General features: G+C 36.4%; 2 protein-coding genes across 2 annotated transcripts; both read left to right on the top strand.

Annotated features, from left to right (window-relative positions):
- Window positions 1-25,397: 25,397 nt before the first annotated feature.
- On the top strand, window positions 25,398-35,686 carry IBSP (integrin binding sialoprotein; the record flags this gene model as incomplete). Its single annotated transcript, XM_084233629.1, has 6 exons — window positions 25,398-25,451; window positions 25,546-25,596; window positions 25,686-25,763; window positions 29,172-29,234; window positions 34,425-34,598; window positions 35,150-35,686. 6 exons carry the CDS (start codon window positions 25,398-25,400, stop codon window positions 35,684-35,686), a joined length of 957 nt encoding a protein of 318 aa, XP_084089755.1.
- Window positions 35,687-48,524: 12,838 nt separating this feature from the next.
- Window positions 48,525-62,245, top strand: MEPE (matrix extracellular phosphoglycoprotein; the record flags this gene model as incomplete). The annotated part of the gene is made up of 3 exons (XM_084232965.1): window positions 48,525-48,578; window positions 53,553-53,606; window positions 60,791-62,245. 3 exons carry the CDS (start codon window positions 48,525-48,527, stop codon window positions 62,243-62,245), a joined length of 1,563 nt encoding a protein of 520 aa, XP_084089091.1.
- Window positions 62,246-72,089: the final 9,844 nt, after the last annotated feature.

Below are 72,089 nucleotides of genomic sequence, written 5' to 3'. Positions count from 1 at the left end.
TGGTGTCTATTAGCCATCACTTTCTCAACTAACTCATGCATTTGCATTGTGATGTAACTTTTGAATGTGTCTATTTAGTATTTTTTCACTTCATTTCAAGTTCTAAACTGCATCCATCATTTCCTCTTATGCCCCAAATGTCTAGCTAGAACAGTGTGCTCATATTCATAAGCAGATGCTTGTGATACCATGTATGGTATATACTTGTTAAATGAAGAGACAAGTGAATGGGTGACTCATTCTTGATGAGTCTGGTGATGGTAGCTAGAAGTTCTAGTACTTGAGCACTCAGAAAGAGTAAGAAATGAGAGAGGAAGAAAGCTAAATGAAATAAATACTGGCTTAATTTCCACCAAGATTCAAAGGAGGAAGAAGAGAAGAAGCCAACAAATATTCTAATCCCAAGACCAGCACAGCAGGAGAGGTCTTCCAGCACTTCAAGTGTCCACCTTCAGTCTTCTGACCTGCAGCTGACATTCAGAGGCTACCAAAATTAAACTGAGCAGAAATACCTAATTATATTTACATTTTAAATGCAGGGGAAAATATATTCACAAACCCAAACATTGTTTTACCAGTAACCTTACTACCTGCAATCTGAAAGACATCACATTAGTTTATTTTGTTTTGTTTGCCTTGCTTATTTCTGGAATTGTGGTTTCTCTTTAGAATAGCTGCAGGGTGGAAACATGCAAATACTCCCGTGTTATTAAAACAACCACCACAGTTTTCACATTCAAATGTGGAAAATATAAAAGGTGACTCCTATTTCACTAACCTATGAAAATAATATTGGGGGAAGGAAATAAGAGGAAAGAAGCCTCAATACACTTGCAAGAAATGTTGAAAAGCGATCCAACCCTCTGCTTTTTAAAATTTGGCCATCTAAAGAGAAACATCATGGGGCCACACCTTCATTTAGCTAAATATATGGTTTTAAGACACTAAGCTACTCATTTACAAGTTTCTGCTTAAATTTTCAACCACATTTCAAACACAAAACTTTGTGGTTCATGAGTTAATAAGATGCCACCAAAGAAAACATTGCTTCATGGGGTGTTGCTCTTGAGATCCTTGGAAACGTCAGAATATAGTGGTTCCCCCTACCCCAAAGTGACCCTTAGGATTCGAAAGGCATTGGTTTGCTAATGGCTGGTTTTGGGCTGCAGTGCTCCACAAACTGTTTTGTTCTTTTTCTATGGTCTCTGAATGATATAGCTCAAGGAATGGTGGCTGATTTTTTTTCATTTTCCTCCCTAATTTTCTCACTATAATGTTTAATTAGTGCAAAGGCAACGTATTTATAGATATAATAAAACAGTAGAAGAAAGATTTTATATATACGTATGTATTATATTTAGATATACGTACACACATGTGTATACGTGGATACACAGGACACTTCATTTTCACACGCATTTGTGAATTTAGAAATTCATAAGACTATGTGAATTCATTGATTCAGAAAACCATATTGGAGTATTTTCCTTGGGATATAATGGAAATGTACTGGCATATGAACACTAAATTCTTTGACTTATTCCCAGATAAGAAGATAATGTTATGTGGGGAAATTATAAAAGGGGTATTTAATGTTTTATTTAAGTAACTTAAGATCCAAGAAATGAAATATGTTGAAAGCTTACAATAGCAGGCAACTTATATGTACTATCTTATTTCTCACAACATTTTAGAATAGTTATCATAACCCCCATATTAAGAATATGAAAACGAAGGCTCAGAAAGTTAAGCTAGTTTTAATCCTAGTAAAAGATGTAAGAATAGTTATGTCAACAACTTCTAAATTCACTATTTTTCCTTGTAACATTATTTAAAGGTAATAATGTAGTGAAAATTGGTGACACATTATTTTGAATAAGAGTAATGTTTTCTGGTCAATTTTGGTTTCCAAAATCTTTAATAGAAATTCTCAAACTATTAGTTAATGGAAGCTAAAATAAAGGACATGGATTCTGGAGTACTACATTCCAAAGGGCTATAGAGCCCTGAAAAATAACTATGGCAAACTGCATGAAAAAACAGACTTTATGAAGTCATTCTGTAGATTACATGGTAAATAAAAATAATTAAATACAAAAGTTAATTCAACTTGAGAATAGTAGTGGTCTTACTCTATTTCCTACAAGATTCCAATGATAGAATTTGCCACCTAAATAAATGAAAATGTAACTTATTAGAGACCAATGATACTTGATTACACCTGAAATGTTTTGTACGTTTCCCCGGCCATCAAAAGTTAAATCAGAAGTGAAATCTCCATTCCTACACTGATTTGCAACAGATGGATTTTCCAACATTGAATTATATTCCTGCAGTTTTTCAGATCTCAATGCAAATATAAAAGAAATTTTCATATTCAAAATTCATTTAATAACAATCAAAAAATCATCTAACTGAATTTAATGGAAACATTTGAGGATTTTTTTTTTTTAGATTTATTCATTTATTTATTATTTATTTTATTTATTTATTTATACAAGCACTGGGTACAGTCAGAAGCGCGGGAGGGTGAGAGAATTCACCAGAGCCAGAGAGGGGAGCAGAGCAGGCAGAAGGACCGAAGTACACTGCTGAGGGGAGCAGCGGGCGGCAGGAGGGGTCTGCGCGCCATGTGGGACCCTCCTCCAGTGGCCGGGGAGCAGCCGGGGATCGAACCGGCACTGCAGACGCAGCGGGCAGCTTCGCAACCCAGCGCTCAACCGCTGCGCCACCAGGGAGGCCCAACATTTGAGGATTTGAGGTACATTCATGTACCCTTCAACTGAAAGTGTTAATCTGCAAATGCAATGAGAGGATAGAAGGCAAATATCAAGAGACAAAATCTAAGAGAATTCTATTAATGCTTTGCAAGTGATGAATATCACTCAAGAATATGCTCAACTAAAATAACATATTTAAGGATTGATATCAGGATTTGCTAGGACCTGTTTCTGTGAGAAGTCATTTTCAAAGATGAACTATGTTAAATCTCATTTCATTAACAGATACACCTTTGAAACCTATTTTGAAGATAGAAAACATTAATGATGAACATTTTACAACATCTAAGGGAAGGATTAATAGTTTTTATTTCAGAATTAGAGACAACTGACATTGATTTAACTTGGAGATTGAGACAATTTCTTATTCAATCCGAAGTCTTTGGTCTTTAATTATATAGTCCATTAATAGTGTAATTACTAAAGTATTAGGTTTATAGAAAATCGTTTACTATTTTCTATTTGTCCCACTTGTTAGATCTTACTTTCTCTCTTTTCTTGCTTCTTTTGGGTCTACCAAATATTTTACAATTCTGTTTTTCTCCTATACGTTTGTTAGCTATATATCTTTTAATAACTGCTCAAAGGTCATCCAATTAAAATATGTCTCTTCATCACCCAAAGCAGTGATAGTGAAGGCAAAGATAAACAGCTGGGACTACATCAAATTAAAGAGCTTCTGCACAGCAAAAGAGACAATAACAAAAACAAAGAGAAACCCCACCGACTTGCACACAACACTAATGATAAAGGACTGATCACAAAAATCTACAAAGAGCTGATGAGACTCAACAAAAACAAAGAAAATAATCCAGTCAAAAATGGGTAGAAGAGTAAAAAGAAACCTCTCTGAAGAGGAAATACAAATGGCCAACAGACATATGAAAAAATGTTCAACATGACTAGTAATCAGGGAAATGCAAATCAAAACTACCATGAGATACCATCTTACACCAGTGAGAATGGCACATATTAAAAAAACTAGCAACAGCAAATGTTGGCGAGGTTGTGGAGAAAAAGAAACTCTCCTGCACTGCTGGTGGGAGTGCAAACTGGTCCAACCACTATGGAGAGCTGTGTGGAGATTTCTTGACCTACTAAACACAGAGCTTCCATATGATCCAGCAATTCCACTCCTAGGTATTTACCCAAAGGACACAGAAACATCAATTCCAAAGAGCACCTGCACCCCTATGTTTATAGCAGCACTATTTACAGTAGCTAAACTTTGGAAACAACCCAAATGCCCCAAAATAGATGACTGCATCAAGAAGATGTGGTACATATACACCATGGAATATTACTCAGCATTCAAAAAAGATAAACACATGCAATTTGCAGCAACATGGATGGCGCTGGAAGGGATCATGCTCAGTGAAATAAACGAGAAAAATAAAGAAAAATACCAGATGGTCTCACTCATAGCAGGAATCTAGAAAAATTAAATAAGGGACCAGGAAAAAGAATAACTATAAGAAAGAAAATATCAGAATCAGCAAACAACTATGAACCAGAGACACTGTATGGGGGACAGGGGGTGGGGAAAGGAGGGCTTGGGGTCAAAATAAGGGGGTTGTAATTGTAAGGGGAATATAAAAATAAAATTTAAATAATAAAAATAAAAAATAAATAAAAATAAAATATGTCTCTTGACACTAAAATTTGGCACTCTTTCCCCCTCTCAGACAATATTAGGACATTAGAACACTTTAAATTCATTTATTCCTAGTCTGTCTTTTATGCTGGCATTATGCATTTTTATGTTATATATATTTTGAACTCTATTGATATAAGGCATGGCTATTGTTGTTACTATTATTTAAGTCAATATTTAGATGTATTATGTATTCACCCTCTTCACTGCTCTTCATTATTTCCTGTATTTCCAGATTTCCTTCTGGGATAATTGTCCTCTTTGAAGACTTAGGGACTCATTTGCCTGACAATCAGGGGCATTGCTTATAGAAATTGACCTCCTCGAGGGAAAATCGTCTCATCCAAAATTACACTCACTACTAGAGGCAGCCTCCCACTAAAGACGGTCAACCAAGAGCAAAGAGTTCTGAAACTTAGCACCCTAACATTCAGTCTGGGCAACACTTAGCTACCATCACAACTTTGGAGATCTCCTTGAAATCGGCCAAGACCTCTGTTGTAAGTGTCTCAGCTCAACTTGTCCCATGTTTGATTCCCTCCTCCACTTACAACCAGCACCCAGCAAGCACAGCCCTCTATGTCTTACATGTGAATCCATGGGGTAGAGCAGTACAGGTGATCCTCAAAGTCCCTTGTGTAATTTAGGGTCATTAATTATCCCATGGCCCACACCTATTCTTTCCAGTTCTTAATTTTGAATTCAGAGCTTCTTCAGAATCTCCTTCCAAAGAAATGTTAGTAACTCTTATTTCCTATTCAAATTGATACTATCTGCCTTCAATTTTCTAGCAGTTCCCTAGAATTTTTGATAGGCTAATAGCACCTTTTTTATAGCACTTATTATACAATCTATTTCTAAAAATTCCAGAGAAGGCAAAACTAATCTATGAGATAAAAATTAGAATGGTTATCTCTATTGAACAGAGGGGAATAGAGAAGTAGAAGAAATAAGGGAACTTTTCTAGGGTGATGAAAATTAGCGTACAAATATCAAAATGTATTGAGTTGTACACTTAAGAGCTATATATTTTACTTATATATTCAATATTTATACCTTATTTTAAAAATGTTTGTTAAAGGATCTAAGATTGACTATATTCTAATGCTACTTTAAGCCTTAACAGCTTTGAAATCATTCTTTGTGCATCTCAGCAAGTTTGTTTAATTTATTGCTTCAACCCTATCTTACATGGACACATTGACAGAACCATGAGCTAAAGCATGGTATAATTCTGTTTTATCTTGGAATCAAGATTTATTTATTTATTTATTTATTTATTTATTTATTTATTAAGGTTCATTCATTCATTTATTCATTCATTTATTTATACATACAAGCACTGGGTACAGTCAGAAGCTCAGGAGGGTGAGAGAATTCACCAGAGCAGAGAGCAGAGCAGGCAGAGGACCGAAGTACACTGCTGAGGGGAGCAGCGGGCGGGAGGAGAGGTTTGCGCGCATTGTGGGACCCTTCTCTGGTGGCCAGGGAGCAGCCTGGGATCGAACCCGCGCTGCAGAGGCTGCGGGCAGCTTCGCAACCCAGCGCTCAATCACTGCGCCACCGGGGAGGCTGGCATGGTATAATTCTGAAGGAAAATGAAAGAAAAGGAACCCTTCTGAATTAGAGGGTCTACAAAGTTAAACTTAGAATAACCCCATAATTGTCCATACAGTGTCACTGGCAGCAAGCTAGTGAACACTTCTCTCTCGTTCTCTCATATACATATATATGTACACACACACACACCTACATATAAAACCTTCATATAGATGTATATTATCTTCAAGTGAGACCATAGGTTTTTTTTTTTTTTTTACCTCTTGTGAATTTTAAAAAAATATCGTCCCATTTATAAAGCCTGCAACTTTGGTATGGTTTTAAATAGTCTGAAAGAGAGCATAATGGTAGGATAATAGGGGGAAAATGTCATAAGAGGCAAGAACATTAATTTCCAGTGCCCTAGAAATGAAAAGATAAATGTATTTTGAAGTTGTTGAAGGCATTTGCATAGGTCTAAAACAGTGAAAAGGTGTCTCATTTCTATTAAATTCACACTGAACACCCACATTGGAATCTTTAAAACGTTTTCTGAGGGTGTGTATTTGTTACTTAGATTTGATGTTTGGAATTCATTCTTTGAGCAAGAGAAAAATGTCACATGATGAAATATTACAAAGGCATTGTTTTACAGTTTGGGCATCTGAAAAGATATCAAAGTGCTACTACCAAAATTACCGTAACATCTTGTGAAAGAAATTATGAGCAAATTCTTTCTTTAATTATCTTTGTATTCTCCGCACTCATTTAGCATGGTATTTGATCCATAGTCTGTGCTGAAACAGTGACTGGACGGATGGAAGGATGGATTGATGGATCAATGGATAGATGGATAAGGAATTTTGGAGGGTCTATTGCCGAATACATCACAGACTTACAAAGAGAACTGACATCTGGCAATAGTGACTCAGAAATATCAATTTGGACCTTAAGAAAAACTGAAATTCAAGAGGCTACAAATTCAATTCAAAGGTTGCCTTTATACTGTTTAGGTAGACAAGTAAATCTACAGTGTGTTGGTGTGGATTTGAGAATATAATGATTCACCATTGAAAAGATAAAAGTTCTGAAAAATGTCCAGTGTAGGTAGAAATTATTTTTAATTGAAAAAGACAACCATGTAATTCTCCCCCCAATCTAACATTTCTCCTTTCTTTTCTCCTTTAAACCTTGCTTACTCAGTTTTACATGTAGAGGTTGTGATATATCAATAAGAGAACTGTTGAAAATAAACAGTGCAATTATCACACCATTACTCTTTGATATTTAACTTTGTTTCTCAGCTGTCCTGGGTGAAAAGGTAAACCTTCTAGTTCTAGTTACTGATTTGAGGTTAAAATGCTCTTTTGTCAGAACTATATATCATTATGGCAGTGATGTGTAATCTGAGGAATTTAGATATTTGAATACCAACCCCTATTAATTCCTTCTTCTATCAGCAAGAAGTCACATTTCAAAAATTAATTTATTTTTTAAATGTATTATATTTATTGAGGTAATGTTGCTTTACAACACTATATATGATTTAGGGGTACTGGCTCACACCTTTTCAGGTGTTTGTTATCACACCATGCCTAACACCAAAGCACCAACAATCCACCACAGACCATTTGGTCTTTCCCACCTTGTTTTCCTTTCTCCCTTTCCCTTTTTGTAGCTTCAATTCTGCAATCAGATTTCTAGGGTTTATTTTATTTTGACTTTGTCTGTTCTATTGTTTGGTTTCTCTATATTCCACATGTGTGTGAAACCATGTGGTATTTGTGTTTCTCCTGATTTATTTCCTTTATAACATCCCCTTGATTTCCAGGTTTAGAAAGCTTTATCCAAGACATTTACCGCCCATAGTTTTATAGTGGTCACAATATTTAGAACAGAATAATAAGAATAGAGAAAATATATTTAAAAAATACAGAGTAGAGGGCCTCCCCCGGTGGCACAGCGGTTGAACGCTGGGTTGCAAAGCTGCCTGCAGCCTCTGCAGCGCTGGTTCCATCCCCGGCTACCAGGCGAGGGTCCCACATGGCGCGCAGACTCCCCTCAGCAGTGTATTTCATTGGTCTGCATGTTCTGTTCCCCGTTCTGGCTCTGGTGAATTCTCTCACCCTCCCGCGCTTCTGACTGTACCCAGTGCTTGTATAAATAAATAAATAAAATCTTTAAGATTTGGTTAAAAAAAAATACAGAGTAGAGTACTAACCAAAAGATGTAACTCATTGCTCTGCCTTGATCAAAACACACCATCATGCATCTGCTCCAAGAAAAAGCACCTCTCAATTTCATAAGCAACTTTTTAAAAACTGTATTGCATTGAAACCTAGATGTATAATTTACATCAATTTCAGTTTTCTTAATTTTTCCCTTATGTGTGATTAATAGTCTTGTGAGTGAGTAATGTACTTTCTAATCAACTTGGAGTTGGTTCCTTCATTGCCTGTGTATCTCTTGTATGATGAAATTTGTACAATGCATTGGATAGTCTTTATATCATGATCAAGAACATTTATCAAAACACACCCTTTGTGTTATGCATTTTATGAAGAGTAAATTACAGCTATTGACGTATAGAGAACACTTCATGAATATTTAAGATATCTTTTGTTTCAATTTATGATAATTGGATTGTCCATTCCTCTTGAAGAAGTCAAGTTGGTATTGTTGATATGGATAACGAAACATAAAGAATGGAGACATGGCTATTTGGGGGATGAGATCTGTGATCTTTTAGAAATAAGCCTCTGTGAGCACAAACTCTTCTTGATTTGGATGCCAACTTACTTAAAAAACTGGATTATGAAGTAGTATAATTGTGCTACTCTTTCCTGGATGGTTGGAAGCTTTGATGAAATTATGTCAAAGATGATTCATCCATCCTATTCATTAGAAAAATAACCTGTTAAGAGCAGCTGGTTTCCTTGTCAAAGTTATTTAAGTTTTGAACATTCTACCATTAAAATTCTTTGTTTCTTAAAGCCAGAATGATTTAAAATAAATAGATCCCTTTAACTTATAACAAATCAAGTTGGAGAGGATGGGAAATAGGAACGAGATGGTAAAGAGATCTGGGAATTCTGCTAACTTGTACAGGGAGAACTTGGGGACATATGGATTAATTTTATCCTTCTCTTCACAGGATTGATGCGATCCACTTTCCTGGACACTTTACATTCTACAAGCTTAACAAAGCAGGATCATTTTGAATAAATATGTCTTTTGCACTTACTGTAAAGTGGATGACAAATGGCATTTGATCCAGCATAATATATAAGAGAAATAAGATAGCTCTATCAAATATAAGTAAAAGGATATGCAGAGAAATGAAGAAGCAATAATGGAATATTATTGCTTAGAAAAAAGGTGCTTTAAAAATTGTAATCTCTTCCAATTTGGGGATTGTGTTAAAAATCTCTTGAAATATAAATTTTATTTGAGGAGACAAATGAGACCCGCAAAATTTCTTTTACTGGTATTGTGAAAGTGCTTTGTCAAGTTCTGAATTTTTTAAACACTTCTTGTGATTTGGCATAGTAAGGCATATAGTTTCTCCATTAGATCCATATTTTTCTGTCACCACCTTTGCTTTCACCACTTACCCCCACCCTTACTACCCAACTATCCCAGATTCTTTTGCTTGCCACGTTTCCATGGATCCCTGAGCTGAACAGTGGGTCCCTTGCAACTTTATGATTCATTTGATATACTCTGCTATCTTCTTTGCAATCCATAGACTTGATTTCTCTAAATAACCTATTCTTTTGTGAGGCTCCCTTCTAGCCCTGAATAAAATCTGCTACCAAATATAAAGCATCCTGGACCAGAGGGAACTTCTATACCTCATGGTGGCCACACTCCATCCACAAAGACCAGTTCTACTGTCTCATGGGTGGCGGTTTCTCACTGTTTGACACAGTAGTACCAACAGAAACAAAGACTCTAAAAATTTATTTTAATAAAATATGAACTCGAGTGTGGACCAGGAACTCTTAAGCTATTACAGGAAAACATAATTACAAGGAGGACATGGCTCTGGTTTTGAATCAATCTAAAATTGTAGACAAATTCCTTGACCCCCACCCTAGACGCAAAGCCACAAGACCAAGGGAGAATAACATCTCCAGCTGCCAGCTCATCAGATTTAAAGAAAACTAAGGAGTTCCACATGTTTTTTTAACCTTTCTCCTCTCCTGTTTTCTTCCAGGAATTTTATAGTTTTTAGATTTTTACCATGTATATTTTTATTGAGGTAACATTGATTTATAACACTATATATTATTCAGAGGTGTAAGATTGCACCTCAAATTCTACATGTTTTAAAACTTTTTCTAGTATAGAATTAGATCACAAATCCTGAATTTTAATGTACTGTTCAGGTCACTGTTCCAGAATTATACTTACTACATTTCTTATACCATGAGACTATAGAATGTGGCTTATTTTGGCAACTAATTTTACATTTCTATCAAAGGATCACTCTTCTAGTCAGATAAAAACAATTGGTTAAAAACTAAAGCTTGGAAGCTGACTACAAAATTGAAGTGCCAATGGGAAAGAGTTAAGAACAAAGAGGGAAGGAAGCACAATGGACTACAGTAGTGGATGATGGGTAATTCAGTGGTGGTTGCACTACAGTGGTAATAACTGATGGGGGTATCCAAATATTACCTCGATTAAAATAAATTAATTTATTTTTTAAAAGAATTACTCTTCCAAGATTTTTAGGTATGTTCAACTGAAAATGCAGCACCCCTCCGACATTTGTAACATGTAGGATTGTTCTTTCAAGCGGGATAATGCCAGCATCAGTTGAAAATAAGCATTACAACATTTTCATTGGTGATAGCGATGATGGTAAAAAAAAAATCATTCTTTTCAGAATCGTTAAATTCCTGCTGAATCTGATTTATGTGATTTCTGACTTATCATTTAATTCATCATCACTTTATTCTGTCTGATTTTATTATAAATTACTAAAAGTTCTTTTTTATTTAAAAAATTCAGACATATGTCATGTCATCTTTTGCCTCTGAGCATGGCTATGACTAGGGAAAACAAAATAAAGATAACTTTCTTGAGTTTCAAAACTCCTTTAAGAAATATATTTATTAGGGATTTAAAATTTTGAATATAATTAAGCGATAATTTATGGTTAGGGTGATGGTTACAATTAGAAAGAGGAAGGAACTTACATCTCTAGCTCAAATTCTGTTAAGAAGAAAGAATTCATCCTTAGCCATGAGGCTTGCTTAGAAGTAGATCAGTCATTTAGTTGATCACCCAAAATTTAATAGTTTCCTTCTATATTACAGTACCAAAATAAGAATGCAGACAGTTGTTTAGCAATAAAGAAAGGCAATCTATTATCAGAAATATGAAAGGAAAAAGGAAATAAAGCTAGAAAACTTTAGAACACAAGATCTAGATGAAGACTCAGCTAATGAGAAAAAAAAAAAGCGGTTGCAAGAAAATGAGACATACATAGAGTATATTCTTCCAAAGGGGAGAAATTTGCTTGGAATGCACTAAGTCAGAGATCCCTAAGAATCCACATTGGACTCATTCAAGCAAAAATACCAATGTCCACTAAGTAACCAGCTGGCCTCGATGTCCAATGAATATTGTAACATTTACAGTTGAAGCAATAGAATGAGCCATGGCATACAGTATTACAATAAAACCACAAGTAAAGATTGAAAGTGCCTTGTTTTTTTTTTTTTTTTTTTTTTTTGTGGGATCACAAACTATTATTATTGCAGTTCACTGCACAAGGTATAAGGCAATGGAAAACCTAAGCAACACCAAAAATATAACCCCAGTTAGTAACAAAAAATATATTTTTGGCAATTGTGGAATCCCTGAAATGATGAGTTCTGAGAACATATTTCTCAGTTCTTCATTAAAGAATGTGCTGATATAATTCTTTGTGGGAGTGGCAAGATGGTGATGGAGTGAATGCTCTGGGCCCACTTCCTCCACATATTCACAGCTGGGTTGCAGCAGAACAGTCAATAAGTAGTAAAGGAAAAACATGTTAGGAGGACAGAGGTCCCAGAAAATAGTGGAATGGGTGAAGCAGGTGGCCTGGGAGGGCAAGGTGAGCTCCAGTGGTTTCCACAAGCAGCAGAACAGTACTGGCAAGTGCACCATGCAATAGACCCAGAGACCCCAACAAGCTCTGGGTCAGGATCTAAAAGCATCCCAATTAGAGCAGGCCCCAAGAAGCAGTGGAACAGGCCTTGCCAGGATGGGTAGTGAGGACAGGCTCTACCAGAGGCAACAGAACACCTGGTTCCCACTGCCTGCAGTTCTTGGAGCAATGAAACAGGTGGACACTGTTCAGAGAGACAGTTCCATCTATAGCAGTGGGATTGATTATCTCTTTTGACAGCAGACAGCAGTTCAGAATCCAACAGGGTTGGCACTGAGGGGAATTAATCTAAATAGACAGAAGGTTTGTGGAGAGGGATATTGGGTTTACGTGATCTGTAGGGGACACCAATGGGAGGTGACTCAGCAAGGGGCCAAAGGGGGGTTTGAGAGGTGGTACATTTCTTTTTTTTTTTTTTTAAAGATTTATTTATTTAATTATTTATACAAGCACTGGGTACAGTCAGAAGCACCAGAGGGTGAGAGAATTCACCAGAGTCAGAGCAGGATGCAGAACAGGCAGAAGGACCGAAGTACACTGCTGAGGGGAGCAGCGGGCGGCAGGAGAGGTCTGTGCGCCGTGTGGGACCCTCCTTTGGTGGCCGGGGAGCAGCTGGGGATCGAACTGGCACTGCAGAGGCTGCGGGCAGCTTCGCAACCCAGCGCTCAACCGCTGCGCCAGAGAGGTGGTACATTTCTTTGAAAGTGGGGAAAATCTTGTGGAGGAGTGGGATTCTCCATACAGGTTGGGTCTCCAGTAAGGAAACACAAAATGCAGCCATTGTGATCTGTATTCCTCTTTCCCCCCTCTGAAACTGGTGCTCACTGTGTGAGGCATATTGAGAGCAAGGGCCTGCCAAATGTCTCATCCCAAACCCCCAGAAAAGGGATACTGTCGGTGCCACAAACACGAACCAGCACACCCCATCTCACCCACGCCCACATCTGTATTCCGCTAAACTCCTGCCCACCCTGCTGGCTCAGCAACTACAAAACAGATGAGTACATAAAGAAGTCAGCAAGGGCTGAAATAAATAAATGAATTAGTAAAATCAAACAAAACCAGCACACCTACAAGAAAAGTAAAATAGCTTAACCCCCTAAGTTACTGCTAAAGATATTAAAAACAACATAGAGAGACCTCAAATAGCAAAATGGACAGAAAAAAATATACGAGAACTCATGAGAGATGACATCGCAAAATGAGAACAACTCTCCAGGGACAAACACAAAAAGATGGAAGATTATTCTCCCTCTCAGATAGAGAATTCAGGACTGCTGGAAAAAAGAAACTCAAAGAAATAAAAGAAAACTAAGAAAAGCAACATAAAACAGGATGGTATCAGAATAAAAGTAGACACACAAACTAGTGGAATATAATTGAGAGTCCAGATATACACCTGTATTTATATGGATTATTAATCTATGATAAAAGAGCCAAAAGTATACGATGGGAACAATAGAGAAAGGAAAGTCTCTTCAACAAATGATGCTGGGAAACTAGACATCTACACATGAAAAAATGAAACTAGAACACTTTCTCACACCATTCACAAAAATTAACACAAAATTGATTAAAGCTGTGGATGTAAGCCCAAAAAATATAAAATATATAAAGGAAAACATAGGCAAAATAGTTCAGGACATTGATTTCTGGGTGTCTATTGGTACTTGAACCAATGGCAAGGAAAACAAAAGCAAAAGTGAACAAGTGAGTCTTCATCAAACTAAACAGCTTCTGTAAAGTGAAAAAAAAAACTATTATAAAGCAAAAAGATACTGAATGAATAGTAGACTATATCTGTACATCGTATATTTGCCAGGGTTTAATATCAAGATAACAAACCAAACCCACAATGAGATACCAATTCACAACTGTTAGAATGGTCCATATTAAAAAAAGAAAGTCAGAAATAGTAAGTGTTGGCAAGAGAGTGGAGAAAACATGTACACAGTTGATCAGGAGGTAGCCTGGCCCAGATCCATGAAAAACTATGGAGGTTCGCAAAATATTAAAAATTGATATATACCATAGGATCCAGCAATTCCACTCCTCGGTATCTACCTGAAGGATACAAAATCACTAATTTGAAGTGATATATACACACTTACATTCATTTACAGCACTATTTACACAACCAATTAAAGAACAACCAAAGTGCCCAATTACAAAGCAGTAGATTAAGAAGCGGTCTACATACACATTTGAATACTACTCAGCTAAACAAACAAAAAATAACCTTTTTTCATTTGCAACAATGTGGATGGAACTGGAGTGGATTATGCTATGGAAAGTAAGTCAGGAGAAAAAGAAATGCTGTGTGATTTTACTCGTATGTGGAATATATTAAAAAAAAAAAAACACAACAGAACTGACAAAACTAAACCAAATCAAATTCTAAAAATATGACTGCTGGTTTGAGACTCCTGGAGGACAGGTATACAAAAAACAGAAGGGCCCAATGGTCTGGTAAGGACCAAGTACTTTTACTTCCCTCAATCATGTACAGTGTTGTAAACCAATGTTACCTTAATTGAAAAGAAAATCAGAATACAAATATTCTGCCTTATTAAAAATGGGGGGGGAATGTGCTGATTTGATAAAAATATTAAATCTGTTAATACTGTAAAGTAATAATTGATGAAACATTGGGCTGTTTTCAAAGTAACCAAATAATTAAGTAATAGCATAAAGCAGAAGATTCTCTGTTACTGCTCTCTGTGTTGTTTATAGCTTGAAGACACACAAAATGATATTAAAGAAAATTATTAAATAAAGAGAGGTTTTCAAGGGTTAGTTTTTTAGTTTGGCTTTTGTCTGACCCTTTTTTGTTTTTCTATATTCCATACAAGTGACAGCACCCTGAAGGCAACTGATCTCAGAAGCTAAGCAGGGTAGAGCCTGTTTTGTACTAGGACAGGAGTTAGAACTTTAGAAAGAAGAAGATAATGGTTAGTGGCATCAACTGCTATCAACACCACCTAAGAAAATGTCTAAAGGCCTCTCCTGGTGGCGCAGGCATTGAGCCTAGCGCTGTGAAGCTGTCTCCAGTCTCTGCAGCATGGGCTCGATCCCGGCAGGCCGGTGAGAATCCCACATGGCGCAGCAGACCTCTCCTGTCTTGCCCGCTGCTCCCTTCAGCAGTGTATTTCATCAGTCTGCCTGTTCTGTTCCCCGCTCTGTTTCTGGTGAATCCTCTCACCCTCCGCACATCTGGCCTATACCCCGGTTCTTGTATGCATGAATAAATAAATCTAAAAAAAAAATGTTAAAAAGTATTCATTCCAGTTAATAAGCAAAAACTCATTGATTAACCAGAACAAAGTAATCAGTAACTTTTATAAATTTTCACAGAGCTTTGGGGAAGAGGCCATATTGCAGTAGGTTGAAAAATGAGTAGAAGGTGAAAAATTCAGGTCATTAAATGCTGACAACTTTCAAGAAAATTGACTGTAAAGAGGAAGAGAGAAATATAAGAAATATATATGTGTAAAAGAGGGTTTTCTTTCTTTGTTTTAAAGAGACTTGAAAATTAAATACCCATAGGGAAAATCACAATAGAGAGAGCAATGTACCTCGGAAAGCTATACAGAGACCCTTGATTCAACAAGATCCAACAAGTTAACCATATAACTCGTTCCAAAACTAGAATAAAGATTTAAAAGGGTAGAAACAAATCCATGACCTTTCCCTTGGAGATGGAAATTGCATCACCAAGAACAATTCACAAATACTCAGTCCTTAGGTCCACTGTCTGTTACCACCATTGTGTTAACCTTTGCCTTCTCTTTTAGAAAGGGCAAGAAATAAATTGAAACATTTCCTAATGTTCAGTTGATGTCAAATTCTATGAGAATTTCCAGCCTCTTGTAAATAGCCATAGATGTGGTTGTCCTAACTCTATATACAGCAATTTAAATAGATACAGTCCTCACCCTCCAGAAACTCACAATAAGAAACAGATGACACGAACACACATTCACCACCACTGCTACCACACAAGGACACAATATTATAGTAAGAGAACATGATGGTTCCGAAGTAAGAATTTATATTAGGTACAAGTTTGGTATTTGTTATTTCTGGCTATGGAATACATGAAAGTTTTGCTGGGAAATTGGGTGGAGTTTGGAAAAGTATTACGTGACTTTTATATAAACAGGGAAGGCCTGAGAGGGAAGGGTGGAGGGTAGGGAGAGCTTGATTGGATTATTAACTCCAAAGAAAAAAACCTGTCTTTTGTAACCACCAATTTCCAGGCTTACAAGAACAAAATAAATGACAACAATTGATTATATAAGATTCTAGATCCAGAGACTTATTGACAGAAAATACAATTAGGTAAAGATTAAGCATGTAAGCCTAGAAGGAAGGTGTACTGATACTCAAAGAGTTAAAAACCTCAAACTTGCTAGATAAGGGTTGGAATTTCAAAGACTATCCAAGCTGATTGGAAACACTGCTCAGGGAAGAATACTATCAATGTGAGAGTTGATACTACCTTTTCGTTTTAGAGACAAAGAGTGGAGGTGGAAGATACAAAAGTCATGTAAGTGCTTGTGTTGTAGAGCAACCCCGATACAAAACGGGGTGCCTGACTGTGGGTCCTCACCCGCGCGCTTAAAAGGACTTATCAATGCTCTACTGCAGGCACACGTGAAAGGTTAATAAAAGGTTTATTTACAAGGGAAGGGGAAATGAGGAAATGTACAGCTCTGGGAGAAAAGTGGGAGACAAAGTTTTAAATGAGTCCTACCCGATTCGCCGATCAGGAATCCCAAAATGGCGCTCTGAGAGCTGGCTGCCAGCCAGGAGCGGTGAAGCCAGGAGGCGAGCGATCGTGAGCCAGCGAGCCCAAGGCCCACGTGTTTGGTTTTTTATATCCAACCTGGCTGCCCAACTCCACCCTCAGGTCCCAGCCACCCTCCCTTGGTGGTGATGGGATTTGTCTTTCCCAGAGTCTTGATGGCTTTAGTCTGGAGTGGGGGTGGAGTCCACAAAGCCTGTATGGGATTAGCTCAGGACATCACTTCCCCCTAACAATTGGTCATATAATGAACATTGGCATAGCTAAGATTTTAAAATTTTTTCTTATAAAAGAGAGGAAGTTTATTCATCTATTCCAGAAAATTATAGGTTATTAACTTTTAATTAAGAGTTGCAAGGGCACTCCACATGAAAATATGTTTTTTTAAATATTTATTTATTTATTCATACAAGAGCTGGGGTACAGGCCAGAGGTGTGGAGGGGGTTGTGAGAGGATTCACCAAGACAGAGTGGGGAACAGAACAGGCAGACTGACTGAAATACACTGCTGAGGGAAGCAACGGGTGAGACAGGAGAGGTCTGCTGTGCCATGTGGGTAGCTCCCTGGCTGGGGATCGAACTCGTGCTGCAGTGGCTGCAGCTGGCTTCATAAGTTGCATCTTAACCCCTTGCACCACCAGGGAGGCCCGAAAATATGTTTTAATATATTTATCTACTATTGATATTTGGCTATATATAAGTTTTGCATAAGCATTTTGATTATATTCTAGGAGGAAAGAAATAAATGATATTGGAACGTTGGGGTCAGACTTTTTAGGTTGTGGGAATTTTCTTTGGTCGAAAGGTAATCAGGGACAACAGCAGTAGGTTACCATAATCTTGGATTCCAAATCCTGTAATCACAGAATTGTTTAGTAGGGCAAATAGGCAACAAGACCATGATTAGAATGTTGTTACTCTAGCCTGAAAAGAAGTAATGAAAACTTGAGCAATACAGAGGCAACAAAAAGGAGGGAGAAAGTTAGATTCCAAAGAAAATGAGGCAGCCTTAATAGGATTTGACAACTGAATATATGTGACAGGAAAGAAAGAGAGGTACATTACAATGAGTGGATTTTTTTTCCAGAAATGACCTATCTTGGTTGTGGCATGCCAATGAGATGCTCATATGCCACCTAAGAAATCAATTTATAACAACCTGTTTAAATGAAGAAGATATCATGATAATGAGGTTGCAACAAAAAGTATTATTGGCATAGTCCTCATTATAGAAAAATCAGAATTAGTATGGATCTGTGAATTGTTTTCTCTTTTTCCTTAAAAAATGATGTTCCAATGATTGTGCATAAGTAAAGAAGTCATTTTAAAGGTAGAGCTTAACTGGATTAGCTAGAGGGATATTGGAAAGGGCATGTCAGGTTTAAATAATTTACTGAAAAAAAGCCATTATAGAATATTAGAAATTGAAGATTTTATAAATATCTTAGTTGAATCACTCTTTTTTTTAATGAAACTGTTTATAGACCATTTCAAACATAAACAAAAATGAAGAGGAGACTAGTATCATGAATCCTTATTTACCTAACACTAATTCAACTATGATTTATTTATGGTCAACCTTGTTTCACCTTTATCCCCACTCTCAGATAACTGTTTCATCCCAAAACATTTCAAAACCAATCTCTAAGAAATATGACTTTTTAAAATAATAATAATAATAATAATACCATTGTACCTAACAAATTAACAATAATCTCTTAATACCATAAAATATCTGGTGAGCATTCAACATTTCCCCAATTGTTTCATAACTTCTCTACTTATGTCTCCAAAATATTTTTAATTTAAAGTTTCCCCTTCTTCTTCTTCTTTTTTTTTTGTTCTTGTACCTTTGTATCAACACCCGATTTTTACCCTGATGTTGGTTACATGACTAGAAATTTTTCCGGAATTGTACTTGCGGACATTTTGAATTAAGACTTCAAACTCTTGTCTTTTGTTGGAAAATACATGTGACCACACTAATGGAAGTGGTCCTTTCTTTTTAAAATAATTTTTCCTGTTAATAAATAAAAGCCAGATAATATGTCTTATAAAGTTTCCCATATTCTAGATTTTTCTGAATGCATCCTAATGGTGTCATTTTATATAGTCATTTTACATAGTTCCCTGTATTTCCTTTAACCAGGTAGATAATATTTTTTTAAGATTTTTTTAATAAATAAATAAATATTTATTTATTTAGTTATCTATACTTTTTAAAGATTTATTTATTTATTTATACAAGCACTGGGTACAATCAGAAGCGCGGGAGGGTGAGAGAATTCACCAGAGCCAGAGCAGGGCGCAGAATAGGCAGAAGGACCTAAGTACACTGCTGAGGGGAGTAGTGGGCGGCAGGAGAGGTCTGTGCGCCATGTGGGATCCTCGCCAGGCGGCCGGGAATCGAACTGGCGCTGCAGAGGCTGCGGGCAGCTTCGCAACCCAGCTCACAACCGCTGTGCCACTGGGGAGGCCCACCAGGTAGATAATATTAATAGAAACTTCATCAGATTCGAGTTCAATTTTTTTGGCAAGAATGTTGACAATGATTAGTTCTTTTTTGGTATGAGAACTCCCTCTTATAAAAAGAGGAATTAAATTGAAGCTTCAATGTAGTTAAGTGGATCAGATAGATTGGAGTCAAGAACAAAACCTCTCAGGCTTTTGTTTATTAGATCTCTATTCCTTTCATTACACAAAATATTTAACTACTTGCTAAGGGATTATAATATAAGTACTCAAGTAATAGGGGTATTACATGACTAGGGGCCTAACACTCACAAAATTACCTAAATCATAAAACCAAAAGTCATCCTAGACTTTTCTACTTCTTTTACTTTTACTAAATCCTATAAATTTTGTATATTTAATATCTCTCTCATTTATTTCCATCTCCAGTGCTACTGTTTTAGTTCCGACCTTTATCATTCATTGCTTTCCTAGGCCGCTGAAACAGCTGCTTAAATCTTCCCTCTTCCACAAAATTTTTTTCTTCTGCAACCCAGTTAAATTTAATTAACAGAAAGCTCTTCCAAATTGCAAATATAAATATATTTCTCCTTTAAGCACTTGGTATCTTCTCATTTTGATGATGGTGTTCATATGCCTCCCTAAAACTTACATCCCCCTCCATATTTAATTCTTACCTACCTGAGCACGCTCATCTGTCACTACTTCACTCACTATATTCTAATCTTCTGTATCATTGAAGCTTCCCAAATGTGCCAGCAAGGATCATAGACAGACTTCACTTTGGTCGTTAGATTCCTTTCTTTACTACTTGTTCTAGCCAGGGCATCACTGTGCCTCACTTACCTATGGAACGGGAATATACTCATAGATTTGTTTTCAATGTGTGAAAGGGATGAGTAAAATAACACTAGTAAAGAATTAGTATGCAAGCACTCAGCAAATACTAGATGTTGTCATCATGTTATTTGTACCCTTCCATAGTCTTTAAGCCCTTTGCTCTTCTTTCCATAACCTCTTCCTATTCCATTGTGAGGGTCCTAGTTCTATTGCTCTTTGTCATTTAAATGAAACAACCCAAATGCCCCAAAATAGATGACTGGATCAAGAAGATGTGGTACATATACACAATGGAATATTACTCAGCAATCAAAAAAGATAAACTCATGCCTTTCGCAGCAATGTGGATGGAGCTAGAAGGAATTATGCTCAGTGAAATAAGCCAGAAGGAAAAAGAAAAATATCAGATGGTTTCACTTATAGCAGGAATATAGGGGAACCAAATAAGACATCAGTTTAAAACAAATAATAATAACAGTACAAAACACAACAAAGCAAAAACAGACAATTACAAATCAGAGACACTGCAGGGGAGGAGGAGGGAGAGGGATCAGAGGGAGGGAGGGAGGAGAACAAGGGACTGTGATGATGGTGCACGGGTGCCTTGGGGAAGGAAATTCTATGGGGTATCAACCTGAGGGGGTGGGGGAAGCAAATATTGTTTAAAAATTTAAAAAAATTATGTATTGTGAAAGGTGAATGTCAAATAAAAAATAATAAAAAAAAATAAACCTCCCTCACCATTTCTAAATCCTGTTGATATTTGGGGTGTTATGCCCTAAGACTACATGAATGTCTCTACACAACTGTGAATTTTAAAGACAGGGGCCAGAATTTTGTTGGCTCCCCATGTTCTGAGGCACTGTCTCTCCACTGTACTGTCTCATTGGAAAGAGTAGTCATTCAAGATTTGCTTTTTTTTAAAGATTTATTATTTATGCATACAAGAACTGGGGTGTAAGCCGGAGGTACGGGTGGTGAGAGGATTCACCAGAGAGAGTGGGAAGCAGAACAGGCAGATATACTGAAATACACTGCTGAAAGGAACAGTGGGAGAGACAGGAGATTTCTGCTACGCCATGAGAGTTGCTCCCTAGCCAGCTGGGGATGGAACTAGTGCTATAGCGGCTGGCAGTAGCTTGATAGTGTTGTCTTTACCCCTGCACCACCAGGGAGGCCCTCAAGATTTGATAAATGGAAAAAAAAATTGATGGGGTTTAGATACTCATCGACCTCTCTTATATGAATCTATATTTTCTTTTTTTTTTTAAAGATCTATTTATGTATACAAGAGCTGGGGTGTAGGCCAGAGGTGCAAGGGGTGATAGGATTCACAGAGACAGAGTGGGGAGCAGAACAGGCAAATTGACTGAAATGCACTGCTGAGGGGAGCAGTGGGTGAGACAGGAGAGGTCTGATGCGCCATTTGGTTTAGCTCCCTGGCTAAGGATCGAACTCGTGCTGCAGTGGCTGCCCATAGCTTCATAATGCTGAGACTAACCCTATGCACCACCAGGGAAGCCTAGAGTCTTTATTTTCCAAGCAACATTTCTGAATTAAAAGGTGTTTTATGCAAAGCATCTAACAGGTTGACGGGACACACACATTTAAAAGTCATGTTTATTGATTGTTGTTTTCTCAGGTAGACTTCACAACTGGAGGGAGAATAAAATGACAAAGAATATGCAAGCTAAATAAGCTAAATTTCCCTTTGCCAATGAGAAAGTGAATCTTTTAATTTATCCTTTGTGTTTGGATTTCATCAATCATTTCAGTAACAACAGATCATCCTTGCCAGCTTCAGTCAAACTTTTCTAAAACCATACAAAAACAAAGTTTTCTATGGACATGAACAGAGAAGAGGCAAAGAGAAACACAAGAAAATAAAATGCTGTGATTTCATTTGTATAAGAAGAGACCATGTAAATATACAACCTAAAGAAGTTTATTTTACAGGTCCTCCCTGGTGGCGCAGCGGTTGAGCGCTGGGTTGCAAAGCTGCCAGCGGCCTCCGCAGCTCCGTTCGATCCCCGGCTGCTCCCCGGCCACCAGAGGAGGGTCCCACATGGCGCGCAGACCTCTCCTGCCACCCGCTGCTCCCCTCAGCAGTGTACTTCGGTCCTTCTGCCTGCTCTGCTCCCTGCTCTGGCTCTGGTGAATTCTCTCACCCTCCCACTCTTCTGACTGTACCCAGTGCTTGTATGTATACATAAATAAAAAATAAATCTTAAAAAAAAAAAGTTTATTTTACAAAACAAAAATGAAAAACTGCCTCTCAGTAGTATAATCCTCAAAAGTTCTGGCTTTTATATTCAGCAAATATTTTACCAAACATATTTAATACATCCTGACTGATTTCATTATATCAATTTTAATGAGTCACTGAAAAAAATATAAATATACATATTTCAGAAAAATATTGGACAATTGATATTAAAATTAATTATTCTTCAGCTTCCTTTATTATTTAGTTTCTTAACTTCAGCATTTATTAAACTAAAAATATAGCTTTGTGTCTAAGAACTACATTTTTTTCCTTTCATCATAGTGAAAATTTATGTAATCATGAAATTTTAAATGGCTCAATCTTTTGCTATTTGCTTTCATTCAAATTCAGTATATTATTACATATATTCAGAACTCAAAACTATTCATCTTCATCTCACCCTTCAATTAAATTCCACAATGCAAAACTCTTGGCACTAGAACCACGTTTCATGTTTATTCAAGCAAGCTTGTGTCTTGAAAAAAATGTTGCAGTTTGGGGGTTTTCTGGTGCAAATCCACATTCTGACATCACCTTGGCAGTTACAATGATTGGCTGTTAGAAGGCAAAGAAGAGTTTATAGCCAGCAAGAGCAAGTGAATGAGTGAGTGAGAGCAGAGGAAATATTCAATCTGTGTCACTCACTCCTGTCAGCCTGCCTTCTCACGCTAGGACTGCAAAAGGGTAAGATTTAATATGAAAACTTTATTACCTTAAAAGCAAACACTCCATATTTTATATCTGTGGACTTTGTTTTGAAATTTTTACTTAAATATTGATGTTATTGCAGTGTGGATAAAGGCTACATAATTTAACACTTGTGTATCATTAAATTAGTACCTGATATTTTAGAATCTTTCTAAAAGGCTAAAGCTTGTTAACTAACCTATGCATGCAAATTTTTAATATTATGCAATGCACTAGAAGATTATGATTCCCACTTTCCATCTCTACACCTTTTAGATTTCTGTTTATTTCCTTATTTTTATGCATTCAATATAATCTGTCTCTATGTAAAACTATTTTTGTAATCTGCCTCTATATCTGTAGATTTCTCCATAAATTATGCTTAATCCGTCCTATTAAATCTATTTTCAATATGTTATACATTTGGTTTCAAAGCATTAATAGCTCTAAAATTAGTATGGAAAAATACATAGTACTAGAGAATTAAATAATGTTGGTAGTTTATCATACGCTCCCCAATGAAAACATATAATTAGATTCTCAAAACTATCCTGTAAGAATGTTTGAATTGTACTCTGGGTTAATAGTGGTCACCGTAGAGGTCTTTACTTTTGATGAATCACAAAGTAAATAAAATGAGATTTAAAATGAGTCAATTGCTGCCTCCGTGAATCATTTGGTTCTTTTTATATTACCCTGCCATGTTTTCATTTTGTTGTTTTTGTGGTTTGTTATGAAAAATTTGTGTAATCAAAACTCTTTCTACTGTTCTATAATTTAAGTTTTTCCTCTTTAAGATATAAATATTCCAACTTTTCATTAAGCTGCAAAACAATAATTCTGTTTGCTGGAGGGCTCGACAATGGGTGGCAAAATTCAAAATATTATTCAGAGATTCCCCCAACAGCAACAAAACTTTCTTAAACATAGGGACTTCCTCAGGGGCAGTACTCTTTTTTTAAATTTATTTTAAAATTTTATTTATTTTTTATTTTAAAATTTATTATTTTATTGTTTTACAACACTGTATATGATTCAGAGGTATGGAATCATACCTATTTAGGTGTATATTACCATACCAAACCCACCAACAAGGCATTTCTTTTCTCAAATAGCCATCAAGAACTTTTACTGAAGTAGAGAGGATGGTGAGGAACTAAAGGCATCAAAATCAACCAGTCTGCCACAAACAGAATGTGACTAGAACCCAGAACAGCTTGTCTGGGCCTTAAGACTTGCTCTGTGCAATGTTTATTTTAGTGTCTGATGCTCAATAAGGACACAATAAATTTTGGTTAGTAATGACAAAATGAAAAACCAACCTTTAAGGTACAATATATGACATCAGTTTCATACATTTCAAATATTACTTTTCAAATGTGTTTATGGAGAAATTGTCATCACTATTATATATCACTTCTAAAATGTTGCCAAAGCTGTCACTCTGTGATAAAGCACTCTCATCAATTTTGTCTGTCAGTGTTAGGTGGGTGGGTGTGAGTAGGCTTTCAGCTAAGTTTATTTTAGCCTATAAAATAGGATTTGATAAATGGGCTAAAATAAAATAGGATAAGCTTTCACTGTCTCTTTCCTTTACCTTATGAATTATCTATGTGGAACTGTGGTTTTTGACTGGTTGCAAACACCAGGTATTTATATAATATTCTCACTCTGAGAATCGTATCTTCAGTTCATCCACAGAATTTAAGTGTCCATCATACCTATTACCTAGAACCCTTGGTCCATCCAATGATAATCTCCCACAATGATAATGGAAAGTTTAAATAGAACTGTAGAACGACCTAATTGGAGAAATTAGAATTAGAATGAACAGATCATATAACTACACTAACAATTTCATTGATTTAGCTGGTATTTCTAAGTTGATTATAGGGGACTTCCTCAATCCAATGTGAAGTGCACTAAGTGTTCAAGTCCCTTGCAGTGATGAAATGGTCTTCCAATGACAGATCATTTAAATAGGGGTAAAGTGAGGATTCTACCACTTTAAATAGAAAAATTTAAAGCAAAAGCAGAAATTTGGTCTTCTTAATCAAAAGTATTTGGAAAGAAATGAAAACAGATTAAATACTTTGTTGTTTACTATGAGCAAAAATGTTACTCTCTTAGTGTTAATATTCTTTAACTATCATACTATTTCATTTATTCCAGAAGCAATCACCAAAATGAAGACTGCTTTAATTTTGCTCAGTATTTTGGGAGTGGCCTGTGCTTTCTCAGTAAGTTCTTTATTAAAAATGTGTTTTTATTTCTGATTTTGTCTTTTTTATGTAAAAGAGAGAATATATAATAATTAAATGCTCTTTTAAACAGATGAAAAATTTGTATAGAAGAGCCAAACTACAAGATTCTGAAGAAAATGGGGTAATTAATTTTAGATACTTCTTTGGCCCAACTACACTTACTCTAGACTTAGTGCGTATTAAACATTGTCATTTATTTTGTTTATGTAGGTTTTTAAATACTGGCCACGATATTCTCTTTACAAGCATGCCTATTTTTATCCTCCGCTAAAACGATTTCCAGTGCAGGTAAGTATAAAATTAATTTTTCTTCTCATCCATTACAATTTAAAAGGAATTAAATTTAATTTCAATTAATCACCCAATTCAAATCTCACCAAAATTCATGGAAAGACTACTTATTATAAAAAGTTTGTATTTAATATAATAAGATTTAATGTTCACTTAGGTTCTCTTTTAAAACAGATATACAAACACACAGAGTCAAATCATTTGGGTCCAGTCTAGAATGACATAAGAAAATGAAATACCGTGCCATATTGAATTCAGTTTTATTGGCTAAATCACTGACAAAAAGTGAGACATAAAATAAGATGAGACCATTAATCATCTTGTTATGATTAATCAAACTCGGATACAATTGTTCTACATTCAGTAATTTAGTCCTTTAAATGATAGGAGAAAAATTGATTTCAAAATGAACACAGACCATTTTATTTTTTTAATATTTATTTTATTTACTTATGCATACAAGAACTGGGGTGTAGGCCAGAGGTGTGGGGGGTGAGAGGATTCACAAGAGACAGAGTGGGGAACAGAACAGGTGGAGCTACTGAGATACCCTGCTGAGGTAAGCAGCAGGCAAGGTAGGAGAGTTCTGCTGTGCCATGTGGGTCAGCTCCCTGGCCAGGATTGAACTCATGCCTCAGTGGCTAGCGATAGCTTGAAAGTGCTGAGACTTAACCCTTGCGTCACCAGGGAGGCATAACAGAGACCATTAAAAAATATATATTGATAATTAATGGTGAAAGACAAAGATTTTCTGCATGTTTGACCTGTACAGTTTGCTAACACAATATGTCATACATTGGAATATAATTCTGAAGGAAATGTGATGCAAGAACTGCAGAACAAAAAGAGGAATTCATAAGCTAAGAAACTAGTCAGAAAAACAAAACATCATTAAAATTTGTAAACAACAAGGAAAATAAATACTGAAAATACAAGTTTCTGGTTTTCTGGGTTACTTGTGAAGAGGGTCTTTGAAAACTTGAGGTTATGGTATTAATTTTAAAATACAGCAAACCAGAATTGCTCTATTTTTATTACTATACAGTTTAGGTTCAGGGCACCAATTATGTATCATTTGACCTAGAACTCCTGAGACACTTGAGGCAGTCATAATGCTGAAATGATGCCTTAGTGCAGTGGCTTGGCCAGCAGCCTGCCAAATGTTGGGCTGACCCATCTCTAACTCATACAGTGATAGGAAATGATAATCTTAAAGTATTTTTAGCACCATAATAATTACAGGGAATGTGTGTGGCCACAGAAATATAAGCACAAATGATACAGGAGTTGTGGTTTTTCAGAATTGTCTTCTACTCTTTGGTTCACCTCAGACCCATAAATAGTGTTCATTTAAAACTCTGCTTTCTTAAACTAAATGGAAATGATAATAAATTTGCATTTCTAATTAGCTCCTCAGCTTTCCTGAAATATCATGTACTTAGACATCTTCCCATCCAGAAATCTATGTGTGTGTGTGTGTGTGTGTGTGTATAATCTGATTTAAATGCCCAAAGTGAAAACACAAGGTGTGGTTATACATTTCATTATTGGAAGACTCAAAATTCATAGATTGTTAAATAGATCTTTAATTTCTACAATTCTGCAGAATGTGCGACTGTAGTATTTGTAAGTAAGATAGTTGTTTTAAAATAGAATCCAATAAAATGTATCTCTTGATCTAAGAGTTTGATGTATGATTTATTCTCCCACTTTACAAAATTTGGATTACAAAATTTAGATATATAATATCTATATAATATTTATGTTTTCCATACTATTATTTTTTATTTAAAAATAATAAAGAACTTTGGCAAACACATAAGTAGATATACAAGTCTATTAAGTCTTAGTGCCTCTATTTGGACTTAAGCCTATCAATTACTTAATGCCTCGATTATCATCCAAACATACATTAAGTTGTATTGGCTTAGAAATTCATGCATTATTCAAACAAATCTGTGTTTATATATAGTCATTTTTATTTTTTTAAATAAAAATAGTCATTTTTATTTATTTAGTTATGCATACAAGAACAGGGGTACAGGCAAGAGGTGTGGGGTGGGGAGACAAAGTGGGGTGCAGAACAGGTAGATCTATTGAAATACACTGTTGAGGGGAACAGAGGGCAAGACAGAAGAGGTCTTCTGTGCCCATAATCATTTTGAAATATCAACATTCATGAAAGATGTTTCATTGACTGCAATTTTATCAGTCTATTTTAGCTTATCTGTCTGCTTGGTTATAGAAATGCAAGTATAAGTAAGTTTAACATATGAAGCATTTTAAATTGAATACATTGCTTTTTATGATTCAAACAATATTTGGTGTGTGAACTCTTAGAAAGTAAAAATTTTATAAAGTTTATTTTGTTTATATTGAAATAAGCCAGCTTTATCTCTGTCATCACAGTGCTTAACACCCAGAAACTGCCCATATTTCCAAATCCACTTCTTGTTACAACATACATTCTCAATACAATGCCTGAATTAAATAGAGACTTTGTGGTTGAATTAATTGAATGAGATAAGTTGGAAAAAGTAATAGTTTATATATATATATACACACTCACATATATGTGTATATATGAGAGACTTTCAGAAGAATCAGTAAAATTTAGTAACAAATTAGTAATAAGGCATAAATGAAAAAGGAAAATACTAAAAGAGACAATACTAAAATTTCAAGCTATTTCATGCAGTTTTATACTAATTGATGATATGAATTGAAGAATGATGTTGTTGAGACAGTAAGAAGGCAGGACACTTGTAAAATAACTAAAACCTCTTACAGACAAAAATGTAAAAATATGCTGTCCTCTATAGATAGTTGAGCCAAAAAATAAAAAGAGTATATTATATATATATTTATGAAATATTTACATTTTATATATCACATATAAACATATAAACATAATATAAATATATATTTATAGAAATATGTAAGTATATACTATTATACTTATTCTCCCTCTGGGCTAGGGAAGGTGCAACCATTGAGGGCATAGTAATGAAGAACAGGTCTAATTGTTCTCTTTTGCACCCGAGGGGACAAAGCATTCCCTTTCTTGGGTAAATGAAGTGACCCCCTGAAGAAGAGCCCAATAGGGACTGCCCTGGGCAAGACCCGGGTTGGGGCCTGAATCTTTCCTCAAATCTAATCTTGTGAATGTGAAGGTTTGTTCTCTAAGATCCAGGTTTCTTAAATGGGTCATCAGAATCACAGAATTCACAGGGCAGAAAGTGACAGAATCTTCAGTGGAGCATCCATTTAGATATCTAGAGCCATTAGGGTTGGTTACAGAAAAAGAAGGAAATGAGTTTGTGTGTATTTTATCTTATCTCAAAGGTGATTTCCTTTGCTATTAATATAGGCTTATATTTGTATGAATTCATGTTTATTTTTTAGAGCAGTAGTGACTCATCTGAAGAAAATGGAGATGGTGACAGCTCTGATGAGGAAGAAGAAGAGGTAAGGAATTTATGCTGTTTTTTTTTTTTTTCATAATAAACCAGGCAGCACCACAAAATAACAGGAAACTAATTTACTGTAGTGTTTACTAGTAAGTAGCCATTTCTAATTTAAAGTCACTCACATTCTTCTATTTTGGACTAGTGGAATATTATTTAAATTAGAATTGACTAAAATGACCTGTTCAACATACTGCTGTAGTGTGGGCTAAGGTTACCTACAAATGACACACAAAACCAAAATAAAACCATTTTAAATGGAAGTGTGAATTCTGATAAAAAAAATTATTGTTTATATTCAGGTGGGTGGATCAAGATCATAAAAGACAAATTCAAAATAATCCAAAATTTAATGTGATATTTGCTTTAAGGTTTGAACTTAAAAAATGTCAATGTACTAAGTGGATAGTTTATGAAAGCCAAGCTTATATCATTTACAGTATTATTTTGATTCATCTGCCTTTCTTGACCCATCAAGGAGCACTGCTCATTTTAATGGAAATTTCCTGTCTTTATTTGTTTGATAATGAAATTCATATTTTTCCAGAAATGTAAATACTCAAGATGTACAAATACCTTCCTGTACAATACTACAAACTAATGTAACTCATGGCTTAAAATCCACCTATATATCTTGGAAATTACACTAACATGTTTATAACTAACATTCTTGTCCAAGGAAACATACTAATTAGGCACATTTTCCTGTATAGTCAATTATAGCTATCCACTGGTTTGGTAACCTTCTAAATTCAGGTATTCTTTGGTACTATTTATGAATGGACTATGACAGTCAAAAATAGATTAGGGATAAAGGTCTGCTATCTTGAAAACAAAACCATGTGGGGGCTTTAAAAGTGACAAATCATTAACTTGAATTTTTTTAGACTGTAATAGTAACATTTCTGGTACCATAATTTACCCTCATAATCCTTTAAGGAAGGACTTACAAGAATATCAAACCAGTACCAAGAAAAATGCCACCTACTAAATCCCACAAAATGTTGCCTGGAGTTCTACATGGTATTCTTCACAAGAATGAAGAGTAATCCATTAAACTACAGCTGTTTGCTGTCCAGTGATTATAAAATTGACTTGCCACTTCGATTTCCCAGTTAGATGGCATCAGCTCCTCTTTTGTTGTAAAAATGCTTGGGGGTGGAGGAAGACTAGGACTCCTTTTACATGCTGAAGAAAACACACACTCAAAATTTTGCCAATGGCATCTCAATATTTATGGTGCTCCTAGAAGTTATCTGCAAAACACTAAGACCCAGGCACTTAGAGACTGCAGGTTACACTTCCTATGTTGAGGAGGAAATGTCCTGAGCATGCTTCTGTATCTCGTCATCCTGCCTCTCTCAGTTTCTTAAGCATATATTGTGCCCAGCAAATGTTTCGTGGTTACGTTTTGAAACTTCAGAGGAGTATATGCTCCAAAGACTACTCAATAAAAGCGATCTTTAAAAGTAGATGAATAAAACAAAAAGTCTTCTATTCTGCAGGAGTGTTAGAGCCTTGTTTTTCTTCATTTCTTCCCTAAATTTTTATTAGCAATTCAGGTTAAATACAGAATCCCCAGGAATTGTATTCACATGAGAAGGTGCTTATGCATATGATCTACTTGTGATTATACTTTTTTTCCACTCTTAAATTATTTAGCCTCATTAGAAAAAAACTTTCATTGAGGAAAAACTTTTATTGAAATATAATACATAAATCACAATTATCATAAGTACACAGATCATTAAAGTTTCAGAAGTTGAATAATAAGTGTAACTAACACCCATAGCAAATATTTCATTATGTGAATTTACTACCAATGTATTATTCTTCTGCTGATGGGCACTTGGGTAGTTTCTAAGTTTGCATTATAATAGAGTGCTGCTATAAACATTCTAGTAACCCTTCCCATGAATGCATACTTTCATTTCAGGAGGCCATTTTACTATTGATAGAAGTTAAATTTCTAAGTTAAAAGATATGTATATGTCCAAGCTAATTGATACACCCAAACAGCTTCCCAGTGCAAGTGCACTAATATAAACTCCCACCACCAATATATGAGGGTTCCAGTTGCTCTTCATTCACACCAACACTTAATATCTTCCAATCAGTTAAGCAGTCTAGTGGATTAATAATATTTCTTGAAGTACAAATAATTGCTTACTCTTCTATTCCATTTGCAACCTAGTATCCATCAACAGATGATCATTTTCCTTTTAAACTCAGTGCAGCAGGACATCCTTAAATAAAGTAAGAAAAGAAAGGATGTTATTGGAGGAAACAGAAATCTATGAGCAGAGAGTTTGGTTCTTTAGTTAAGATCCTGACACTATTAAGCTACTATCTGTTTAACTTCATATAAGACATTAATTCCTGGACCTCTCCTGGTGGCACAGGAGGTTGAGTGCAGCACTGTGAAGCTGTCTGCAGCTTCTGCAGCACCAGGTCGATCCAGCTGGCCAACAAGGGTCCCACATGACTCGGCAGACCTCTCCTATCTTGTCCGATGCTCCCCTCAGCAGTGTATTTTGTCATTCTACCTGTTCTGTTTCCCACTGTCTCTGGTGAATCCTCTCACCCTCCCACACATCTGGCCTGGACCCCGGTTCTTATAAATAAATAAATAAATAAATAAATAAATAAATCTTTTTTAAAAAAAGACATCAATTCCCTGGCACCTCAGATTTATACCTGTGAAGTGAGAATATAGGATGCAATTTTTATATTCCCCTACTCTAAAGATTTTTCCTTCTATTCTTGAAAGTTTTAGCCTGTTGGAATAAAGAATAAACACAGGAAATAATATAGACAGCATAGTATTGATGGGATATTTGGCACAAATAGCTGAATATTGTTTTGGATGGATTCTATTAGTCCCAAGAGTTCAATGAAATGAAGGGAATTTACGTAAATGATGAAACAAATATATTCTTTAGTCATTTTGTTTTAGTAATAAGAGGATAAATCTGGGCTTTATTTGTTTGTAAGTCATAAAATATAAGATGCTTAATTAAAATTATACTAACACATACTCTCTTTAGAAATATATTGAAGTACATTCAGTTTTCCAGTACTCATTTAAAGTCAATAAATTCTATGTTTATAAATACATGACCTTTAATATTAGCTATGAATTACATTAGGAGACTAGCTCAATTAACAAACAATTGAATTGCCTAATATCATGGATTAAAACAAAAGAATGAAATGTTAAAGATTATAGTAATTATTCATTTGAGGCATGTTAACTTGTAAAACCATCTCCATGCAATAACATAACGCTACAGATTCCTTGGAGTACTTACTTTCTTCATTGCTTGAAAAATTGCCTCAAATTATTTAAATACTATATATAGCACAGAACTAACTTACATATTAGCAGTTTTTTTAATTGAGATAAAATTGTCAGAGAACACTTTGTATGAGTCAGAAGTATAGAATCCCAGCTCTTCAGCTCTCTGTCACATCACACCCACCACAAAGGCACTCCCCTCCCAAGACACCCATATTCCTCCACCATAGTTTATTGAATCCATTCACACTGTGCTCTTTGCTCTCCCATTCCCTTGCTGGTAGCTTCAAATCTATGGTCAGATTTACAGGGTTTGTTTCTGTCTGATTTTTTTTTTTTTTTGATTTGGTTGTTTCTCTATGTCCCACATATAATTGAAACCATCTAGTATTTTCCTTTTCTTCTTTTGACTTATCTTGCTTAGCTTTATCCCTTGCAGTTCCATCTGTGTTGTCTCCAATAGCAACAGTTCATCTTTTTTGAGGGGGTTTAGTAGTATTACATTTTATCTCTATGTACCACATCTTCTTAGTCCACTCAGTTGTCTTTGAACATTTAGGTAGATTCCATAATTTGTCTATTGTAAATAACATTGCCATGACCACAGTAATGCATATATACCTTTGAATTAGGGTTTAGCATTCTTGGGTAGATGCCTAGGACTGGAATTGCTGGATGATATGGCAGATCTATTTTTAATATGTTGAGAAACCTCCATACTATTCCCATAAGGGCTGAACCAGTCTTCATTCCCACCAAAAGCATACAAAATATCATTTTTTCCTTCACATCCTCAGCAGCACTTCTTGTTCCTTGTCTTTTTGATGCTGGCCATTCTCATAGGAGTGGGATGATATCTCATCATGATTTTAATTTGCTTTTCCTGATAATAGTGATGATGAACATGTTATTTATAAGTATTTAATTATTTTGATGTGATTACAAATGGAGTTGTTTTCTTGATTTATCTCTTTTCTAGCTTGTTTGCCTATGCAAAATCAACTGAGTTTTATAAATCTATTTTGTAACCTGCCACTCTATTGTACTGAGCTGTTATTTCAAGTAGTTTTTCTAGTGGAGTTTTTACAAATATTATCATGTGCTCTGCAAGTAATGACAGCTTAATTCTTCTTTCCCAATTTAGATTCCTTTTATGTTAATAGATTTTAAATTGAATGTCTTTTTTTCTTTAAATAAAGTTGAAAAGAAATGAAATATATTCATTTTTTGGTAGTGATAAGTCATTCATTTTTTTTTTTGAAAAGAGGGGTTTCTATTAAAAAAAAAAACCTTTCTGGAAAAACTATTCTTAGTGTGGACAATTCACATAAAGCCTAATCATCATCAAAAACATCACAGCACATTAAAAAGAAATCAGCTTTTTCATTTAGAAAGATACAACTTCATCACTTATTATAAAACGATAAGCACATTATTTAGTCTTTTTCGAGCTGGTGGTACAAGGGGTTAAGACTCAACCTATGAAGCTATCCATAGCCACCGCAGCATGAGTTTGATCCCTGGCCAGGGAGCTAGCCACATGGAGCAGCAGACCTCTCCTGACTTGCCCACTGCTCCCCTCAGCAGTGTATTTCAGTCAGTCTGCCTGTTCTGTTCCCCACTCTGTCTCTGATGAATCCTCTCACCCTCTACACCTCTGACCTGTACCCCAGTTCTTGTATGCATAAATAAATCTTTAAAAAAACTAAAAAATGAAGTGTGAACAATAATCTTAACTTACAGGGCTGCTATGAAGTATTTTTAAAAGGTATAAAGTTCTCAGCATATTTGTAAGAAATATGTGAATCCATTTACTACCATTGTATTGTAAATATTAATAAGAGTTATCTTTCCGCTAAAATAATTTTTCTTGCTCTGGATATATTTCATCAGGAAAATTCAAATGAAGAAGAAAATAATGAAGAAAATGAAAACTCTGATGGAAATGAAGATGAAGACTCTGAGGCCGAGAACACCACCCTTTCTGCTACAACGCCTGACTATGGCGAGGACAGCACACCTGCATTAGTGACGCTAGGTCTTGCTGCAATACAGCTTCCCAAAAAGGTAGTAGTTCCTGCAAAATATTACATTTCAGTAATGAAGTCTGATGTTATCCTCTACTATAACCACAAATATTTTATGTTATCTACATTAACTCATGGATAAGCCAGAGCAGATGCAACTTCCTTCTTCACAAGTAGAATACACTTTTTTCCCCAGGCAAAGTATCTTCCTATGTTATCACACCGACTTTCTAAATTATAACAAAAGATTAAGGGCAAGCATCTTACCATTTGGTAAAAGCTTTTGAAAGATACCATTGTGTTTCAGGAAAGAAAGTTCTAAAAAAAAGAAAAGTGAGTCGCAGATTTATAGGAAGCATCTGCCACAGAGGATGCTTACTTTTTAGGTATATTTTCCATCAAATTTCAATGATGAAGGTATTAATTCTGAAATTTGAAGACTCCCATCAATTCTTTCATAAGTTAAATTGACTTCATTTCAAAATTACTTCTAGAAAAAAGTTGTCAGTACAGGTGTGTTGGGTGAAATAAAGATCTTAGGTTTCTCATTTTTCATGCTAGATTTGGATTCTTTCAACTTTTTCTTTATAGGCTGAGCCTACTGGAAACAAGTCTACAAAAAAGGAAGAAAGTGATGAAGAAGATGAAGAGGAAGAGGAAGAAAATGAAAATGAAGAAAATGAAGCAGAAGTGGATGAAAACCAGCAAGGCATAAATGGTACCAGCACCAACAGCACAGATGTAGACAATGGAAATGGCAGCAGTGGTAGAGACAATGGTGAAGAAGATGGTGAAAAAGAAAGTGCCACAGAAGCGAATACAGAAGTAACCACGGTACCTGGAAAACAGGACAAGAGCATCTCTACAACAACAACTTCTCCAAATGGTGGGTTTGAAACTACAAGCCCACCCCAGGAGGTCTACGGGACTACCACCCCCACATTAGGGGAAACCACCACCCCTGAGTATGAGGAGTATGAACAAACAGGCACCAGTGAATATGGATATGAAGTCTATGAAAATGAGAATGGAGAACCTCGTGGGGACAATTACAGAGCCTATGAGGATGAGTATAGCTACTATAAAGGGCAAGGATATGGTGGCTATGATGGTCAGGATTATTACTAACACCAGTGAAGGCCTAGCCTGGGAGGAACTCATCCATTCTGGCATTTTGTGTGGCTACCATTTTCAAAGTTCAACTCAGGAAGGCGCAATATAACAAATGTGCGTATTACCATGTGGAATGGTGCTACTGTTCCCAAGTGATTTTCTTTAATTGCTTCTGCAAGTAATGAGCTTCTTGTTGCTTTTCCATGGTATATTTTTGAATATATTTTTGAAAAGTCATTGTGAACTAGGGCCATTTAAAAATTGGTAAAGCAATCCACAAGATCGAGTTTGATTGAATGTTTTGAGGCTGTTATTCTATAACTAGTATTTTTAACTTTGCACTTTGCTGACTGTTATAGCATGCTCTTTGTGCAAGAAGTGTTTCTAAGGTGAGGTTCATTGATATTAATGACACTATACAATATATGTGTAGTTCTTTACTACCTAGTCAACACTGTATAGTAGGCCTAATCATCATCCTCATGTGTTTTTATGTGATATGTATGTATATTCTCTCTATGGGTTTTATCACAAATAAAAATGCAATTCCACAAATGTGTTACTATTAAGAAAGAAAATAAGAGTTTCAGAATGGGAAAGGTTAGATCAGTAAGTGAACAATTCAGCTAAAGGACAAAAGCTTATTTCTAAAACTCTGGAATTACAGGTAGTTTCTTATGCATGAATCAGCACACCTAAAGTTTGACATGCTTGGGAAGGACAAACCATATACATTAGGAAAATAAAAGAGTTTTATTAGAATGGGAATTCTACATTAGAATGTATTTTTATAAAATAAAAATACATTAGAATGTATTTATTTTACAAAGAAAAATATAGGATGTCCAATGAAATTTGAATTTTAGATAAATAATGAATTTTTTTTTGTGTGTGTGTGTAAGTATATTCCATGGCCTATTTGCCCTAATGAAATATTTGGGACATACTTATACTAAATGATCTATTATTTCTCTGAAATTCAAGTTTAATCAAATAACCTATGTTATAGCTGATAACCTCATTCCTATCTGATTTGATTTTTGGGTGGGCTAGGAAGTGGGGTGGGCCAAACCCTTCCTCCACATACACACACACACACACACACTCACACACACACACTCACACAAGAAGGTTGATGTGCAAAATCTTAACTGCAATTCCACTTTAATATAAACATAAAATAAAATTTCAAATGGGAAGTGTAAAGGAAAATTAATAGTGGGAATGAGTAAGAAAATAGGAGAAACTTTACCAAAATGGCAACAAGTGGCTTTCCTTCATTCTGAGAGGAACATATAACAATTAACTATCGGAACAGTACACCCAGAGATTTCTGTGACTTGACTCAAAATTGGAGCACCCCTGAGACTTTAGACACTCATATGGGCAAGGAGAAAGTAGATGCCAAGGAGATTCATGCTTAGTTGAACAGGAGCTGGGAAGAGAGAAATGCCTGGAGGTTGCGATCCAAGACAAGGGAACAGTAGGGGTCTCAGGCCTGCCAGAGGCCCTGGGAGGAGAAGTGAAACAAGGTGAAGAATCACACCCATGTAAGAGTGGGGGAGCTGGGGTGCTCTACTCACACCAGGTCACCAGTAAGGAGGGGAGACAGTGCTCTGGACTGTGCCTCACTACAGTGACCCCTTGGAACTGATACTGACTTCGTGAAGCACACTGACAGCACACAGGCTACAAAATTTCAGATCTAAAAGCCCAGAGAGAGGAGATATAGCTGGTGCCACAAACATGAACCAGCCCTCCCCATCTCTAGCACATTCACACCACTGTTCGGGCCCTTCTACCATCCTGCTGATTCATCAACTGCAGAAACAAAACAAAACAAAAGGTCTCAGTATCTACAAAAGCCAGCAAAGGCCAAAATTATAAAATCAGAGCAACTCAAACAACAGGAGAGATCCCTGAAGGAAAATTAAAAGTAGTTTTAAGTTACTGCTAGAGATTTTATTTTTAAAAATAGTTCACGTTAAAACAGCAATATGGGAAGATAAAACATGTAACACGTGGCACCTGGAGACCACAAGGGAATATGTCATCATAAGGAGAGAACAGCTCTCCAGAATCTAATGACAAAGTCATGAAAGATTATATCTCCCTATCAGATAGAGCTCAAAATTGCTATAATAAGCAAAATTAAAGAGAGAAAAGAAAACACAGAAAGCCAAGCCATAACAATACCAGATAATTCAGAAAAGCTAACAAAAGTGCTACAACAAAATTCAGAGGCAAAGATAAAGCTCAGAAATAAAATTAATGAACACAATGTAGAAGTGGGAAATTTAATATGCAAATAATAGATATTCTGGATGTTAAAAAGCTCAATAGGTAAGATCAAAAGTTCTAGAGGAACTATGGAATCAGAACAGACTAAATGGAGGATCAAATCAGTGAACTCAAAGATGATAATATACAAAAAGATGCATCTGGAAGAAGAGAAAGAAATGAGTTTTAAAAATTAAGAAAAACTGGGACTCCCTGGTGGTGCAGGCAGTTGAGCACAGCACTGTGAAGCTGTCAGCAGCCTCTTTAGTGCAGGTTTGATCCCGGCCAGCCAGGGAGATACCCACATGGCATGGCAGACCTCTCCTGTCTCATCCACTGCTCCCCTTGGCAGTATATTTCAGTCAGTGTGCCTGTTCTGTTCCCCATTCTGTCTCTGGTGAATCCTCTCACCCTCCCACACATCTGGCCTGTACTCCAGTTCTTGTATAAATAAATAAATCTTAAAAAAAAAAGAAGAAAAACTGAGAATTATCTGACTGTATTAAGAAAGACAACATAAGGATTATGGATATCCCAAAGGGAAATAGAGGGCTTATTCACAAAAATAATATAGAAAATCTTCTCAAATCTGGGGAAGGAACTGAACATAAAAGTCTAGGAAGAGTTAAATAGACACTTCTCCAAGAAAGATATACAGATGACCAATAAGCACATGAGAAAATGCTCATCATCATTTATCATCAGGATAATCTAATGTCAAGAAATATGAGTCACACTTTAAAAAAAATCAACATTAATTAAATAGAAACCATGAGGGAATCCTTTAGACCTTTTTTTTTCTTATCCAAATGCCTTACAGTGAATATTTTCTGCCCTTAGAGCATTAAGATATCCAGTGGATTTGAAATTCATTAACTTGATTTGTTCCTCTAAGAAAAAAATTTCCATGCAAATTGCATTCTGTTCTTTCTCAGGAGACTTTCCTACTTGCATTTCATGCCCAGGGTATAAGAAGATAAGATCTCCATCCGTGTCTACAGAATTTGTCTTATATCTTTTTAAAATGCAATTTCAAGCTTGATTATTTTAGTCAGGGGTCAGAAAACTGTAAGGCAGAAGTCAGCAAACTTTTCCTGTTAACAATCAGGTAGTAAATATTATTGGCTTTGTAGGCTCTGTAGTTTCTGTCACAACTACTCAAATCTGCCTTTGTGGCAAAAGCAGTCATAGCTGATATGCAAATAAATGGACAAGATATGTTCCAATATAACTTTATTTGTGAAAATAGGTGATGTGTCAAATTTGGCCCCCGGGCCATAGCTTGTTGAGTCCTACTTTAGATTACATAATTTTAGGTGATTGTATAAAGTCATGGATTGTTTAAAGTCATGGATTGTATAAAGTCATAGGTAGAAAGTCATAGCCATGGAGAACAGATTAACTTAAAATGTAGCTATTGCTAATAACTTAGAATGTAAACAAACTATCAATAAACTCACCACCTTTTTTTTCTTTCTTCCCCTTTTTCACAATTTGAAGCTTGGTTATTTGTTTCAAACTGTATTTCAAAAATACAGTAAAATTTCTCATATTTGATGTGAGTTGCCTCCTTTCTGCAGCAACTTAATATATGCTTCTGATAGTTCTTAGATCAAAACACATTAGGAAATATTATATTTGGTAAATAATATTTAAGGATAGTTTTTTTTTTCACTACCCAAATTAACTTTAATTTTTTTATACCAAGATTATTAGGTACGTTTTACTCTTTGCCAGTTTTGGGAAACCTTTACCTTGATTCTAGCTGTAAAATAGTTACCTAAAATCAACAGCACAATAGAAACCATTTCTTACGCTGTGTAGGATGGGTTATCATCAAATTCAGTGCTGTGGTGGTTAATGTTATGTGTCAACCTGCCTGGATAAAGGGTATCCTGATTAGACATTATTCCTGGGGGTCTGTGAGGGTGTTTCCAGATAAGATTAGCATTTCCATCAGTGCACTCAGTACACTGTCCTCTCCAGTGTGAGTAGGCGTCATCTAGTCATTTCCAGCCAATGTTCAATTCATGCATTGCTATCAGGGGCTGTTTCAGGCACAGTGTATCCTCTGAAGATGAGTCCAACACCATTGCCCATTCTACAAGCTCTTCTGCAATGTGACATTGCCACTTTTCCATCAGGTGTGGAAACTATTTCCATACTTCTTTGAATGTGACGGATTTGAACAATATAATGACAATAACTTCATAATAGCTGCAGACTTAGCTCACAAAACTTTCTTCTCTGCTCTTGAGACCCTGGAACTAATGAAAAACAATGGAGGTGGCAGCTTGAAATAGAACAGAATATACTTTGTATGGAAACTTTTATTCTTAGATGAACAAATTCAGTGAGTTTTAATACATTTTTAATATACTGAGTATTTTAAGGTCTTAGCACCATGTAAGGAGTCTAGCCTATTGTGACAGAGAGAGAGGTTATGTACCATCTTGGATGTGCAGCCCGATTAAGTTTTCAGGTCATTCCTGCATCTGGCCTTCTCTGAAAATCCCAAATAAGAGATCCCAGGTGAGGAGATGAACTTAGTCAAGTGATCTCAAAAAGCCTTGAGAGAAAATAATCAATTGGTGTTTTACACCACAAAGTTTTAAGGTAGTCTGTCACATAGCAATTGGATTACTAGAATGGGAATTAATATCCATTGAAAAAATCTGGGTGCATGTAAATTAAGAAAGTCAAGAAATAAGAGCAAAGCAAAATGACAACACAATGCAGATAAACACGAAGTCAGAAACTAAAACGCAAGAATACTATGTATACTCCAATTGGTGAGAAAATACTATGTATCCAATACAATGAATAACTAGTTAATAAATGTTGTTGTTTCTGTCTCCTGAAAAGATTCTTGGTCCTGAAGAGCCAACAGCAACTTCTGAAAATTTTAGAGAGCAAGAGAGATTTTCCCCTGGCAGTCACACAACAAAGTTTAATAGCTACTTCCAGCAATATCACCAGGTCCTGAAAGAAAGGGCTGGTATCATAATCACATTTTAACTACATCCTCTGAGTTACATTTTAAGGTGTAGGAAAACATCTTTCTAAAATAAAAATAAAAGAAAATTATATTGACATATCATCTTGCTAGTAATAGTTGAATGAGAAAACAAATACCCTAGAGAAATGAACACAACTAGTTTCAGGCTATTTTATAACATTCCGTGGCTCCTTGTCTGGCTAAAATTTTTATGTACTTCTAGGGAAGTTCCCAAACACTGAGAGAAAAAAATAATAAAAACCAAAACTAAAAATAGTTTTGCAGTAGATGAGGAAGTTGGTTTTAAGTAACATTTTATAAAAAGCTACTTTTAAAATTTAATGTGAATATTGATATTTATGAATGAACACATATTTAAAATAGAAACACTTTCTTCTGCTAAAAACAGGGGTCAAACTCGTAGCACAGCCCTTCTGGAATCTATTCAAAAGATCAATGGGACATAAATACTTTTTTCAAAAATGTAAAATCTTGACAAATCTTGAAAAGCTTATATGGTAAAGAGAGACTGGTTAACTGGGTGCCTCTATTTCATTAATAAAACTGTAAGGATTCCCCTACTGACTTGGGAAGTAAATGCTGTATATTTGTTATGTATGTAAATTAGAAAATAGAGAATTATTTCAGTTAATCAGAGCATATGGGAATAGATATGGTATATGTTTACCTCTATTTGCCTAAGATAATACATAGAAAGGTATTACTTAGTAGTGTTAAGAATAAGTTGGGAACCAAGATCTTAAATGTATATCAAAGGAATTGGTTCTAGAGCACAAGTACAGAGAAGGTGGGTGGAAGATTCCAGAAAAAGAAGAGAAACAAAACAAAACACCCAAAACCTTACTCCTGGATAAGGGTTCAACAGCCAGAGCAGATAGTGTAGGTTCCTAGTTAGCTAATATTCCATGATTTTCGCACTAAAGTAAAAGATAAGAATGAAAAGGCTACCAGATGATAAAACTTGTGTCACAGGCTACCCTTATCTAAAACATTCTTTAAGGAACAATTCTAGTTGTCTGGAGCTTTGTTTTATGAAATAGAAAGTGTGTTACCATTACCAAGCTCTAGAAATCACCAGTCTGACCAGGAAAGCAGGGATAAGCTCATTGTTCATGGTGGTGTCCATTCTGAAACCACAGTGTGAACGAAGAGTCAGAAGAGAAAGTTCATGTGTCCATTTCTTGTCCTTATCTGTTGGCCACTAGTTTTATTTTCTCCTTAAATAAAGATGGCATGAGGGTAATCTTTTATTTTACATTACTCTGATCTTTGCTGCACCTCCCCCTTTGTTATTTGTTCTTCAGAAATTTTAAGGCCAAACTATTTCACACAAAAGTTTAGGAAACTTAAATTGAGTTTTTTTTTTTAAGTTTAAGTTCAACACTGATTTTAAGTTTCAAGAGGCTAGAAGTAACAGTTCTACTTCATAGAACTTTAGCAGATGACTGTTCTTGGATTTTTCTGAGAAGTTTCTTCCCTGAGACCATCCAGTCAGAATAGTCTTTCTATCTTTCTTTTGTTTTGCTGGGTTTTTTTTTTTCACATTTGTGAATTGTAGGTTCTAAATTTAAGGCTCAAGTTAATTATTTTTTAGTTTTGAATTCATCTTAGCTTTGGGATCATATATATTTAATTACTGCCAGTTTACTCTTTGGTAGGATTAGTAACTAAATCAATTTTTTTCTTCAAATTCTCTCTCCAAGAACATAGCTATGTCTAGATAGACTTAAGACATTTCCCAATCACTTAACAAAGGGGAAATCTCTTATACTCTAAAATTATTTTGAAAGGAAAAAAAAAAAAAACAAAGGAAAATAATATATGAGAAATGGCTGAAACTATAAAGTAATATCAATGAAAAAGTCAACATTTTGAAAGGTTGTGCCATATACAAGGCACCCACAGATGTCTAGTTTTACTGGAATCATTAAAAGCATAAAGTTAATTTTGTAAACAAAATGTGAACAACCTTAAAATACCAAATGGCTTGCTTATTGCTAAAGAAATTCCTGAATTACTCATTGCTTTAGTAGAACATTAAAATGAGAAATTGATGGTATTCACATCTGTCTACTGTTTATATAGCTTCATATTTCTGTTCAGTCCTATAATTGACTGAACACTCCTGTTAATTATCTCCTTTTGTTTATTTCCACTTCCTTGTTAACCTCTCTCTATATTACCCAATCTTTTGTACTTTTCTGAAATTCTGGTAATTAATGTTTATGATCTCTAGAGAAATAGACCACCATATGATTTTAAACATCCATTTCACTATTTTGTTGCTCTTTGCCCAATTATTGGATAAGTCACAGAGGAAAACACAGTAGTAAAATAAACAGAAAGAAGATGGAAAGGATGTCATCTGAATAGCAGATTATTATTTAATGTTGGGAAGAATGGGTGAGATAAAATCTATTTATTATTTATCTATTATTTAATTTAGAAATAAGTGCTGGGTTAAACACCTTGTAGACATTTGCCAATTTAATGTTTATGTTGACTTTATAAGACATTTGTTATCAAAGGATTGTGTAAAGATTAATTGAATTAATACACCACACTAATGCTTGTGCTTTACTAAAAGTAATCACTCGTGGAAGTTATTACTTTGCTTCCCATTTTCAGACAGAGAGATTAAAACTCACAGAAGTTCAGTGTAGTTTTTAAATTCCCTGACCAGAGTGAACAAGTGGTAAAGTCAGTATTTGAACTCAGATCTCTTTGACTCCAAACCTACAAGAATCAGATGTCACTGTTGTCAGTGACAATGTTCAAATATTCTAAAATTTGTGGTTAAGTGGTTGTGAATCAACAGTGGTCCCAGTTTAATAGCCCATATCCTAATCCTGGCATGTGTTTTAAAAACCAGCTCTAGATGCTCAGAAGATGACCTGCAAAATTTGGATAAAACAAGTAGGGATTCAGTTTGAGCTATAAAAGTCACCACTCTCTCAGATAAAACACCGAGTCCTGTTTTGTTTGTTTTATTTTGTGTAAACTCCCTAAATTTCATTTTTATGAATTACATCATAAATTACATCATTTATAGTCTGTTAAAAATTGTGCTTAACTGTGGGTAGTTCTTTTTACTTAATGTGGATTAAATAATTACTTTGCTGATGTTTCATATGTAATTCTAATGTAAATTACCCCTCTAGATATTACAATATTATTTGGACTGAATGGAGCCTCTTGAGTTATTTTAATCATGCCTGGGAGACAAACTGGCCAAACCAGGAGAGTAACAATGGGCACAGAAAGGCCTAGTCTGATACTGGCATGCTACCTTTTTCATCAAGATAGTCAATGTCCTATAGTGACCATTTCATAACATTTATGTCCAAAACAAGACTCTCGTGAGTTCCCTCTAACCAACTTCTGTAGGTTGCCATACGTGTGTGTGTGTATAATTGTGCTAGTGCTATGTACACACACATATATACATACACATATATGTGTACACATGTATGTATTTAAAAAGGCAACTTTATTCTTCCAATTGTTCAAAGCAAAAACTTGATGTTATACTGATTCCCAATTTTCCTTCATAGCCCTCAACTAGCACATCAGTGAATCAATTCTACTTTAAAAATATATTCAGAAATTGACCACTTCCTCCATCTTTTCTGTTACAACCCTGGTTCAAGTCCTTGTCATCTATTGCTAGATTACTTCCAAAACTTCAGTCTCTCTCTGTTTCTGTTCTAGTCACTCCTCAGTTACTACTCTGCCCCAATCCCTAAGGCTGCCTTCCCACTTAGTATAAAGGCACAAGCCTTGAGATGACACACAGGCCCTATATCACCTGCCATCTGATACCTTCTAAACTCATTTCCTGCTATTTCTTTCCTTCAGTCTCTTAAGTCAAACTGATCTCTCTCTCTATTCCTGGAACAAGCCAGCAGTCTCTTGACCATGGAGATTTTCTCTTTCTTTTCCTTAAGCCTAGAATTCTCTTCTAAATAAAGTCTACAGAATCTTATTAAAAATTACTTTCTCAGTTTGTTCAATAAATGGTGCTGGGAAAACTGGGTCGCTACATGCAAAAGAATGAAGCTTGACCACTACCTCACACCATACACAAAAATCAACTCAAAATGGATTAAAGAACTAGACATAAGACCTGAAACCATAAAATACATAGAAGGAAATATAGGATGAAGGTCCTTGAAACACTACGTGATATTCACATCAAAGACATCTTTACAGACACATCACCCAAAGCAGTGATAGTGAAGGCAAAGATAAACAGCTGGGACTACATCAAATTAAAGAGCTTCTGCACAGCAAAAGAGACAATAACAAAAACAAAGAGAAACCCCACCAACTGGGAGAACATTTTTGCACACAACACTAATGATAAAGGACTGATCACAAAAATCTGCAAAGAGCTGATGAGACTCAACAACAACAAAGAAAATAATCCAGTCAAAAAATGGGCAGAAGAGCTAAAAAGAAACTTCTCTGAAGAGGAAAAGCAAATGGTCAACAGGCGTATGAAAAAATGTTCAACATCACTTGTAATCAGGGAAATGCAAATCAAAACTACCATGAGATACCATCTTACACCAGTGAGAATGGCACATATTAAAAAAACTAGCAACAGCAAATGTTGGTGAGGTTGTGGAGAAAAAGAAACTCTCCTGCACTGTTGGTGGGAGTGCAAAATGGTCCAACCACTATGGAGAGCTGTGTGGAGATTTCTGGACCTACTAAACATAGAGCTTCCATATGATCCAGCAATTCCACTCCTAGGGATTTACCCAAAGGACACAGAAACATCAATTCCAAAGAGCACCTGCACCCCTATGTTTATAGCAGCACTGTTTACAATAGCTAAGCTTTGGAAACAGCCCAAATGCCCAAAAATAGATGACTGGATCAAGAAGATGTGGTACATATACACCATGGAATATTACTCAGCATTCAAAAAAGATAAACACATGCAATTTGCAGCAACATGGATGGCGCTGGAAGGGATCATGCTCAGCGAAATAAGCCAGAAAGAAAAAGAAAAATACCGGATGGTCTCACTCATAGCAGGAATCTAGAAAACTTAAATAAGGGACCAGGAAAATGAATAACTATAAGAAAGTGAAAATCAAAATCAACAAAAACTATGAACCAGAGACACTTTTTGGGGGGTGGGGGGCGGGAGGGGAGGGATTGGGGTCAGAATGGGGGGGTTGCAATTGTATGGGGAATATAAAAATAAAATCTATTATTTAAAAAAAAATTACTTTCTCAACATGTTTCCAATGCTCCCTTTATAGTTCACCCCAGTGTCTCCACTCTCAATCTGGTTATCTCCCTCCTTGCAAAACTTTTTCATCTTAGACTTAGTCTGTGTCACTATCTAACATAATTAATTTTTATTTACTTATTTATTGTCTGTCTCCCCACCAGATTATAAACTCCATGACAACTGGGATATTTTTGGTACATCTGCTTTGTTCCCTACTTCCCTGATGCCTGACACATCATAGATACTCAATACATTTTTGTTAAATGTGCTGAATTTCATTCAGACAAAATTGAAATTATAAATTTTATATACAAAAGGACAGTTGGAAAGTTATCCATTTATAAATGTGTTGTGTTATTCAGTCAGTCCCATTTAATAGTTCTGAAGTCAATTTTGATTATCTGACAACATGATATACCAAACCGAGGTATTTATATTTTCTGTTTGCCTCACTTTATGGAACATTTGATAGCAGCTTTCTACCACAGAAACATTTTTAGATTAAAATTACTTTGCCCCCTATGGTTATCTGTGGTCACTTGGTAACAAATTGTGCTAGTGCTAGGTGAGTCATTGCTGATTGGCCATTGGAAAATCTAACAAACTTTAAATTTCGGCAAAATACTCAGGAACTGCTAATCCTGAAGAAGAAGTCAGGTATTCTGAAGGTCACGGATACCAGGTAATTTCACTTTCTTGGTGTTCTTGATAGAAATTCCCTTCTAAAGCAATTATTTACATTTTCGAATGCATGCCAGTTAGGTAGGGAGAGAGCTTTTGGAAATAATGCAAATTGGAAGCATTCTCTACTGACCACAACTGTTCAATATTTAATGTTTTGTTTTAAGAAATAGAAAGTGTGTTACCATTGTCAAACTCCAGAATTTACCAACTAAAATTGACAACTTAGTAGATTTCCTTTTGATTTGACTATCAGCATGACCAAGTGCCACAATAACTCAGAAATCCAAATTTTACTTTAAGCTTTCACATACAAGCCAAAATAAGGATAAGCTGATCATATGCATACTTCCAAGGGTCATCTATGCTGATGTTTCTACTGATCAGCTTTAAGTCATTTGACTAATGATATTATCCTAATCTATAAAAAAAACTCTGTTATAAGACTATAGTAAGAATGAAGGTCCTTGAAATTATATTAATTTAGAAGAGAATTATCTAAGATTTTAAGATATATTAATAATTACATTTATTTCTGCAGATAAAGCCTTATTTTGAAATGTTTAAAGATTACACCAGCATTTAGGTTATCTCTCCCATTAAAACTCCCTTCTCCCTAAGTCATCTCAAAGAGTGGTGTAAATTTTTTATTTGCATATTGGTCACTGTCTGTAATGCACTTATAGTTCATTAAAACTCCCAGATTTAGTAATACAGATTATATAAAATACAGCAATACAGATTATATATACATATTATAAAAAATACAGTAATACAGATTATATATTATTTAATAATATAAAAGAACAGGAGCTTATTCAATCTTGGTTGAATCTTGATTAAGAACAAAAGGCTCTATAACTATATTGCTAGAATACTAATCTTAGTTCTTCCTGCAATACTCAATTTATTTGCATTCTCCATCTATTTCCTAATCTATAAAATAAGAGTAGTAATAACATTGACTCACAGGGTTGTTGTGAGGATCAAATAGATGAATATGTGTAAAATTTTTACATCAGTATTTGGCTCATTTTTGTATTCAATAAATGTTATCAATAATTATATAAGTTATTTTTCACTCTTTAACCTATGAATGGCTACAAACTCAAATACATTGCTCATGAATATAATGACATATTTTGGAGCACTAACCTGGCAGGGATATGATTTCATTTCCCACAGTGAACCCTGATTCCCCAGCAAACTCATTTAAGGAAATTGTTATGATCTGTTATACTAACAACATCATTATAAAGTATATAATTTAACTAAATCATCTCCTTTTAAAGATGAAAGGGAAAAATTTGCATTGATGATAGAACAAATAAATATGTCTACAAAATCCATTTTTTAATTAACTGATTTAATTGTTTTAATAATATTGAAAATTTTTCATTTTCACATTGGAATAAGTAGACCTATGAAAGTTCTTATATTAAAATAGTCACACCAGGGTATAAAAAATTATATATACACATTTTTTTTTAACAAAAAGAAATGGACTATTAAGGGAAATAGCCTGTTTATATATTCCTGTGTGTTTTATTTATTTTTTTACCGCAATTCATAGTTGGCAATGCTTTAGTTAAAATGTTCTTGCTTTCTTACAGAGATTCTTAAAGATGCATTTTATCTGTTTTGGACTGCTCCTTTTTGGTCTGACCTGGGCAGCACCAGTAAGCATTTACAAATTCAATTATATAACAAATTCAATCTCTTTATCTATTTTCCTCTTAAGCAACCTCTTAAGCAATCCTTATCTAAGTCAGTTACATTAAAATAAGAAACAAAGAGAAAATATCGACCCTTGGCACAAATGCCTGTCACCAGGGGGCCTTTGATAAACCAGTGACAGTTATAGCTGTCACCACATCATCATTAAAAAAACACCAACAGAGTTTATTTGAAAAAACCTATAGCCAGCCACAGTATTTCAAATCTGCTGATGTTGATGAATAATGCACAAATTATAACGTTTCAAGAGTTTTTCAGTATTTTACTAAAATCCAGAGAATATAATTTGAATATTACAAGGCTAACTAACTCGATATTCTAAATAGAGAGCGCCACAAAGGAGTGAGAACTTTTTTGGTAATTCTTGTAACATCCCAACACTTTGGGATTCTGCTAATGACTTCCTCTACCCAGAGATGGGAAGACGTACCTCTAAGCTTAACCAAATCAAGCTCTTATTTCCTTTTGTGTCTTTTCTACTCTGACTCACTCAGATGAGTAGTCAGGATGTGACTAAATTATCTTGTGAAAATGCTGAGTGTTACAGATATTTTCTGCAATACAGACACATTGCTAATTAGATAATGTCTGAAAAGCATCCTAACTTTTCAGAGTAACCTCTTTTGTTGGAGAATCATGGAAACAAGTAGTCACTCTGTTGCCAGAAGTTCTTAAATATAGGTTCTGAGAGTGTGGGTGACCAGTTGGGTAACCCACTGACCAGCCTGAGCCATGCCATCCGGTGAGGACAGAAGTTGAGGAGAGCAGGTTCTCTCTGTGCACAATGTCTGCCAGTCAGTCCTGTGGGGGATATTCTGCTCAAAATAGACATCTGCTGGGTCCAAGCCCCTCACCTGGCTCCTCTGGGACCCCAGAGGCATGTGTCATGCATGATGGGGATAGAGTTGGTCTTGCTGACCCAGCTCAATCCCACCAGCTGAGGATGAGTCTATTTTGAGCAACATATTCCAAGGAACAGCTGGAGTGGCACTCTCCATTTTCCAGTAAATGTGCTATGAAAACATCAACCCGGTGACCACTGGTCACAAGTAGTGCCAGCGTTCTTCCCCAGAGGAAAACAATGCCTTCTCCATTTCAGGGCCACATTCAAGCCCGGGAGAACAGCCAAGTGGTGGGAAGGGCTACGTATTTCAAATGAAAGCGGCTCATTCAGGACAGAGACAAAATTCAGAATGATAAATGAGTGAACGTGAACCTTTTTCCCAGATACATAGATCCCATGTGAACAATTATCTGAAGTAAATTGACTGGTGGGATCAGAAATAAGTATATGCTGAGTCAGTCAGTCAATTTGGAATTGTAATCCAAATTGAATTTTAAGGGAGGAAAAAGTTCTCCTTGAACCTCTTTGGGTTCCTGGCTAGGTCTGAAAATTAAACTTGTGAAGACATATTAGTAGGAGAAAAGAGTATAAATTTTATTTAAATTTTATATGTATGGGGTACCTTCACAAGAGAATGAAGAAGTGACCTGAACAGAAAGATGATATATCTCTTAAACAAAGAAACAACAAATTTTGGTGAAGAATTGACAAGACAAAGAGCTAAAGGCCATCTAATTGGGCTAGGCCGTCTTACTAGGCTATCTTCCAGCAAGGGCGGTTTGTTTAGCAAGGTTTGCAGATTCTTCTGATTCCCTGCCAGTCCTGCTATGAGTCTATCTCTAGTAAAATGAGACATTTTTCTTCTGCCATAATGCAAAAAAGAAGGGAGTTTTTCTGCATTTTCTACTTAATTGCCTTCAGTTCAAAATAATTTTTTACGTCAAAGAGACATTTTGTGATGACATGGTTTCCTTCAAAAATTTTTTAAATGGAAGAAAATAAAAATGATTATTTGGCCTTGTAATTCAATTAATATTCACATGCAATTAGGCTATAAAGGTTTTGTTATAAGTTGCTTTGTCATATGTTCACAATTTTTCATGAACTCTATCAAGAAGTACTCTATACCCCTTTATATGTTTTTAATAAATGAGTATGTGCGTGTGTTTGGGAATGTTCTCCAAATACACCTTACCCTTAACTTTCATTTCTTTCTTTTACTTAATATCTGCCCTTCTTATTTTTCTCTTTTCTTTCTTCTCTAGCACTATTTCCAGCACGATTTTCACTGTTTTGATATTTTGGGAGACTGATGCAATGTTCTAAATTTATATGTGCAACCAACACCAGAAAGAAATGCAATAAAGGATAAAATTTGAAATATGTCTAGAAGGTACTTCATATAAACTTCAGAAACATTTCCTCTTAATACTAAATATGTTTTTTCATATCAGGCCATTTAAATTTAATTATTTTACCCTAGGGACTTTGAGACAGAGGATTTAGGTTAAAATACCACCTTTCTTCTATTTCTACTACCAGCTGTAAACATGTAGCCAATTTTGTCTCTTCTACTGTCTATCTCCCAGGAGTTATTATAGGAATCAAATGAAATTACACATACATGGGCAGTTTAAAAATTTTAAAGTGCTATATAAATATAAGGTGTTATATTTTTGTTTCTAGAATGGAATGGAATGCAAAGTGGATCTGCCTTGGAGTTCAGGCAACAGGGTACTTGTATGAACAAATTTTAAATTTATTTCCAAAATGAATCTATACAGTCTAGTCAAGAAAAAATAACTCACAGTAAGAGAGTTTAGTAGAGAGATTTTATTTGGAGAATAGTTACACAGTATACCACAAACAGAAAGGGCAAACTAAGGGTGGTGAACCAACCGAAAGACTGAAGGTAATAATGCCCCTTGGACTAGAGAAACAAAGAGGTGATGCTCCCACTACCCCGGACTGAGGTTAGTAGGGGTGGAGGGGTAGTTGGGAGAAGAGCAACAAGAACTATGACCACAAGCAAGATGCATCCGATTATATTTTAAATGTGCTGCCTGTGTAGGTGTCTTAAGACACTCCAATTTTTGGAGTGGGGTGGGGTGGAGGCTTCCCTTCATTAACAAGCAATTCTCTGACATCAGCCTCTACCTGGAGATAGCTTCAGTGTCCACAGGTAAAGGACTCAATCTCCCAAGACTGCCCTCCACTTCAGGTGCTGGCCACAATCCAGTTTCTCGCCTGTGCTTGTGCTTACAGGCCACTTATAAACCAGAGGTTCCTAAACCCCTTCTCAGGTTCAATTAATTTTCTGGAGCAGCTCATGACACTCAGAAAACCCATTTTCTCACTAGATTGCCAGTTTATACAAATGATATTAAAACAGCCAGATGGAAGAGCTGCATAGAGTAGGGTATGGGGGGAAAGATGCAGAGTTTTCAAGCCCTCTCCAGGCATGCCATTCTCCCCATATCTCCACATGTCCACCAACCCAGAGTTCTCCAAAGCTCCTCTTTTTGGCCTTTCATTACATAGGCATGATTGATTAAATAACTGGTCATTGACGATTGAAATCAGCCTCCAGCCACTCTTCCTCCCTTGAAGATGGGAGGTGGGATTGGAAGGTCCAAACCTCTGTAATCACTTGATTGGTCCATGGTGCCTCAGTCCCCTCTCTAGGTGCTTCCCTAATATCACGGTGACTATTTCACATAAAAAAACACTCTTAACACTTGGGAAATACCAAGACTTTGGGGAGATGTGAAAACGGAACAGTAGATCAAGATCAAATATGCATAAGAAACACATCTGGTCTTCAGAATGACCAAATACATACCACTTATTAATCACAATATTGTACAGCCCCAAATAAAGAGAGCAGGGAGGACATGACTGGGCTTCTCTCTCCTTCTACCCTCCGGTCTCAGGCCAACTCTCCTATCAGTTGAACTCAAACTGAAGTCACATGACAGAGTTGTTCATGGAATGTAGTTTGTAGAGCAAGCAGGAGAAATACAGTGCCTGAAAGTAAACAGGATGATTTCCAGAATCTTGTTGCAAGGAAATACAGAAGTTTGAAGTTTACTCAGGAAGACTGTTCTTTAGGTGGATAAGACCTTTTTGTATAATCTTTCCCTGGAGGGTTTTTCTTAAAAGATTGATAGTAACACCATGATCCTGCTTCTACTTCAGCACACGTATTCGGACTCATATTGGTCCTATCTGCTGATTCCTTAGCCACATCTGAAATAAGGGAGGAATTTCAAAAACAAATAGGAAAATAAACAAAAAATAGGGAGAATAAAAGAACTTTTATGCCTGCTCTTTCCATGGCAGACTTGCTCTAGGATTATCAGGTTTCTCTTTTAGGCTAAATTTTAGCCTGAAGAAGCTGCCTGAGTCTATTCATTTTCTCTTTCTGACTTTCCTCCAATCTACAGCTCACAGGTAGGTATCCTTGATACATTCTGATATGTATGTGTCAGATCAAAAGGCAGCATTTGTCCCTATCTTCAGGACACCCCCATTTTCCTTTCCCTGAAAGAAATATCTACTCAGATGGCTGGCAGCAACAATAGAGTCCCATCTTTGGCTATGCAATGATATGACTTTATGCTTGCTGGAACATTGGTAACATCACATCTGAAGTAGCAATTACTGAACTTGCAGTCCATGCACTCATACTATCTACATCCTTGAACTTTGATTTTGGTTCACTGATAAACAATCTAATGTGCCAGTGAGGACTTGCTTTTCAGTGGAAACCAATGACAGCTGGGCTTCTTCCTGATGATGTCCCTTCCAACTCGGTGGATCTCCTGTGTTCGAATGTGGTCCTATGATTGAGATCGCCTCCTGTCCTCTGGATGAGGAACACTGGCACCCAATTCTAGAATACTGAAACAAACATGTATGTGCTATGTCCACCTTCTTTTGTTCAGTTGATCTTCCACGTTGAATAATACAACCCAGTGAGAGAAAGATAAATGAAATGGTTATTATTTGAAGAAATGAATGAAATAGTAAATGTTTGGTGGAGTTTTAGTTCTTGTTTTCTTCCTTTCAGGCATTTCAAGCACAGACTGAGAAAACTAAGCAAGACTATGTGGAAGAACAAAGGGTAAACAGAATTATTCTTCTCAAGTCTATTTCAGTTCTGTAAGAAAGTCACTAAGAGGAAAATTTTAAAAGTAAAAAAAAAAATTCTTATGGACTTGAAATGCAAAATTATACATGATTTTGACAATTTACATAATGTGTGATAAGAAAGAAAAGTATGTTGAGTGATTTGTTTCTCTTTAATATAATTTCTTTCTCAAGAGACATAAGTTAGTAATGTTGGGAATTGGGTTTTTTTAAGATTTATTTATTTATGCATACAAGAACTGGAGTACAGGCCAGAGGTGCAGTGGGTGAGAGGATTCATCAGAAATAGAGTGGGGAACAGAACAGGCTGGCTGACTGAAATACATTGCTGAGGGAAGCAGCAGGCAAGACAGAAGAGGTCTGCTGAGCCATGTGGGTAGCTCCTTGGCCCGGGATTGAACTAGTATTGCAGTGGCTGGCAATAGCTTCATAGTGCTGAGACTTAACCCCTTGCGCCACCAGGAAGGCCCAATGCTGGGATATTGTTATTAACAAGCAATGTTTTCTCTTAAGTATACATGAGAACAAAGCAATACAGGAGGCAGAAAACAAAGGGAAGGGAGTGAAGAAATCTTAATGTGGGGTTGTGTTGGCATGAAGCTATCCATATGAACCAGAAAGTGAAACAAATACCCTCAGCTTTTCATGTCATCAAATTGCAGCTTATTTCTGCCTATTCCAGTTGCTCCTGGCAGCCTCAGAGAAAAATCTGTTCTAAGAAATAACAATCTTCTGGGTTTTTTTTTTTTTTTAAATCTCAGATGAAAATTACAAAGGCAAAAATTACAACGTAAAAGTCTGAACATTCAGGCTGTCTGTTTGGCCAACTTGCCATCAGAGGCGAACTCTGTAAAATCTGCCTTTCTCCAAATGCCCCCACATGGTTCCATCTGAACATATTTTCAAGTTGCTCCATTGAAATTTGGTAACAAAATTAATACATACCAGAAGAGTGAGCGGTGGATTAGTCATCCTTAGGGAAGACAGATTCAGGCATACGAAAATAAAGGAACAAGTTGCTACCTTCAGGAGCTGGCTCACACACACCCTCCCGTGGTTATAAGAAGTACTGCCATTTGTCAGAGGCAGAATTAGACTTTACCAAAGGGAACAAATATTTTGTACTATAGAAGAGGGAACGAGAAAACATCTCAGTGAGATAAACCCACTTTAACATAATATCGTAACTTTGTAGGTAATGCACAAGGGCCACCATAAGAAACATGTTTTTTTATATTTTTTAGTATGTTTAACATCATCTGGGAAGAAAAATCAAACTGACATAAAGGTAAACTCAGTCTCTGAGTGGGGATCCTTGTCATGAGCCAAACTCCAGGGAAATCTGTGAAAGAGACATGTTTAATTTTGCCTGGAGTTTCTAGCTGTGGCTGGTGCCTTTGGCTTTTACTCCACTTCTTGGCTCCACGAATGTCTTTATAGGGTGATGTTTGCCCAATCTTCCTGACACAGAAGGGCCCCCATCCTGCCCTAGTGCTGCAGGTGTGGGGCTGGTGAACCTTGTGTGGCCAGGTATTTTTCATGTTAGTGCTTCTAACTAGCACTGGACTTTTGTAAGGGGGCTGTCTGGACATATTCTATCACACACCAATGGTGGGGATTAGAAGGTTAATATGAGAAGTCATTTTGGCCTAAAGAGTAATATATTTTAGTGTCCCTAAAATTCATAGCACAGATGACTCCATCGTGTCAGTATGCTCAGAAGAGAAAGAATAAGGGCTTTGTAGCATCAGTAGAACAATAATTCTTTTCACTCAATCCCTCCTTGCAGATTCATTGGCCAAAGAACTGGAAACAGCTTGAAATGCCATCAGCAAAAGGACTATTTACTTTTCCCCTAATCTGGCTTCATTTCTAGTGAAACTGGTAGTTTCCTTTCAGAATGTTATTTTGTTCTGCCCAGTATTCTTTAGCTGCCTCTCTAGGACTAATTGCCTGTTAAACTTATTTGCAAGTTCGTACTTGTTACTCACACAAATATGAGTTCTTCCTATTGTGCAAGATCTTACTTTTCTCCAGGATTTCAGAGTTAGGAAAGAAACAAACATTCTTATAAAAATCCTTAAAGGGCCTCCATAGTGGCACAGGTGGTTGAGTGCAGCACTGTGAAATTGTCCGCAGCCTCTGCAGCGTGGGTTTGATTCCGGCCAGCCAGGGAGATACGCACATGGCAAGGCAGACCTCTCTTGTCTTGCCCACTGCTCCCCTCAGCAGTGTATTTCGGTAGGTCCACCTGTTCTATTTCTCAGGTGTGACTCCTCTCACCCTCCCGCACATCTGGCCTGTACTCTGGTTCTTGTATGCATAAATAAATCTTTTTTAAAAAGTCCTTTAAATTGTATGGGGAATATAAAAATAAAATTTATTTTAAAAAAAAGTCCTTTAAAAAATCCTTAGAACCCTTGTAAGATAGAATGGGTAAATGCTGGGTGAGTTTTGCTCAGAAAATCATGCTTTAGGGTTTGAAATAGAAAAAAAAGTTTCTATTTGGTGTTTAGGGAAAACTCATCATGGAAATAAATGAGCTGGGACTTGGAGAATGAGTAGGTTTTGTGTAAACAAGGGGGCAGAAGAGACTATTCACTATGAAAAGAATAATAAGAGCCAAGGCAAGGAGATAAAAAAAAAAAGCAAAAACAAAAACAGAGCACAGGAACATAAGAACCAGCTGATACAAGAACCATCACGGAATCAAAGATCCTATCAGGAATTATTTTACATAAGCAAGTGCAAAAACAATTGACCATTACACACCACAATTTAAAAGCTGTTTCATGTTTTTAGTATAAAAGACTTCTATTCAGTATTTAATGAAATGCACACAATTCATTCAAATACATGCTACTGTTCAAAAAAGAGTGAAAGTACAAAATATAAAACAAAGCATCCAATTTCAGAGTAGGCATGGAAAAAAAGAAAAAGAGATTATTATAACCTATTTCTAAAGCACCTGTTTAACTCAAAAATAAATATTAGCAAAGAATAGGTGAACTTGATTGCAAAGAAAATATAAAGGTCATAAAACTTTCCATAAATCAAACATTTAAAATCCTTTTCACTCAGAAACATCTTAATCTAAAGTCTTTTCCTATTATATTTTCTGCTCATAGCAAAAATCTTAGCAATTTTCAGAATATATTTGCCAATACAAAATCTCAGTGAGTAATGCTGGAACTTCCGCAAATAAATCATGTCAAATTATTTCTTAAAGTACAAGTTAGAACATTTGCATGCTACCTATTAGGCAGCATGAAAATAGTGAATGCTCTGTCAATTATACCTTCAGATTCAAGTGTAGCATGTGACTCAACAATTCCCCCACTGCTTCCGACACTAATAGTGTATGTATAAAAGCAGGCAGTCTGGCAATCTTCTCCTAGACAAGAAATCCTACTGTTTGGATATCAGATTGGGGGGATGGGAGGAGAGAGAGAGAGAGAGAGAGAGAAAGCATCCCATCAAAATTCATTTTAGATAACGTAGAATCAGGGACCACAAACTTATAGATGTCATAAAAAGAGGGTGGCATTGCTCATGTAGTACATGGACAGAGGCTTCTGAAATCAGTCCATCTCCATCTGCCACTACATATTAGACAAACACAGAGATGGGAGAACAGCTTTGTATCTGCTAGTCAAATGACTATTGTCAGCATTATGTAGGACAGCAAACTGCCACTTGGTAAGGGGCCATAAGCAGTGCTGTATGAAATAACCATTACCATCATTTATATAACTTTATTTTAAAATAGAGATTGCACTAAATGCTTTAACCTGCATTTAATAAAATCATTCAATTCATTTAATTCTCCAAACAAGCCTGAAAGGTAGGTGTCATTTTTCTTATTTAACAGCGATTTTTTTTAAAGATTTATTTATTATTTATACAAGCACTGGGTACAGTCAGAAGTGCGGGAGGGTGAGAGAATTCACCAGAGCCAGAGTGGGGAGCAGAACAGGCAGAAGAACCGAAGTAAACTGCTGAGGGGAGCAGTGGGCATGGCAGGAGAGCTCTGTGTGCCATGTGGGACCCTCTCCGGCAGCCAGGGATCGAACTGGAGCTGCAGAGGCTGCGGGCAGCTTCGCAGCCCAGTGCTCAACCACTGTGCCACTAGGGGAGGCCCCTTAACAGCTATTTTCTTAGCTGAGGCCCAGAGAAGGAAACCAAGGCTTCCAGGATCACACAGTTCATGAATGGCAGAGTTGAGTGACTGATTGCATGTAAAAGAGGGAATAAGTTTAATAATTGCCACATCAGGAAAAAGCGGATACCGCTTACAGCTGCAGATTTTGTTTTAAAGATATAATGAAAGTTTATTACAAAAGTAATGCAATTGACAAGTACATTTGGTTGTTTCCATGAGACACAGGATTTTAAAATAAAAACTGGAATTATGACATAACATTATACTGATGCTATCTAATATAAGGCACAATAGCACCAAGGTATGGACAACTAGGGAAGTGACATTTCTAGGAACTTAATACAATTTCTGGAGTATCATATTAATAACATTTTACCCACATAAATGTGAACAAAGGAAGGTTAAACTTCTCTTAGTATTTGACAATGCTTCAGCTGCAGATTTAAAAAAAAAAAAAAAAAACTTCCCAAAATTAGAACTAGCCAGTGGTAAAGGGATCTGACATGAAAAGTAATGAGCAATTTGCCAATAAAGTGTTCAAAGAGGTCATGTAAACTGGGAAAGACTGGCATTCAGTGACCCTTGAGAGGCTGTGAGACCCAAATCCCTAAGTAGCTATTTCTTTTTAAACTCAGGCTCTATACCCTCCCAACAACAATATGTTTAATAGCAGTCATTATCTTTTCTTTCATTTTGTTTTCATTTTTTGTATGTCAGTCTTCCAGTCCATGTTTGTCACTAACCCTTTTATTTAGACATCAGTAGAGGGTTATTTTTCTTTGTCATGATTTTCTTTGGCATAATCCTAATCCAAGTGATTGCATTTCATTCTTGGACTCTGCAGCAACTTCCAAAACTGCTCTTTGTTACCACGATTCCTCCTAAGCCTTTTATTTTATTTTGTTAACTCTTGCCTATAAATCTTCACTAACTCTTCATTTCTCAAGACAAAACCTGACATCCCAGCACTCTGCAGTCTGTGCAAACCCCAACGGTACATGAGTTCTCTGCCCCGCTGCCCCACCTTCAGTCTCATTATCCCACAGGATTATTACCTCTGTCATTCAACATGTCACCAGGTTACCTCTACGTAGAACATGCAGTCCCCTGACTAATTTCTTACATGGCCTGGTCCCTTAATAAATATCTCTTAATTAGACTTTGTATTACACAAATATCCAAGGCTTTGTAGAGGTGTTGGAAATTTTAGTACAACCTACAATTTGGAGGTAGAGAGAAAACATGGCATTTATTTTGTCTATAATTGTTCTGATGTTCAAAAACTCCTCCCCAAAGGTTAATGGAAGGGCAAGATAACATGCAAGAATTAATTTAAATCAACTTATTTAAACTTGAGTTTGTCTAATAACGGAAATAGTTCTAAGTATATTCTTTAGTCTCTTTTGGATAAAACTGCCCAGATCCTTACCTTCCCTCCTTCTGTCTCTAAGGTGACAGCAGGTATACGAGGGAGCAGGGTCCAGCTTATATCACCTATGGCATACTACATGCTACGTGTATAAACACGGTCCCCACCATAGTGGAGAGGAAGACATGGAGTCCTCATGGTAACAATTGTGAGCTGTTTGCCTTGAGGCTATCCCGAGATGAAGTCACTGGCTACCACATCTTACAATCAAAATAGCACAGTCTTGTTTGAGGCCCAGGGATGATTTGGGGTTCTCTTGGCTCTCACGGACAATTTAGACCCGTCTATATTTGAATCTGACTTGTATTTGTCCCAAGTGTGTATGTTTCCTTTACATTTGGAGCCCCTTGCTCTCTCCACTGTGACACCCTGTGGAAAGCTCTGGAACAGACCCTCAAACATTTCCATATATATCCATTCCACTGAGAAACAGTGAGTGGCATGAGCAAAGTCAAGCTTAGCCCCTTTCTTACTGACAACATTATTCTGTCAAGATTATTCAGTTTGGCTGTACCCCTAGTTGGTAAGGCACACCCTCTGAGGCAGCACCTTCATAGACCTCATTTCCCCACCCCCCAAAAAAGGGTATATTGAGATACATGCATAAAAACTTACTCTCCTCCACTTTCTCTTTTTCATCCCATTATTCTCCTGAGTATATTTCTGGTCTGGATTGTCTTTATTTACACTTATGTGGTCTACACATCAGCAGAGCCCACATCAGCTGACAACTTTTTCTAAATGCAAATTCTAGAGCCCCAACCAAGCCTACTAAATCAGAAAGTCTGGCGTTGTTTTCAACAGACTTTGCTTTAGCATGCCTTCCAAATAGTCCTGATAAGTGCTAAATTTGAGAACTATTGATCTCGATTATTCAATTTGATTTATTGTATGACAACAAGGGAAGAAAAGAAAATCAATAAATACTTTGACAGTCAACAGTTGGGACAGCAACACTTGTTACAAAATCTTTTGATTGAATATCAAAAACTAAGTATTACCAGATTCTTATATTTGAATTATTTTCTATAAAAAAAAAGAAGAAAAGAAAATCTTCTGTGTAGGTTTTACTCTGAAGACCAGAATAAAAATGAGAGAGAGAGAATAATACTTTTATAAATATGACTCCATTTTGCTTACAATGACTCACTAGTCACAAGAGGAGGACCAAACTCTGTGCTCCTTAAATTCAGGTCCTCTTTCCAATTCAGACCCTAATCAGTATTTCCAGATTTTGTCTTATTCACTTCTTTAGGATTTCCTGAATCCAAGCATAAAGTACCATATTATCTTTCAAATCCTTCCTGTTTCCAAACATTTGACTATGCCACTTAATCTTAAAATAATTCTATCATTTCCCTTCCATGTATTTGAATGTTACTCATCCTTCAAACCCTGTTCATCCTTCTTTTGCCATAAAACCTGCTCTGTCTATTCCACTATTATCTCTACTAGCAAACCTCTATTGAGTACTAGTGGTTGGTTTTTTATATTGCTTAAGAATTGTTAGATGTTTAAGTTTTTAACATAAAATAATTACTTTGTGTTGAAAATTACACTTTATCAGGAAGAAAGAAACAAAGACAATCTTGCTCTTCACCAGTTTGACAAGAGAAGACTTCAAGGACCAACACCTAAAGAATCCATTGTTCAGAAAAGAGAGAAAGATGTGTCCTTATTTGGAGTTAATGAAAATAACCAAAGTAGTAAATACCCCCATCTTTTTGAAAACAGACAGACAATGAATGAGGGCTACCACATTAGTAACAAAGAAAATCCCTATGATGACCTAAATATGGCCACTCTGCCTGAGTCTACTGAGGATGCTGGGGTTGAGGATGGAGACAATGCTACCAACACACTGCATGAGCAAGAAGAATATGGCACAGCTTTCATCAGACATAATATTCAACATAGAATAGAGCCAGTGACTGTGATTGAACTTTTGAGGGAAGAAAACAAAGAGAAAAAGTCCAAGAATGTTCTAAGCAAAATTCTGGCAGATGCAAACTACGCTAAACCCCCCTCAAAAGATAAGAAGAATCATCAAAGAGATCCCCAAACCCAGAATAATCCAGTAAAAAGCAAAAGTACTCATCATATCCAACCTAACGCTGACTATCTAAAGCAACTCCCAAAGATCAAAAAGATCACCAGTGATTTCGAAGGCAGTAGTTACCCAGATCTTCACAGCAGAGGAGACAACGATATCTCTCCTTTCAGTGGAGATGGCCAGCCTTTTAAAGATATTTTTGGTAAAGGAGAAACTCTTCATCCTGATCTAGGAGGTACAGATACTCAAACAGGGTATTCTGGCCCAAGTGAACCTGAGACTAATAATTTGGACATGAGAGGACTAGGTTATAATGAGCTCCCAGAGAAAGAAGAAAATGGCAGGAATAGCATCAGAATCAAAGATAAAACAGAGAAAGAAGGAAATGCTGCTGAAATAAGCTTGGTGGAAGGCAGCAATGATATCACAGGTATCACCAATTTTAAAGAACTCCCTGGAAAAGAAGGGAACAGAGTAGATGGCAACAGCCAAAATGCTCACCAGGGGCAAGTAGAGTTTCATTACCCTCAGGCCCCCTCAAAAGAGAAAAGAAAAGAAGATGGTGGTGATGTAATGAAAAGTACTCATGATAATGAGATTCAAAAAAAGGGCCAGGATAGTAGTAGAAAAGGTATAGAAAATTCTAGTAGGAATCAAGAGACCTCAAGTAAAAACCAAAGATTTCCTAGTAAGGGCAAAAGTCAGGAGCTCATTTCTTCCCATGGTCTTGATAATGAAATTAAAAATGAAATAAGTTCCCATAATGACCCCAATACAGCAGCACACAAGAGACAAGGTCATTATGTACCCCACAGACAAAATATTTCTACAGGGAACACAGGTGTACCACAGAGGAAAGGCTCCTGGGGCCACAGAAAGCCCCACTCCAATAGGCTCAGCTTCTCTAGAAAGCAGGACAGTAGTGAATCATCTGAAAGTGACAGTTCAAGTGAGAGTGAGGGTGACTAGCACACTGGAAACTCCCAGAAAAATGAAGTTTCGAGTCCTTAATCATCTATGAGTTGTTGGTTGATAGGAGCCACCTGATAGCAGAGCATATGAAAGAGGACATAGCAGAGAATTGAATAAGCCAAGAAGCCTGCCTCTTGGGGAGAATCATCACTATTGTAAGGGTCACAGTATAAAGTTCTATTCAGTCATAATCCTTTTTTTATGTTAATAGGGCCTTTATTTCTTTTTTTATTTTATTTTATATATTTTTACATCATTTTTCATTTTTGCACTTTGCATGTATGCATTTTGCATTTTGCATGTATGCATTTTCTTCTTGGTTATAGTCCCCATACAATTCCCAACCCCCTTATCTGGACCCTAAATCCCTCCTCCCTCTCTTTCCCGTAGTGTGTCTGTCTCTGGTTTATTGTTGTTTGTTGATTTTGATTTTTACTTTATTATAATGAGTCTTTTTCCTGGCCCCTTATTTAGGTTTTCTAAATTCCTGCTATGAGTGAGACCATCCGGCATTTTTCTTTTCTTTCTGGCTTATTTTGCTTTAAGGAATAAGCTCATTAAGAATTTATGGGCTATATAACATTTGAATAAGCATCATTTAAAAATATCAATAGTTTGTTTATGTCACAAAAGCCTTCTTATCAGTTGTTTGAACTGTAGACATGCCAATAAAAATATCTATCACATGATCATCTGTAATTAAATGATCTGTGAAATTCTGGTATTCTGTGGTGCTTCATTTTAGAGGTAACAAGATTGGTTGTGCCTCTGGCAAAGGTAATGTTCGGAATTAACCCACTGAATAAACCCTGGAAGTGTTCCTCATGCTACTTGGTTGAAGCCAGGATTTCCTCTGAACGAACTGTGCTCTCACAAATACACCTACTTTATAGCCTCCTATGCTCTTTTCTCTGTTGCACAATTTGCATAACTTTTCATAAGACACCTTTCATTTCCTGAAATGAATCTCCGTGTTAACACTTTTCTCAGTTCTATCTCCTTCCAGACAAAGATGGGAGTGGGGTGGAGGGAGGACAGCAGGGAGGATGTGAAGAGAAACACACAAATGTAGAACCAAGACCAAAACTTGCTGCAGCAGATATTATTCATTGGCTGAACCCAAGTCATCTCCAGTCAATTTCTTCCTCCTGACCTTTTGTGCAATGCTTTTCCAGCTAAGGACCTGTGATACCACCATTCTGAGAATCAGACCCGATTCTCTCGGTAAGGGAGGGAGCAGAGTTCTGGAGGCTATTGTTCTTCCTACTACTAAAAACTTACATAGCTGGTGGCACTACCCTTCCTCCTTTCTTACCCTACTCTTTGTGCAACTTAACACATGCCTGGAGGTGCAACAGTAGCAAAGGAAAATGTAAAATCATACTTATATTTTGACATATATGTTGGTCACCATCCTGGTTCCTGACACAGAACTCCTAGATTCCTGGTGGTGTCCTGGGTGATAGTAATGTCTGTTCCAGTGGGGTGACTCTGAGTGGATCTTGATTGGGGCTGATCACTGGAAAGACCTAGTCATGATTAATTTGTAATTTTTAGTCCTCCCACCCATTCTCTAGATAGGGGAGAAAACCTGGAAATGGAGTTAGAAATTGATCATGCCTATGTGGTGAAGCGTCCCAAAACCCCAAAATAAAAGGTTTGGAGACCTGTCAGATTGGTGAACATCGTGCTAGGGGGAAGGGCAGGCCCGCAAGGCCAGGGAAAGTCTGCACCCCACTACATACATTGCTTTATGCATCCCTTCTATCTGGATGTTCATCTGCATCCTTTATAATTCCTATTTAAAATAAAGGTAAATAGGGAATAAATTGTTTTCCTGAGTTCTGTGAGCTGTTCTAGAAAACTAAACTAAATCAAGGAGGGGATTATGGAAACTGGTGTCTGAAGTGGGGTTGTAGTGCAGCCTGGTGGGAATCAATTCTTAACCTCTGGAATCTGATATTCTTTCCAAGCACAGAGTGTCAGAATTGAGACAAATTGGAGGACACTGCAGTGGGTGTCACAGAAGTACTTGGTGTGAAAAAAAAAAAAAACCCACAACTTGGTGTGAGAAGTGTGTGATTATGATGTGTGAGTAAAAAAAGACACACAGGAGAAGTGTGGGTTTTCTAATATAAAAAGACAAAATAATCACAGAGATGCCACTAGACCAGCTCCATATTCTCTTTCCTCCAGGATGTTTTGTGAGTAAAACAATTCTCCATTTGCAGGCAACTGTTTGAAGCTGTTTTTGTTATTGATCGGTGAATTGAATTACTAATTGATACAACATTTCATTCCTGATAGTTTTCTAAATGAGACAGATCAAGAGAAGAAAGGTAGAGTAATAACCTATATATAAAAAAACACAAATATAAACAGATAACAACACAACATTATGACACCTTCCAAAATTCCAACCTCTCAGATTAAGTAGATAGAAGGTGCTTATTTTACTAAATAAAAATTGTAATATAAGTCATGGAACAAATTATCATTATCCCTAATTTATAGGTGAGGAAATGGAGGTAAAGAATTGCAAGCGAGTGTTCCAGTTAGTAAGCTAAGACTTGAATCCAGGCAGTCAAGCTCCAGAATCTTTGCTCTGAAACATTCATTTTACTGTCACATATCACACAGATATGCATAAATACATTATATAAATATGAATGTATGAATATACTCAAAAATATGTACGTGAAGAGTATGTATATCTATTCATGCACATATAAATATTATAAGGATGTGTATAACAAGAAAGAAGTTGAAAGGAATGCCAGGTAGAACCTGAAAACAAGGAATATCTTTTTTTTTTTAAATAATAAATTTTATTTTTATATTCCCCATACAATTGCAGCCCCCCCATTCTGACCCCAATTCCTCCCTTCCCGCCCCTCACCCCCCCAAAAAGTGTCTCTGGTTCATAGTTTTTTGTTGATTTTGATTTTCACTTTCTTATAGTTATTCATTTTCCTGGTCCCTTATTTAAGTTTTCTAGATTCCTGCTATGAGTGAGACCATCCAGTATTTTTCTTGTTCTTTCTGGCTTATTTCGCTGAGCATGATCCCTTCCAGCGCCATCCATGTTGCTGCAAATTGCATGTGCTTATCTTTTTTGAGTGCTGAGTAATATTCCATGGAGTATATGTACCACATCTTCTTGATCCAGTCATCTATTTTTGGGCATTTGGGCTGTTTCCAAAGCTTAGCTATTGTAAATAGTGCTGCTATAAACATAGGGGTGCAGGTGTTCTTTGGAATTGATGTTTCTGTGCCCTTTGGGTAAATACCTAGGAGTGGAATTGCTGGATCCTGTGGAAGCTCTATAAAACAAGGAATATCTTTTTTCCTTATTTGTTCTCCATCTTTTAAGGTTAACAGAAATCAGTGTCAACAGAAAGACTTAACATATCACCTAATAATTAGTTGCCATCACAATTCCAGAATAAACTAATCTTAGCACTTCAATTTTTTTTTTAAATATTATTTATTTATTTATTTATACAAGCACTGGGTACAGTCAGAAGCGCGGGAGGGTGAGAGAATTCACCAGAGCCAGAGCAGGGAGCAGAACAGGCAGAAGGACCGAAGTACACTGCTGAGGGGAGCAGCGGGCGGCAGGAGAGGTCTGCGCGCCATGTGGGACCCTCCTCCGGTGGCCGGGGAGCAGCCGGGGATCGAACCCGCGCTGCAGAGGCTGCGGGCAGCTTCGCAACGCAGCGCTCAACCGCTGCGCCACTGGGGAGGCCCAAGCACTTCAATTTTTTTAATGAAAGACAATTTTTGTGCGCGCGCACACACACACGCGCGCGCGCGAGACAATGAATGAAATGAAAACTATATCAGAACTTGAATTGCAGAAAAATGAATGGAAACCATCCTGCTCCTTATATCCCAGATTATATTGGACTAGTACATATGAATTGTCTGATCACATGACCGACACTTGGCCTTATAAAGAAAATGATGAGCTGATACAGAAAATGAGTATTTTCTTTGATATGACAGGCAGGGGCTTCCAAAGCTTTTCTGTTCTAGTCTGCCACCTAGTGGAGAAGCTGTGCATCTCAATTCTCTGGTTAGACTCTTTCCTCTCCAAGCTTGAAAGCTTGTGGATATTTCAAAACACAATCTTCACATTTTCTTCATCCATTTAAGGGACTCTGGAAATGATTTAACAACTGTTCTGGGATGCAGACCGGGAGGGTTAGTTCAAAATAAAGGAAGCAGAGTCCCAGCAGCATGGCCTAGCATCAGTCAATGGGAGTGGGTCTGTGCTTTTTCTAAACCCAGGTCTCAGCCATCAAGCTGTACTAGCTTCACTTTTAAAAAAAAATTAAGCAGATTTCCAAAGTTGGACAGAAAATTTCAGCCTCACAAAGCTCCTTTATGTGTGATGACTGGAATGGTTATAGCCTGCCACCTTGTGCCCAAAAAGACATGATTGCTCTTTCCAGCATTTATTTCCATGCCTGCTACTCTTTCCAACCTTGCTTCCCAGACTTTTTTCCTTCTAAATAGCTGCCTTGATTTTGCAATTCTAATGAGTATGTTCTTGGCAACTCCAGTCAATCAGGGCAGGATGTCTGATTCCACGGGAATAACATTAGATTCAGTTAAAAAACACTTACTACATGACCACATTTTACAAAAGTGCACGGAGATCAAAAGAAGAAAAGAAATGCTCCTGATCCTTATCAAGAACATAATTTATTCAATGAGAAGAGCATACAAAATATACCAGTCAGATATGCTATGTTCACTAGTAGAAAGAGAAACAATGTGAAACAAATTCTGAGGAAGGAGATGAACTTTAGCTGAAGGGAAAATCCATTTTGAATACACATTCAGAGGTGCTGCTAAAAGTAATTCCCAACAGACAAATGAGAGTTGACAGTTGATGACCTTAAATAATATTATATTTTAGAGCTTAAAAAAGATTAATCACTGGACAGGTAAGTGATGGAAGGTGAGATGGGGCAGGGACAGCTGGAAGGCAGATGACTAGCAGTAAGGATGTTCAAAGTGATATGGCTATAAAATAAAAAAATAACATGATAGTGTCTCCTCACTCAGTCTTTAGGACTGCTTTGAACTAAGAAGGCACTTAGGATGGCATTAGTTTCTGGGTGCCTTGATGGTGGATGCAGTGTGGTAACATACATCTCAGAGACTGATCTTATACCTCTGAATCATATACAGTATCGTAAACCAGAAGGAAAAAGACAAATACAGAATGGTTTCACTTATATGGGGAATATAGAGAAACAAAACAAAAGGTCAGCAAAACCAAACCAGTAACAAAACCTAGAAGTCTGACTGTAGAGTTGAGGCCAAGGTGAGGGTGGAGGGGGGCAGAGGGCGGGAGAGAGAGTGAGTGGAGAATGGGACGCAGTGGACTATGGTGGAGGACTATGAGTACATTGGTGGTGGGTCTGTGGTGTGGTAACATATACCGGAAGACGTGTGATCCTACACCACTGAATTATTTACAGTATTGCAAATCAATGTTATCTCAATTTTTAAAAAGTCACTAAATGCAATTCTTTAGAGAGATGGCATTAGTTTCAAACACCTTAATACTTTAACAAAAGTCCATATTTCAAAAAAAAATCTAATAGCTAGATGTTAAAATATAGGGTTAAATTTCCAAAGGAAAAAGCAGATAAATAGATGAATCTGAATGAACACCATTGAAGGGGGTTTGGGGGCAGAAGCAGAAGCAGAAGTTCCAGTGGAAATAAAAGATTAGAAAAAACAGACTTAGGAAATCTGGAAAGAAAGGAGAACAAAACATTAATGCAATCTCAAGGCCAAAAGATCGGATGAGAAAAACTGGAAAGCCACACGTGAGATAATGAAATTGGATCACTTTCTAATCCTATAAACAAAACTAAATTTCAGTTGTGTTAAAATTTTACGTATAAGATCTATAACAATAAAATACATAGAAGAAAATATTGGCAATACCTTCCATAATACCAACATAAAGATATTTTTGTTGCTTTGACTCCAATGGCAAAGGAATTTTGAAAAATGAATAACTGGGACTACTTCAAGTTCAAAAGCTTCTCAACAGTTAAAGAAAATATAAGACAATTAAAATAACACATTCTTGAATTAGAAATGGTATTTATAGAATATATAACTAACAAGGGGTTAATATCCAAGATATATAAAACACTCATACATCTCAACAGTAAATATAAATAACCCAGCCATCCCTGGTGGCACAAGGGGTTGAGTCTCAGCACTATGAAGCTATTGGCAGTCATTGCAGCATGAGTTCTATCCCTGGCCAGGGAGATGACCCATATGGTGCAGCAGACCTCTCCTGTCTTGCCCACTGCTCCCTTCAGCAGTGTATTTCAGTAGATCTGCCTGTTCTACTCCCCATTCTGTCTCTGGTGAATCCTCTCACCCCCCCTGCAACACTGGTCTACACCCCAGCTCTTGTATGCATAAATAAATAAAAATAAGTCTTTAAAACAAAAAAAAAACTGTTTTAATAAATAAATAAATAACCCAAATTATAAATGAGTAATAAAGATGAACAGACAATTAACCAAAGGGATATTCAGAAGGTCAAAAAACATTTGAAAAAAATGTTCTAATAAGAGAGATGCAGGTTAAAATCACAATGCAATACCAACCCACACTGTTGGAAACCCCTAAGGTATAAAGTGCTGAAGCAAGGAAAGTTTCAAGGTCATAACTGGCAGACTGGTCAACATGGGCTGGAAGACTGGCCTGTGTCCAGACCATGATGTCCTTCCTTGTATCAGCAAAGCTAAGTTTAAAGGAGAAACAGGTGTAGGAAAAAAACAACCTGATAACGCAGAACCTTGGCGGTGAATGTGTGCCTGGACAAGGCTAAATACTAGAGAATGATTCATTGTCTAGTAACTAACAAGGAGGGGAGGGGGGCAGTTTGTATCAATAAAAATAAGTTACACCAGACACTTGGGATGCTTGAGCTCGGACTAAGAAGCCTGTGTTCCCTGGGTCCCACTTCTCTGGATCTCTATTTTGTGTCTGTCGTTTTCTTATTCCCTGGTTCTTTCAGATTCCTCTCCTCAGCCTTTTCACTGTAGCTGGTCTCCGGCACACACCCACAAGGATGACATACTCCAACAAGAGTTTGAGATGATGCAAAGAAAAAGGCACTTTATTACACTATTGGTGGGGATGTAAACTGCTGCAACCATTATGGAAAGCACTCTGCATTTACCCTGAAAAACTAAAAATGAAAATACCATGCAACCCAGAAGTGTCCCTTTTGCAATAAATGCACAGAATATGGAACCATCAACACATAACACCACATGCTCATAGCAGCATTATTTATAATAACTAGGACATGGAAGCACATAAATATCCATCAACACATGACCATCAATATTATACAGCCACAAGAAAGAATGAAATATAGTCATTTTCAACAAAATGGAAGGGATTTGAGAGAATTATGAGCAGCTAAGAAATTCAAAACAATGAAAAGAAATATTGAACATTTTTAAAGCAGTACAATTGGATAACATAAAACACTTTCAAAAACCAGTGGAATTTAACATTCTGAAGGTTCTGATGTTAACAGGGAGTATGGAGGGAAAACAATAAGGGGATAGAAGTAAAAGTGGTGGGGAAAATTAATAAACTAATTTTTAAATTGTAAATAAATACATAAAAAGTCATAAAGTCATTCATGTGACAAAAAGATTTTATTCCAGAAGTATGAACATGGTTTAATAATAGCAATGTCTTATAAGACATCACATCAGTAGGTTGGGAGAAATATAAGCAGTAATCAAATACAAAGAAAAGATCGAGTGTATTGGTGATACACGTAGTTGAAAAATAAAGGTGATAAAAATTGCAATTTCAAACAAGGTAATCACAGAAGGCTGCACTGAAGTGACTGGAGCAGAACCCCGAGGAAGGTGAGGGCACAAGCTATGTGGTGATATGGAAGAGAAAAGCATCCAGGCAAAATTAACAGCTAGTGTAAAGTGGCTGAGTCAACATCCTCCCTGGTGTATTGAAAAGTGCCGGGAAAACTTGGGTAAATTGAAGGGTTTGAGTGAAGTGAGAAAGGAGGCTGTGGAAGAGGATTATATCATAGCAATGGAGGTCTTGCAGATAGGACCTTGTAGACTCTGCAGTGAGATAGAAACTCAGTTGAAGATTGTAAGCAAAAAGGTGGATGACCCAACTCACCTTAAAACTGGACATTGTGATGTAGGCTGGTAAAACAGGGTCAGGTCTGGGGACTGGTGTAATAATCTAGGTGAGGTGTTTGCAGAGAAGTAGTCAGATCCTGTGTCGTTTTACTGATGTTGGTTATGAGTATTTAAATGGAAGAAAAGGGATACAAATGATTTTAAATTTAGGGGGCATTTCTGGTTCTACTTTTACATGTTTGTTGGGATTTTCTTCAATGGTATTTTTCCATCAACAGCCCTTATATCTCCTTTGACCTTTTTCCTCTCTTACCATAGGAAACCTCATCTCATTTATCAGTATCTGCTAGTTTTTGTAAGTATCTTACTTTGTCAAAGCAATCACTATGTAAATGTGAGATATTTGTCATTGTCAACAAATAACTTTAAATTTTGGACTGAGAAACTAGAAGGATGCAAGTGTAATTCTCAAATATCAGCACTCATTTCTGATTTTCAAATTATTAGTAAACAAGGAACATCAGGAAGTGACATACTCCCAACTATGATAAAGAATAAATATCTTAAAAACAGTTAATCTTGTGGATAATGATGACCTACCAGTGGTATTCAGATTTTAGTTTTTTAAATAACAGTTTCTAGTAGAAAAAGGCTAAGAAAACATTAAATATCCTTCAGTAGTAAAAGAACAAATTGTGGTAAAATTATATAGTGAAATTTTTAAGTGTTTTCAAAATATTTAGCAGAGCCATGAAATAACACATTAAGTTACAAAACAGGATGCCAAACAGAACATAAAGTATGATAGCAGTTTTCTTAAAATGTATAAAAGTACTTGCTTAAAAAAAGGACTGGAAGGAAAAGTATGATGCATTTTTAAAGGGATTTTTTTCCTTTACACTTTTTTTAATATCATTTTGTAAATGTATACATGTAAACTGATTCAAGGATCACTCTCACATACTGCTAGCAAGTGATGGATGAACTAGCAAGAGTAAACTGAATTAATGAAGTTTCTTCATTTTTCTCAACCTCTGAAAGACCATGTGCCATTAGCGGGTCAGAGTAGAGATTCATTTCCTTGTGACGGGAGGTGTGTGGGGCCTCAGGGGGATTGTCTTCACTGGTCCCACCCATCATCTTTTCCCCCTTGTTATAAAGCATGTTGGGCCAACCTAAGATCCTTTCCTGAAAGGAGCTCATGATTTTTGCTCACAGCATCACTCTACTGACTGAACATTCTATGAACACGAGCCACAACCTCTCAGAAACAAAATCTTTGGGAAACAGAAGGTAACAAACTCATATCAAGTTAGCCTATTATGACTGTTTATTCCTTTTACACTTTTAACTTTTGCTCCCTATGCTCCTTTTTTGTTTCCTTGTCACAGTTTCTGTTCTATTCCAGAGACATAACTTTGAACAGTTGCATCCATATCCTGTTATGATGACCAATCTGCATACAACCTAATGGCTCGCCTCTGCTCTACAGCCACCAGATTTTATTTTCCACATGGTGGCGAGTCAGGGATGTCACACCTCCACAGGGGAACAAGTCTGTTTCACAAGAGCCTGTTAACGTTCACATTGGAAGTATGTCTTACGAATTCATTTAAAATGAGTAGGTAGAGTAATATTTGTGATCTAAGGCCATGGAAGGG

This window comes from Talpa europaea (assembly GCF_964194135.1).
Source record: "Talpa europaea genome assembly, chromosome: 5".
NCBI classification, from domain to species: Eukaryota; Metazoa; Chordata; class Mammalia; order Eulipotyphla; family Talpidae; genus Talpa; species Talpa europaea.
This window is presented reverse-complemented; position numbering and strand designations above follow the sequence as displayed.